At 43.3% G+C, this 66,376-nt stretch overlaps 2 protein-coding genes and 2 pseudogenes across 8 annotated transcripts in view; 1 reads left to right on the top strand and 3 right to left on the bottom strand.

Moving 5' to 3' along the window:
* The window catches only part of ESAM (endothelial cell adhesion molecule), an 8,356-nt gene extending 3,544 nt beyond the window's left edge, over positions 1-4,812 (bottom strand). The window contains exons 1-2 of one of the 2 annotated variants that reach the window (XM_074321616.1): positions 4,570-4,812; positions 919-1,109 (exon numbers count right to left, since the gene is read on the bottom strand). In XM_074321616.1, coding sequence (XP_074177717.1) covers positions 919-1,109; positions 4,570-4,639 — 261 coding nt within the window. In that variant the 5' untranslated portion in view covers positions 4,640-4,812. The remainder of the gene's footprint in view (positions 1-918; positions 1,110-4,569) is intronic. The other variant, XM_074321615.1, reaches the window with a different exon arrangement.
* Positions 4,813-9,043: 4,231 nt separating this feature from the next.
* MSANTD2 (Myb/SANT DNA binding domain containing 2) lies at positions 9,044-38,508 on the bottom strand. 6 transcript variants are annotated; one of them, XM_019710483.2, is made up of 5 exons: positions 37,706-37,724; positions 19,787-19,876; positions 15,689-15,788; positions 14,069-14,129; positions 9,044-10,589 (listed from the first exon to the last, which is right to left on the bottom strand). In XM_019710483.2, the coding sequence occupies exons 3-5, from the start codon at positions 15,762-15,764 to the stop codon at positions 9,737-9,739; spliced, it is 990 nt and encodes a 329-aa protein (XP_019566042.1). In that variant the 5' UTR covers positions 15,765-15,788; positions 19,787-19,876; positions 37,706-37,724; the 3' UTR covers positions 9,044-9,736. The 6 variants fall into 6 exon arrangements, with proteins under 6 accessions (XP_019566042.1, XP_019566040.1, XP_019566041.1 ...); XM_019710481.2 differs by lacking the exon at positions 19,787-19,876 and having other exon boundaries at positions 15,689-15,944; positions 37,706-38,482; XM_019710482.2 differs by lacking the exon at positions 19,787-19,876 and having other exon boundaries at positions 37,706-38,482.
* A 6,316-nt stretch (positions 38,509-44,824) lies between these two features.
* On the top strand, positions 44,825-46,158 carry LOC109433875 (small ribosomal subunit protein uS2; annotated as a pseudogene).
* A 16,461-nt stretch (positions 46,159-62,619) lies between these two features.
* LOC109433876 (adenylate kinase 4, mitochondrial) lies at positions 62,620-63,317 on the bottom strand (annotated as a pseudogene).
* Positions 63,318-66,376: the final 3,059 nt, after the last annotated feature.

Genomic DNA, 66,376 nt, shown 5'->3' with positions numbered 1-66,376 from the left:
GACCCCCTCGCCACCGTCTCACCACCCCCAGGTCTTCTTCACCAGAAGGGTTCTTGATCCCCTGTACTTTGTCTCTTCATCTTCCGCTTGTGGTGTTTAGAAAGGTGGTATAATTGGTGATGGTAATGTAAATAGGGGTGATGCATGAAAGAAACTTAGATTGCAGGGGTAGATCCAAGATTTAAAAAAGATCTTTTATCTTCTTTTTCTTGAAGATGCTCCCTCCCCGCCCCAAATGAGTAAGTCCAGGCCCTGTGAAACCTGGATTTACCCCTGCTGTCTTAAGTCTATTTCATACATACCCGCTAGTGACCAAATGACCTCTTGAACACTTTCTAGGCCTTCGAAGGAGCCATGCAAATGAAGTGTCCTTGACCTCTGGGTGTCTCTGACTTTAAGTGTAATGTCAAGGAGGAGGCTAGGTGGGAGATGTGGGAGGAATCTGCCCCTTGCCTCTCAAGGTGGGTACAAGGGGCAGTGGGACAGATAATCATTTGGGAAGTGGCCTGTGGCAGTGTCCAAAGCAGAGAATGAAAACTTGAAGATGCTCAACTTTTAAAAGTTGTGCGATACTCACACTAATCCTTCTCACCTCAACCTCCAATCATGGATTACCCACCTACCCCCATAGCAAAATAAAATGCCTCTTCACTTTTTAGTGTTTTGTGTGCGGGATTTCTAGGGAAAATAGGAGAATAAAATTCTTTTGGGACGCTTTCAAGATCGGAACAAAATTGAACTGGTGAGGAGGGCTCTGCTTTCCCCTGAAAACTCCTTCCTGCCCCGCATTCCCGAGACTACCCCAACCCCTCCCCCCTCCCTCCCCTCCCCTCCCCACCCCACGTTGCCCGCTGTCAAATGTTCCCTCCGCCCCCACCTGGCGCAGATACTCTGGGCTAAGACGCTTTCCTCCCTCACCTGGTCCAGTTCCTTCCCTTCCTGTTTCAAGAACCACTGCAAGGTGAGCACCTCCCATGGCTGGGTCGAAGACACCTCCCCTCGGAGGGTGTACCACGCTGGGAGGACCACTTCCTCTCCTTCCACCGCCTGCAGCCTGGCGAGGCCCGCGGGCACATGCAGCTCGGGCTCCGCGCGCGCCGCGGTCGTCGCTGGGGACGAGAGCGAAGCGGCGTGAGCGCGGACCTGCCCACCCCGCGGAGAGGGTCGGGAAGTCCCGCCAACGGAAAGAACGACCGCGCGCGTCCGGCCCACGGAGGCTCGAAGACCCACCCGGAACCCTAACTTAAGGGCCCGCTTTCTTGTCACCAGCGCTTATTCTGCGCTTATTCTCCCTTTTACAAACCCTCAGGCCATGGCTTTGTAAAGGGGAGAGGGACACATTTCTGTGTATTTATTTGTATCCAGAGCCGCAGATTTCGGAGCTCCAAGAAGGGGCAGGTTTCCAGCAAGGAGACAACCAAGACCAAGGGCAGGCTTAATACTTTTGATGTACGCTCTGCGTAGTCCACTGTGCTCCCCTAATTTACCCGGGCGGGAGCCAAGGATGCAGGGAGTGGCGACGCTGGTCAAGATTTGTGTTCCTCGCCCCTCTGTTCTCCACCAGAGGGAGGGGCAGGCGGGGTTGGGAGGCGGCCGGTTACCCAGTAACTGGCGCTGCTTCAGAACCGCCCGGAGCCGAGACTAGAGCCGCCCAGCTACCGCTATGCTCTGGACTCCTGCTTACTCCCGACGCGTGTGCTCCCTATCAGAGAGTTGGGACCCAGCAAGCTCCGACGGGCCCTTTTGAGGTGCAGGCGATCTGGGAGGGTCCTCTGAGGTCGCAGGGAATCATGGCAGAGCTGGGATACGAATGAAGGTCCCCAACAATCAAGTACAAAGATGTGTCTGCGCGTGTCCATTGTCGAGGAGGTGGACTGGGTTGTTGGTTTCAAGGAGAGGACTATCCATCACTGTTTGCACCGTGATATGTAGGCACACTCACTTTTAGCCCTTTGGGGAGGCAATGGAGCACCCGAGTCCTAAGCCATATGGGGTAATAACCTCGGGCTTGTATCCGGCTGGGCCTGAGGATGCTGGCCGCCCAAGCCTCGGCCTCGCTCTTGGGCCTTGGCACTCTGCAGCGTCACCTCCGCGTGGTGACCAGGCGGCCAATGCACTGGCAGAGCCGCAGACAGACAAGGCTCTCTGCCCTCCTGGAGCCGGGCTGAAGGCCTCTGAGGCCAGGATCGGACTAGCCTGGATGAGAGCCACCCCCATCCTTTCCCGCTGAGTGACTTTATAGAACCCTTACCCCTATTCCTAGCCTTGGGAGCACCCCCCTTCCTATTTCCTGGCGGATCCCTGAGAGCCAGGCAGGAAACTTGTGCCCGGCGATAAGCTAGAAGACAATGACGGGAGAAGGGGGGCACAGGGCCGGAGGCTCGACGGGCGGAAATAACCTCCGCCTCAAGGAGTCCGACGCCTCCGGGGACCCCACCCCCACCACACTTGGAAAGGCCGAGGCCCCGAGGCTCGCGCGGGCGAACGATTTTCCCGGCCTTTCGGCCGTGCTCTCGGCGGCCAGGCAGTTGATAAACGAAACCCGCAGTAGGTGCCTTCAGCGACCTACTCCAGGTCCCCATGTAGAATTTCACTGTGCAAAAGGTAGGAGGGTGGTTAAGATGGATAGTGATGGACACACTTCAGGGCAAATGCTCCCTGTCCTGCCCCCCAGTCAGAAACCAGGAGCTGAAGTGGCTGGAGGCTTCCGCCCTCGGTCCTGGGTGTCCGCTGGAGCAGAAGCCCCCAACTCTTGGTTTCTTTCGCTCCCAGGGTCCACAGTGGGTGCCATCGGGAAGGAAGGGGTAGTTGGTCTAGGCAAAGGAGACAAGAGCAGTCCAAGAAAGGGACCCTGTGGCCCACTCCCCAGAGTGAGGAAGCAGGCGAGGGCCGAAAGAGAACGAACACCGGCTTGCTCCCCAGGGCTACTATTTTTAGTCTCCCTCTTTCTCTGAGAAACTCCCCCCGCAGGCTTCTCACGCCCCAGGGGCAGCAGCGCTGAGCCACTGAGGATCGCGGAACACAAGGGCCTCTCCGACAGCCCTGGCGGGCAGAGCCCGTGCCTGCCCCAGCGCCGTGGTCCCGAGCGCCATTTAACCCTCGCGTGGCCAGGGGAGCTCGACGTTGAGCCTGGGCGGTCAGTATTAAAACTGAAGCTGAGTTAGGAAAAAGGAGGGGTTACAGGAGAGCTGCAGACGATGCCGAGGAGGCCAACTCGCATTTTTCTCCCTTGCTTGGGAGACCCCCAACAGGAAGGAGGATGGGAGAATCGGGGACAGAATACAGAAGTGAAAGAGGTGCTGAGGTTGACGTTGGAGGGGGCAGGGGTATTGAGAAGTTGAGGGATCCAGGAGCAGGTTCACCAAGCCTACAGGGGCAGGGAACTGTCCAGGCTTTGGTGCAGCTAGTGAGCTGTTCTTGAACCCCACTATGTCGGGGGACCCTAATACTTTATGCCCCAATACCCTTGCAGCACAGACCAGGCCAAAGGGGACACATTGAGAGTAAGGCGCTCCCATCTCAGTCCCCATCATTATGGCTTAATTTCATTCTACATTTTTCCAAACCTTATTTACCCTGGCGACTTCCAATCTAGAGAAATGAGTTCAAGTTGACCTCATCTAACCCACCCTTCACCCCACTTGGGATCCTTGAAGAGGGATGGTAAGAAAGCCTGGGAGGTGGCAGTAGAACAGGCTTAGTTCCTGCTGGGTCCTTTTCTCCCCAGATCTCGCATTGGGCCACCCCCTGGGAGCTCCTGGGTGCACCCAGTTCCTGGGTCCTTCTGGAAGGCTGCAACACTCCTCAAGCACTTGCTCCAAGGAGGTGCCATTCCTGACTTTCTGAGGCCCTCATCTCTATTTCCTTTGTCCCTTTGGCTCTGGGAACCAACGAGGGTGGTGGACCTCTGGGGGGGGTCACAATGTGCTCCTCTAGGCATTCAAACCCCTCCCCCCATTTCCTGTATCCTAAATGACCTCAAGGTCGTGCTTTTGGGGCCCCTCCCTTGATTCCCAGGGCAGGAAGCAGGAGGAGGGGGCAAGAGGGAGGATCCGGGCTGGGGAATTGACGTGAAGTGCTGGTGTTAAGCGCGGGGACCAGGGAATTCCCCTGGGGGCTCTTGTGCATCAGCTCGTGTGGGGTGGGGGCGGGGGAGGAGCAGGAGTTAAGTCCTTAAGCTCTTTAGCCAGCGTCTCATCTAGAAGCTCCGCTCACCCAGCTCTGCAGGGTGGAGGTGGGGAGTGGGGGTGAGCAATGGTTCCAATAACTCACCCCAGAGTTCTACCGGTTGATGCCCTAACCCTCTCCTCCACCACACACACACCACACCCTAAGTGGGAGCTGTCCCCAAACATTGGGGATAGAGTCAACACCAGCAGTCATGCCCTGGGTGGGGAGAGTGTGTGTGTGTGTGTGTGTGTGTGTGTGTGTGTGTGTGTTGGGTGGGTGGGGGCAAGAGTCAGAGGCGGAGTCCCGTACCACCCAGTCCTCATCAGGCCCTAAACCACCAGGGTCGGAGTCACTCCATCTCCCATCTGAAGCTCTCTCCTGGTCCCAGGTTTCACTCACCGAGGGTACTCAGCCCCAGGAACAAAACCCGCAGCAGATTGGTCGCAGAAGATCCGGGAAGGGACATCATGGCTTTCCCTGGCCCGGACGGAGTCAGCGGCGCCGGCTCCGGGACACACCAACCGGCAGGTGCTGAGGCCGCGCGACAGCCAGAGTACACGCAGGAGTTGGGCCACTAATAACGAGGGAGGCTCTAGCCAGAGTCCGTGTGTGTGTGTGTGCGCCGGTGGCAGGGTGGGGACCGAAGGGGACAGGGGGCGGGGCATTCGAGGGGGCGGAGAGGTCGCCGTCTTTCCGGGCGGGGCGCGCGAGTGACCCTCCTCGCTCTGGGACGTCGGGACCTCGCAGCCTCCATGGTCAGCACGCAGGGTGGGGTCGGGTAAGCCCGGCGCGCTCATAACCTTTCCCTGAGGCAGGGAAAGAGAAGGATCCTTATGGTCACAGACAGTGCGGCTGAAACCTCTCCCTCGGCTGGGTGGGTGGGAGGAGGACGCAAGAGAGGGAGGTTTGGGGATTCTCCGATGTCCAGGGGCCAGCCGATCCCCTACACCCCTAAATAGCCGGGCTCTGGCCTGGCTAACGGGCTCCATACCTAACCCGGGAGGCCTTCCTGAAGGAGGAAGAGCGGAATCGTGTTTTCCCGGGGCCACTGGCTCTCCGCAGCGTGAGGGGGCTGGCAGGGAAGGGGCCAGGGGGCCTGGCGAGCGGACCCCGTTTTTCGGCCCGAAACGACCGCTTTCCTAGGGCCGGGTTGAGGGTTGGGCCGCGGGAGCCGCGCGGAGGAGCGGGTAAAGGGGGGGGGGCTGGTTATAGCCATGCCCGGCCCGGCCGCTGTCGCTCCCGAAGCCTAGGGCTGCCCCGGGACGTAAAGGAGGCACCGGCGTGGGGACGAGGGGACCGTGTTCATCTCTGGGCGGCGACGGGAGGGTTCGCAGCAGGTTCTCGGCGACGCCCTAAACCCAGGCTCAAGGGTCACTCGGTCTTAGGCCTCGTCCCCTGAGCTGGGGCAAGACTGGCGTGAAGACTCCTCGGGAGTTGAGCGGGAAACTGAGGAAATGAGAGCCGTGTTCCCAGCTGCTTACCTCTGCAAACAACAGCCCATGGCCTATGCTGCCTGGGGAGGAGGAGGCTGCGGGGAGACTGGACGGAGCCTCTCCGAGGCTTTATTTCCCTGTCTTCACAGTCCCCCACCTCTCCTCAGGCCCTCTCTGATCCTAATTCCCACGACTAGATCTTGTTCGCGCGAAATAATATAACCGCCCCTCTCCCGCCATCTGCGCCCCCTGGCGGCCACGGCCCCTGACGGAAGCACACGCACCTGTTCCTGCTTCTCTGTCCAAAAGCCAAAACAAAGATGCTTCAAACATCCGGGCACAGCTCAACCTCCGCGCAAAGGCCACGGAGGGCAGAAAGCATAACCACGAATTCCTGGCGCTGCCTGTTCTGAGTGGCAGTTGACGGGGAAGAAAAGCAGCCAGGCCTCCTGAATTCGTTTATTCCAAACAGTTCTGTTCTAACATTGAGTGTGTACCTTGCGCTCGTAGGGCACACAGACCCTCCGAGCTGCTTCTTCCTAGTGACTTGCCTGGCTGCTCTTCAAATACCTGCCAGGCAGTGGCTTTGAAAAATGCTTATGCAAACACTATACTACCAGTGCAAATCATGGAGTCTAATACTTGGCAGCTCAGTGGCAGCAAAGCCAACAGAAATAGAAAACTGCCAGTCTCATATCTTTATGCAGCGACCTACAAACTTGGCCTTCTGAAATAGACTGTGTGTGTGCTGATTTTGTTTTTCTGTTCTATCACACTCATATTTTTCTTGACTTTAGCCTACATTGCAAACCACCTCTTGTAAACATCTCTCCTTTGTTTCCAGACGAGGGTTAAGTCACCCCAAATAAGTAATTCCTTCCCAGAAATGCAGTCTCTTGGTTGCGTATCCCAGGAATACCAAAGCACCTACACAGGCTGTGCTCATCCTTATTAAGTGCTACTCATAAGGCAGAGCCTCAACACTCACTCTCTCTAGCTAACTTCTCCTTTAGAATTCGGACCCCAACTAATCTGCAGCATCGAAAGTAAAGCTGCAACCCAAGATCTGTAGGTGGTCAATGTTTCCAGGTGACACAAGGCCAGTCTGTTCAGGACTCTTACTGCCCTCACCCCAAAGAGTTTCCACTGTCTCCTATTCCATCCACTTCTCCTGACCCCAAGGCAGTCAAGTGGTAGAAGTTAGCAAAGCAGCTCCATTACTTCAAGTTTTGCCAAGATGTGTTTTATTCTTGTGTCAAATGAGAACATTGGCACAGATGACCTGTGAGTGACCTGGGAACTGACTGCGTAACCATGTAGTGTGCAAGAGCTAAGTTCATAGTTCCATATTGTAAGAGCCTCGCAGGTCACTAGTGTTTCTTCCAGTCATACCTCATCTTATCTGTCTTAAGTGTTTTCTAATGCTGATTCTTATCTGTGAATGTAGTGTCTCTATCCCCCTTGCATCAGTTATAAAGCTTCATGAAGATCTACATAGTCCACGTTTTGTTTTTAGCAATGCTCATGTAGTTGTCTGATACCCTGCTGTCCTCTTTTCTAGAATGTTCTGACCAAAGAGACTGTATAGTCAGTATCAGCAAGCTACCTTCTTTCCAAGTCTCCATTTCCCAATGCTTAGCTTTGTCCTCTTGCCCCTACCTCTCACCCATCCCAAGCCCAATGTGAAATCAGGGACTAGATCAGTCTTTGACGTCTTCCCCATGCTTTCACAGTGGCCTGGCAGTACCCCATTCTCAGTAATGTGAGGTGGATCTAAAACCTCTCACTCAATATCCACAAAACAGTCTGCCACAGCTAAGTACCCAACAGCAATGGAAAGTGGGATCAAGAAAAAAAAATGCACGAAGCATAATGTTAGTTTTGGGGTTGACCAGTGGCAGAGTTTTAGGGATGCCATGCAGCATTCCTGGTAATAATGCTTTTTCCTGCAGCACTCAGCACTGAATACTGTGAAATTATTGCGACAAGATGGTCAATGGAGCCTCAGCCTGTAGGACTATAATCCTAAATTCCAAAGAAGAGCAAACACATGACAATTTCCTAGGGCCCATAGCTGTAGACTGTGCCCAAGGAGAAGGGGTGCTACACTCAAACATTCCAGAATATTTATACACGTCCTTAAGTAACACGTTTTTAGCAGCTCACTTCAGTAAACAGCCAACTCCAAAAACCTAGACTCAAATGACATTAATAAAAATCATCTCAATGATTATAGGCTCTCTAGCCATTAGATAAATAAGCATCAACCAACCAAGAGGTATCAGAATGACAAAAATCACTGATTTGAGACCATTCAGGTACGGAGGAAAGAATATTTTTTTATTCATACGCAATTTTATCTTCTATAGTATAGAAAAATGGAGAGAATTGTAGCTCGTACCTAGATTTGCAGTCCATTTAAAGTAGAGCACCTGAGAGATGTGAGGGAATCACTGAAGATAAATAACCAATCTAACAAGTCCCCACCATGACACCAAGGTGATCCCTGACTACCCTACTAGTAAGCTGGCTGTTAACCAAGACTACTAACCTCTAAGTGGAGTACTAGATGACCCACAGAAATCTCTGAAAGATCTAAACGTGGTAGGTACCTGCCTAATGAACTGATCGCTCAAAATTTCCTCTCCTATGGATCACTTAAAAACTTCTTTAGATGTTTCTATTGGATCTTCTCTCCTTTTTACATGCAGTATGATGACACTGATTCTCCATTTTACTCCTTGAGAGTTGCCCCTGATTACTTAGTGTGAAAATGAATCTCATACAGGGGTGGACGGGTGGCTCAGTTGGTTAGAACGCCAGCTCTGGGCAACAGGGCTGCCGGTTCAATTCCCACATGGGCCAGCGAGCTGCACCCTCCGCAACTAGAATGAAGTCAGTGAGCGGCTGCTCAGCTCCCAGGTGGCCAGATGGCTCAGTTGGTTGGAGCACAGGCTCTCAACCACAAACTCAACCACAAGGTTGCCGGTGGGACTCCCGCAAGGGAAGGTGGGCGACGCCCCCTGCTACTAACAACAACAACTAGATCTGGAGCTGAGCTGCACCCTCCACAATTAAGATTGAAAGGACAACAACTTGACTTGGGAAAGTCCCGGAAGTACACACTGTTCTCCAAGAAAGTCTTGTTCTCCTTCCCCAATAAAGTCTTTAAAAAAAAAAAAAAAGTATCTTATACATTAATGTACTTAGGGTCAGAAGTAATATCCTAGTCATTTTTAAAAAAAAAAAAACAAAACAAAATGTCCAAAATGTCCAATGACCTTTGGTACATTCTAACAAGAAATAATGACATTGGTCAGTCAGGTGCAGAGAATAGAAGAAAGTGAAGGTATCCTGCTGTGTTTTTTTCTGTTCATTCTTGGCAGTAAGTCAGAGCACAGTCCCCATTGTCAGTGCAGCCATACTCTGTTACAAAAAGCTCAACTAGTATGCCAAGAGGCCAGGAATGACTTTAATTTTTTTTTTTTTTTAAAAAGTTTAAACGTTAACACAAACGTAAGGTTGGTACATCACAGAAACAAAGATCTTTGCAGGCAACACTGATTGGGAATAGCAAAACACTTGGTTGGTGAAAAAAATGAAACTCTAAATTATATACAATAGTAGCTAAAGGTGATATTGAAAAACAGTCTTATTTACTGTGACTCAAGATTTAACTTGCCATTATCTATTGCTTATTTATTTAGGGTTGTAAATAACACTTATATAGAGACATAGAGATGTGTAAAAATGAAACATTGTGAAAAAAATACAATTCTTCAATTTCATATGAAACTCAAAGTATAAGTTTTGTCCAATATGGAATGTACCTACATTTGTTTATATTAGGGCTCTAATATCCATTTAAAAATTATTTTTTGTTTTAAAAAAGAAACAGCTGACCCACTATGCAAGTTCGCTGTATATCTTGCTTGCTCAAAATGAGCATTTTCAGGTGAGGTCTGTTGTGTTTGCTCAAAGTCTACTGTGATTCCTTAGAAGTTGTACTGGCCCAATCGTGGAAAGAGTTTCCATGACGAGTCTGATGGCAGCATCTGGATGAGGGACAGTCTGGGCAATGAGAAGTGAGAGAAGAGGGAGATAAGAGCCCCAATCCTTATGAAGGATGACATTCAGTTGTTAAATTTTAAGGGGTATCCGATGGCTTTTTCCAGGCACTCAACTAAAGAGCCAGCGGAAAGAAAATCTCTCTCTACTTCCACAAACTTGATGTAGATGGATTTGGGGGAGACTCCGGGATCCACAATACAGTTCTGAGACAAAAACCCATTAATACCAACCCAATCTTTGCTGAAGGTTTTGGTGTTTGCTTGGAAATGTAAAAATAAGCATTGCTGCAGAGTCCTGACCTCAGCAATCCCGAGGTAGCAATAGATAATTCGGGTGGGTTCTATTTCCACCTGTAAGGAGGCTTGTGCTGAAAGGGTTTCCAAGTCAACCCGGCCCTCCTTTCCTGGGTCCAGGGAACTTGACTCCATGTGGGGTGAGGAGGGCCTCTCAATACATTCTTCATAGCCAATGGCATAAAGGCCTGGGCTTTTGGGAATGCCTCCTGGCAGCAAATACTGAACAACGTTCCCACCAGTTGGTTTGGAGTGGGCAATGGGTATCCAGTCAATTTCCATGTGCAGCTCCAGGCACCTAGCTTCACTAATAGTGATCTCTAAAAATTTGTAGTAAACATTTTTCCAGTTCATTTTCTGCACACGGGTCATAATGATCCGTCCCTCAGGCTTCTCAGAGTTGAAGTACTCCCGGAGTCGCTTGCCAAGGGGCACCTGGGAGCTGATCTCAGCATAATGGTAGCGGATATCCTCTTTCCAACGGGTGTTATAACCAATTCCAAAAATGGCCAGTTTATTAGAAAGATGAAGCCTTGAAAAGTCTGTCCAGCTCTGAAACAGTTCCCATTTCAACTGTACTGATTCCAAAATCTGAACAATATTCTGCATGATGTCTCTCTTCCTAGAAAGAAAAGTGAAAGTCAAATTCCTCAGGTGTTTTGATCAGCACTGTTCAACAAAATTTTCTGTAATGATGGAAATACTCCATATCTGTGTTGTCCAATATGGTAGCCATTAGCACTTAAAATGAGGCTAGTGTGAGATATTAAATTTTCAATTATAATTTGAAATTATGTTTAAATAAACACATGTGACTCGTGGCTACCATATTGGACAGTACAAGTCTAGATAATCATAGTATTAAATCTGAGAAACACCGTCTCCCCTGCAGGAAGGTTCTAGAAATTGATAAACTGCTTTCCATTATTTATACAGTCTGGCTGTATTAATCTTAGTAACTATTGATACATAAGACCCGAGGACTTCAGAAACCCAAGGATCACAAATTTTTTAAAGTGGCTGTTATAATGTGCATGATGGACTTCAAACCTAAGTACCAAAAGCAGGCGAAGGATGCTATACTCAGAAAGGTATCCAGTCTCACTTAAAATAATGAACAGCTTAATTTCTAACCGGGAAAGTCTGAAAGTTTAATAATTTTGGCCCATACATGCTTGCTGTAGGAAAATAGATGACTGATTATCAGCAATAACCTGATAAAAGACAAAATGACATTTTTTCTATTTGTCTGAAATTCATTACTACTATCAAATTTAAAAGAACTGTTTAACACAGAATTAAGACCCAAGAATTCAGTTAAAAAAGGTCCATATTAGGCTTGGCTTTTAAGAGAAAAATTCAAGATAATGAGATTTTGAGACTATTCTAGAAAATATTTTATAAAGGGAAGTAAAGGTAAAGAAATCTCGATTTTGATTTAGACAGTTAACAGTGTAAGAACAGAAAATGCAGGAAATTCTTGTTACACATGCTGCTTAACTCATATAATTGTAACTGATACCTCACGGTGATAGATAGATAGATAGATAGATAGATAGATAGATAGATAGATAGATAGATAAATTACAAGTTTGCTTTTCAGGTATGCCAAAACTGATACTGGAAGACTGAAGTTTGTTAAATATTAACTTAGCAACAAACTATCACCCTCTACATCAATCACAGACTTAAGCTACAAAAATACTCAACTACCACTCACATACAATCAAATGTATGCAAGGAAGAGGGTAGATGCGCTGGTTACCTAACAGCTTCTTGGAAGGACAGAGAGACCCTGGAAACTTCCTAGTTGATGCTCAAATGTTCCAGGGGGGAAGCTTTTGGGACAAACTGGGGGATCTTCCACACAGTCATTCTCAGTTTGTCCTTTTACTCTCCTTGACTTTCTTTGTCAGATGACAAAGAGCTCACATTTTGTTACCAGCTGCTTCTTGGAGCCAAAAACTGTCCTGGATTTATCCTCTACCCTTTAGTTTGTCTTGAAAGTTTCTCAAATATCAGGATGGCCATCTACATGAAATCACTGCATTCCGGGTGGCTTGTCCCTCTTCGCGAAGGACACAAAGGCACTTGATTGCTCTTCTAATATTTATACTGTGGTGCTTGTGAGGCTAAGGAAGATACAGGACCATGTTTCTGCATGGGTCAGTGCTTTAAAGAGAAATAGCCACCATCCTTCCGTGTCCTCCTTTGAAGCATTTCACTGATCTCAAGGAGGACTAAGCTAAGGAGCTGGGACGGAGCGCAGAGATATTTCTTGTTTTGCTCAATGGTGTATCACAATGCCTGCCACACAGCAGGTACTTCATATGTAAGTGTTGAATAAATGAGTAGAATAGGTGACTCTTCTCTATGGATGAAGGATGGTGTTTTACTATAGGTTATGTCAGCTCGTTCAGGTTGGTCCCCCCTGTAACACACCTACAGAGAAAGAATACCAATGCCCAAATGCATTATTTTACTCAGCACTACCACAGCCCCAAATCATCAGTAAAGAACAGCGCTGAGGAAACTGTTGCACTGCAAAATCAACTGCCTGTTAGGAACTTCTATAACATTTCTCATCTTGCGATCTGAAACCTGGGGAAGGAGCAGCACAGGCTGAATATTTCTGCAGAGCCTGTCAGTTTCCTGCCCTGCTGATCTGACCTCAGCCTGAAGCTCCCTGGGCTTAAGACTCATTGTCAGCTTTTCAAAGCCATGGGGCACAATGAGAACTAGACCCAGTTATTGAAACGGTCCTTGAAAACTGTCATATTTCCTGACGTTCCAACCAGAGGAAAAGTTTGCATAGTTTGAGGTTGGTGACACCAATTCTGTGAAGTTTGAGTTCATCCCCAGTTACATTAACAGGGTCCCGAGTGGTTAAAGGGAGAAATGGGACATTTTAGTGAAAGAGACGATGGCCTCTTTGGAGAATAGGAATCCGAAGGTATAGGCTTGTAATAACTCATTTTTGAAAATACTCATCAAAGTTTCCCTTCCTTTGGGGATATTTTGATGTCACAATTTAAAAAGAGACCTACCTCCCAACAAGAGATGGCCTCAAACTTACTGATCAGAGTCACAAACTTCTTTTTTGAGGAGTAGGAAATGGTTACAATTTGGGGGAACAATTCTTGATCCCTAAACTTTCACCCTCGCCCCAGACATGGAATCAGCTGACATTGGGAATTCTTTGGTTCCAGAGATACTCTGAAAAAGGAACAAGCATTTTAAAGGGGTGTTGGTGGTGGTGGAGGTTTGCTGAATGACAACCACTGACAGTGTTGCTTCATTACGTGGCTTATTATTTATCACAGTCCTCTCCACCTGACTCTGCCTTTTTATTTTTCCTCCACCATCTCTCAAGCATCAGGATTACCTGCGTTGCGTGACGTATACCAGAATAAGTGGGTGCTATTACTGCTCCAAGCTTACCAGGTGAAAAAAATGGTGGTCCTCACATTCCTCCATGTTTATCTTTTAATATATTCTCCTCGATAATTAAATTTAATCAGAGATTTACTTAAAGTTATTTAAAAGAACTGAAAACATAATATATCTGGAAACTCAAAGAGACCTGTGATGTTCTTATAAAAGAGATACTGCTAAACTCTCAGGGAGAAGATAGGTGACACGAGCCCGTGGAAGGATCCTGGTTCTCGACCTTTTCAGTCTTTCCTCCAGTAACTGCTTCCTTTCCCACATGTATAAATAGGTCATCGAAGAGCTTGCTTTTTGATTCCCCAAATGTGATATTATTCTAGAAATTTAAGTATCCCTCTAGCCCTTCTATCATTTCACTTAACCCCAGATAAACTCAGGGACCTGTGACTCGTCTTTCTTATTTAAATATCCACATATCTCTATCCACACACAGTGCACCACAAACACGCTTGTTTTCACATAACGTACATATTTCTTCTTCTTGTATACAAAATTCTCAACGTTTTAGGTTAACCACTGGGAAACTTATGCTAAGAAGATGAGGACAAATGACTAGACATGCTTCCTCAGTGAAATGGTTGAGGAAGCACCTTCCCAACCATCGTTAAACTTAGACAAATACACTTTGTAAAAGGTGAGGCATCTACTTACTGTGCTTCTTCAGAAGATTCTTGTTTTATTTTTAATGTTCTCTTTGTGACAGGTATTTCATCTGAAAAACAGTTTTTGAAACAAATCATATTTTCCTAAGTGGTGGAATACATTTATGTAGATACATAGCTATAAGTTTACTGTTCATTCCATATTTTCCAATTTGAGGACTTAATTCTAGTTTCAATGCCAGATTTATAAATATAACTCTTACATAATGAGATGCATACATTTATATGCAAGATCAGAAACCAGCTCTGTAAGTATAAAATTCTTCAAGGTCACCATTAAATTTCTAGCTAGCAGCTTAAAGCTTAATTTCACTGCAAATGTGATTTTTAAAGAAACAAGAATGAAAATAATTCTGTGCTATTTAGATTTTCTAGGTAGGTTTTTACATAGCAATTATTCCCCCAATATCAGGATCAACAGACTCTGCATGTTATTTTCCCCAAAAGGTTTGGGTGGCTTAACTTTTTACAGCAAAACCAGAGTTATGGGATTCCAAAGTAATGTAGGCCTTATTACTGTTTTGAAATTAAGAGGGAGTGATCACTTAGCATCTGCTTTTTTTCCTTCTAATCTTTAAGTCTCTCTCTTACATCGTGTTAGTCTTAACAGTTTTATAGCCTCTTTCTTCTCTCCCTCTCTTCCAATATTTGAGAGGTTATTTAAAAAAAATAGCATTTATAAGAAGCATTAACATTTAATCTTCATCCTGTTTCTTTTGAATTAGCATTTCTCCGTCAGCAGGAATTCTGTAACACAATGTCCCTGGATGTGTATCTTGAGCTGGGAAGCACAATGACAGTGCCAGTCCTCCTCTACTTCCTTGGGGTGGCCTGAGAACCCCACTGGGGAGTAACAACATTTACTTATAAGTGAATACTCAGCACACAAACTACTATTAATGCACAGTGGCTAGAGCAGAAACTTGATTAGTACTCCTAATTCATGAAAATCAAAATCGGAGCATTTGCTACGAAAAGCAACTACATATACTCTTTTATTAGGCCACACAAGTTGAGATTTGATGGCCGCGAGTTTTATTTTCCATTTTTAAGGTTAAGACTGGATAAATCACTGTAGCTATTGCTGGGATGGGATCCTTTACAAAGTTTGAAGGAGTATGATCATTGATAAAGCTCAACTGTGAGCCCTTTTCAAGATAAACCAAAGCTTCCCTTCATTTTTTTGTTCAGATTGCAGTCTGGGAGAGGACGTTTTCCAAATCACAAACAGAAAAGAAAAAGGATTTGGGATGAAGGAAGAAAAAGATATAGTTACATCTATAGCAGTTGAGCCAAGAGTCAGTGCTCGTGGCAGCATCTTAGAACTAGGAGGTACAGGATATTTGAAATGGCATAGGATTTTGTCACCGAGCTTCCTGTGTAGCTCAGAATGACGAATTCTGTGTCTTTAGGTTTGCTGGTACCCATATCACCAAACGACCAACACTGAGCACTCGTGGGCAGTTGAAGGTAAAACCAAGGATGCCCAGAGTGCCCCCCAGACGGGCTCTGCCTTGTGCGGACCCGGGCATCGGTCCCAGTCCCAGTGCACACAGAAAGGTATATGTACACACACACACGAGTAGCATACACATGTCAGCTTTCTTACCCAATTCCTGATCTGTTGGGTAGCCATGGAGATCCTGACTGTGGTTTCCCCAGTCCTCCTGTGAATACTCCTCCATAGTGCTGCCATCTGACTCCAGCTCCTGGTACAAGCCACTACTGTTAATAAGTACAGGCTGGCAGGGCTGAGCATCCCATCCTCCCTGACCAAACACCTGTTCCAACTGTTCAAATGTGTAACTGCTCTTTCTTTTCCCAACACCATGTTCTTTCACCCGACTGTAACACCTGCGAAGGGTCTAAGACACAAAGTCTTTTGTTATTCCTTTAAAGCTGTACTTCCTCTTCCAGGTACGGACCACAGATATTAATTACTATTAGACAGACATAGACAGACAAACATAGACACATTGTTACAGGAATGCTAGATTTCAAATTCATTATTATATTAGAAAAAATACTAATTTAGCATTTACTCAAACATGTTATAATTCAAACAATTATTTTGCAATTAATTATCCATTAAACAAGAAACATTACAACATTATTGCATATACCCCATACACGTTTATGCCCCCTCCCCCACTTCAAAAGAAAATGGGGGGGAAAAAAACAAAAACAAAAAAATAACAAGAAAACAAGAAATACCAGCCAGCCAATAGGATGCACACCTGCCACAGAAGAGAAAGAGCTGCTGTTGTGCCAGAATTTAGAAAAAGGGAGGAAGGAAGACAGAAAGAAGAATTCCCAAAGCAAAGAATATCACCTTCCTTACTCTCGATTAAGAAGGAATACGGGATAAAATCAATTGCCTAAACGAATCAGCTAGTAAAACATACTACTTACATAGTCCATATTCCTTACTAACTCATTCTGTCTTTGGGAAAGTTGCTAAAAGAGGTCAAATCAATAACGCTACAGATTCCCAGTCTCAAACATCCGTTATCAAGAAACAATACACTCGGGGCAGCCAGTTAGCTCAGTTGGTTAGAGCCCGGTGCTCCTAACAAGGTTGCGGGTTCGATCCCCACATGGGCCACTGTGAGCTGCACCTTCCACAACCAGACTGAAACAACTACTTGACTTGGAGCTGATGGGTCTTGGAAAAACACACTTACAATAAATAAAAGTTAAAAAAAAAAAAAAAGACACAACACACTAATACCTACGTCTAAAAATGAGCCAATAAAACTAGTCTATTTTCCAGCTCAAACTGCCAGCTAAACCAATTTCACCTCTCTTTCTGCCTCATGGCACACAGCAAATAAATATCATTATGCAAGTTCAAAGATAAAACCTGGATAATTTTATTATCTTGCACAACCCTTCAATTTTCTTCATGATCTTCTAAGGCATATTTCTGATTACTAGCCCAGTTTCCTTAGTTTAATGGTACATCTTATTCCATCTTACATGATATTTCAAAAGATAAATGAAGGACTTAGTCCCAGCTTCCAAATTTAGTTTAGTTACACTGAGTCTCTATTCCGTCTCTGCCTTCTGTTGCTCCTTCTACTCTAGTGGGTTCTACTTGGAATTTTCTGGAGACAAGACCCTTTTTCTCACGTAGCTCCCGAATGCTTTCTAATCTAACTGTGCAAAACCAGTTCACCTAAGATGTCATGTGTATGCATTATCCAGATTATGAATTTCTCCTGAGATTATTTTCCGTAAGATATCACTTGTTCTCACCAAATGAAAATAACTCAAAAATCTTTATAGCGCCTCTGTGAAAGCTCAGTATCTTTAAATCACAGTTGACAAACCACAAGAAGACAGTCTCTTAAATACTTTGTGGATCTGTCCCTTGATGCCAGAAATCCAGATGGGCAAAGGAACAATAAATGTATGACACATATGATGATCTTCCTCAGACATAAAGAGAGCAGTGAATAGCATCACCCTGTCCATCCTAAAACCAGCCAGCCTACCCCCTGCATAAGCACCTTCCTCATTTTCCCTCTTGAAATCTCTTCTGGTGCCTTAATTGACGCCTTAAAGAATGAAGGCAGATATTACACTCTTTAAAACACTCTTTAAAAGTACTCCTTCCTTCTCTTTGTAAAGGATAGTCACAAGTACCTAACACTAAACTTTCTAGAACAAATCAGAAATGAATTTGGGATATGTGTTGTCAGCAGCCCTTCCAATGGAAGGAGACAAATGCTGGCAGCAGACCTCATTGGACTTTCTACAAACCCCCCTTTCCCAGTGCCCTCTGCCCTCCTGGCAGGGATTGGAACTGGAATTGCAAACATCTCCTGCCAATTTATTTTTATCTCACAATGTCTAGCTGCTGCCTCCAAGAACACCCCAACCCCTCTTTTCGACTCCTCCAAGGACCGTAAATGGAGAGTCCCAGCCGTGTCCCTTTCACCCCTGCAAGGCCATAAATAGAGCTGGAAAGCATGCCACTGCTCACAGCTGACTGGCTGCCTTAGAGAAGAGCCCTCAGCACACAATGGACCCAGTCAGCTCTGTCACTGAGGGTCTTCTCAGAAGTCAAGGAATACAACTAAATTCCTTTGAAGAAAGGTGCCACACTTCTCAAGATGGAGGCATAAGCAAAGCCACCACACTCTGACAATACACATGGTGGGAAACCACAGAAAAGATTTACTTCCTTTGAAACCACCAAATTGAGCTTATGATTTCACTTGGCTTATGTCACTGTGAATAAGAAAACTAGTAACATCCAATGGTTTTAGATATGGAAGAACAGTCAGATGATATATTTTATATTTCTTTGTAGTGTACATGTGTAATACACTTTAATAGTTAACATGCTGATTATGTAAAATATCTTGGGGGTCTGAAGGAAAAATACATGGTAATCTTATATCCATATGATAAAATCTGATGTAATGAAATAATGTTAAAAAGATTTCCAAATTGATTTTTACTCTCTGAAAACATCAATACACGAGGTACCTTCTGGGTTCAGTAAAGACCACACATTCAAGGAGAGGCTGTTTACATAGGACACATTAATTAACTAAGATAAAAAAAAAAAAGAAAGAACTCAAACATCAGCTTGACTGCTACTGTAAGAAAACACTGGGATTTAAACTAGAGGGACTTTAGAAATAGATAAAAAGGACATACGGACACCTTCCAATTCTCATCACCCATAATAAATCAGACAGGTTACACTTTCCACACTCTGAATGATTCACCAAAGCTTATAATTAAATAATTGTGTGTCCAACAGTCCTAAATAAGCTCATTTTAAATCTGAAATTAAGATAAGGCTCCAGCTTTGAGGAAAAACGAGTCTCACTTCCCACTTTGGAGGCTGCACCAAACCCAACAAGAACCTCAGTTGAGCTTTTCTTGGAGAACCATTTCCTATTTCCTGCTCAGCACAAAAACCTTGCTTCCCTTCCTTCTTCCTTTATCTCACTCATCTTCGAAATTTATAGTAACTTACACTCTAGCATTTTTTAAAACATTAAGATCTCAGGGGGAAAGAATTGGCTTAAAATTATTAAAGACTGTTCATTCACAATTAAGACCACTTTCCTTATTGTGAGAAATTTCCATGGTAAATCGAGGTTACTGTCTCCTCTGTGGGGGAAGAGCTGTGAGATATACTGCACCTTGAATGAGGTCCCAGGGATAGAGATCAGAAGGAGTCCAGAAAATCCGGATAGAAGAACTAAAGTGTAGGTAACAAATTGATTAGGTGATCAAATCAGAGTTCATAGGTATTTGATTTGGAAGAAATGCCAGGTGAATGCTTACTAAAGCCACCGTGCCAAGTGCTTCATGACTACAAAAGAACCAAAGAAAAGACTCGAAAGATGTCCCATTACCAAAGCAGGGAGAAAAATGATGGCTGACTACTGACAATTTATAGACAGAGGGCAAGTTTTGCCCAAGTTTTTAAGATTAGAGTGAAAAGAAATGAGAGAATAAAGATGACATTCATTGTGGATGAATGTAAGGGGAGTCTACGGGGAGGGGGGGGCAGGTAAACAAAGGCAGGAGTTTTAGATGGGCAGGATTGGGGGGTTCAACGGCAGCGATGCAGAGAAAGACCCAGGGTTACAGTACACGTAACATTAAATACAGTGCACAACGCAGCTATCTTGCCAAAGTAAGTAAATCCAGTATTGGGTTGTATAAGCAGAGGAATCACATGTAAGCTATGAAGGTGGCTCTTCCTCTCTATTCAGCACCGGTGAGGCCACAGCTGGAGCACAGCATTCAGTTCTGGGCATCGAACCAGCTACAAGAGAGGGAAATTGTAGAGTTCAGAAAAGGGCAAATAATATAATGAAAGGCTTGGAAAATAAGATCTGTAAGTACGCCAGTGGTTTCATCAAAGCCCTTTCTGACATTATATAAGCTACTTTGGGGATAAAAAAAAAAAAAAAGTTTCTTTTGCGTCCGTGTCCTCCAATCCCTCCTTTGACTGTCAGAAAGTGGGAAGAACTGAATCCTTCCGTGGAATGTACGGCAAGGTAGGAAGCAAACTCAGCAAATCACATGGGCACGTGCCAACCAATTCTGCTACCGGCTCAATCATTTTCTCAAAATTTGCCCCATTTCATAGAATCGTAAAATAAGCACCATGACAAAACCACTGTTCTAACGCGTGGGACAGGGTGGTAACGGGAGGAATAGAAATAAGGCATCATAGCTATATAAACGTGTTGTGTAGAAAACACTGGCATGATCAGTCTAAGATGTCAGATGAAACAATAAAGTCCAACTGCAGGGAGGAGAGTTTGGTTATAACAGCAGGAAACAATGTTATAAGAAAAAACAACCAGTGAAACAGATTTTCAAATGCAGTTGTCAAACTGGCCATACTAGAAATGGATTGCATAGTTTATCTTAACCATCTGCCAACTAAATATGATAAATTTGAGGTTCTTTGAACCCAAACGATTAAATAAAGAATACACTCATTTGCAAACAAAGTCTTCAAAATCACATATTATATTCCATAAGCGAGGGGAGAAATTACATTGGGAGCAAGTCTCCAGGGACTGATGGTTTATAAAAGTGCTGAAAACAATACCTCAGCTTAAGCAGATGTGTATTTTGAAACAAAACAAAACAAAAAAAGTCTTTGTTAAATTAGCTTCTTCCTTTAAACTAAATTACTGCTTTATTTTAACTGTTACAACTCGTTGCTCTTAGTTAATTGAGGCAATAAAACAACACGGAGTTTATTTCAGTATCTTTAAGGAAGACTCAAAATTTCTTTAGTTTTGTTTTCTTACTGTGAGCACAAAGGTAGGAAGAAAAAAACAACACCTGAAATAAACACATTTCTGCAAGCAGTAAGAGGATATTAAGAATATACATAGTATAAATTGCTGGATATATATACACACAGAGAGAGATGTACCTAGTGGTTAGGAAGCCATCTAAGGCAAAAATCCATCTGGGGGCCAACAGAGAACTTTCACTACCTACTTTCTTAGGTTTCCTATAACTAAAATGTGGCAAACTGACTTGCCAATAACCTAAACCCTTTAAAACCAAACAAACAAAACCACAATAAAACAAAAATACAGCATTTGTTTTACACTCCCCCAGTTCTTAAAGCAAATGGAAGATCTATTCTTAAATTTTCCTGTTCTTTTTTCTCTCCAGAGCAGAGGTTCTCAATTTTTTTGGGTCATAGATCCTCTCCGCAGAAAATTGCACATACAAAACTGTTCCCTACAGTTTCAAGGGGAACATGGACTCTCTGAAGAGCCTATATGTTACTAAGAACTTCAGATTTTTAAAAAAAACTGCTCTATACCGTGTGGTTATTTCTTCCATAAAAGAATATAACAAGTATTAGTCAGAAACCCTAAAACAAGGTAGACTTAATGCAAGCCTTAGGTTTTGCAAGAAATTCTAACGATTGGGACACCCAGTTTAAGTACAATTTGTTCAGTTTACTCAGCATTCTGCCCATTTAGATAAAGCAGCATTAAATATTTCCTTTAAGAGGTAAATTAGCCAAGTTCCCGTTTTTTGAAAGACTCATACAAGGATGTCAATTCACTCTTTACAAAAATATAGCATTCTCTATTTCTTGGGGAAGAAACCTTTTTCTGAAGTGCACTTAAGCAATATTAAATGATTCATAAGTTATGCTGATTATGTTTCAATTGTATCACATAGTACTTGATCATTATCTGATTAACTTAGTGATATAGAATCTAGATAAATTTCCTAAGGCAACAACTTGAAAAAGGGAAATTCATACATCTGGAAGCAAGTACGTTAATGTAAGTAAGTCTTGACCACTTTCCTTTGTAGTTGCAATGCCAAATATCTTTCATAAAACTTTCTGTAATATACTGATTGACGGGAGGGGCGGGCGGGGAGCTGCCCAAGGCTCTAATGGCAAACCAGGTTCCAACCTCCAAAACATTATGGAAGTTTTGAGTAGAAAAGAACCTTCAAGACCATCTAGTCCAACTTCCTCCCTTTACAAATGTGGAGTCAAGACCCCAAGACAAGTATGTCTTCAGAAGGGATTTGGCATATAAAAATTACCAAATGCCACCCACAAAACGTTGTTCCCAAAGAGAGCTATTCTGCTAGCCTGTGAGCTCCATGAGTAGGGGTTACATCTGCCTTGTTCACTGCTTCCCTGAGCCCTGCATACTGCCTATCACATAAGTCCTGTTCAACATATTAAGTAAATGAATTAAGGTAATTTAAAAGTAGTAACTCACTAGCAAGAAGATCAAATTTTTCTTAGCAAAGAAAATCAATAATTCCAAGGTGGGAAGGGCTCCTAAAATATTGAATAAAAGCAGGAACAGAAAAGAGCCTACAACGTAATAGATACAGCTATAATTAGCAAAGCAAATTAGTATCTCCGTAACAGAAGAGGGCTAATGGCAGAGGACGAGGCTGTTTTAAAAGTATCTGCCGGTCGGATTGCAGATTGGTGCAGCCACTATGGAAAACAGTATGGAGGTATCTCAAAAATCTGAAAATGGAACTACCTTATGATCCAGCAATTCCACTCCTAGGTATCTATCCGGAGAAATCCAAAACTCTAATTCAAAAATCTTTATGCACTCCTATGTTTATTGCAGCACTATACACAATAGCCAAGACATGGAAACAACCAAAATGCCCATCAGTAGATGACTGGATTAAGAAACTGTGGTACATTTATACAATGGAGTATTACACAGCCATAAAGAAGAAAGAAATCTTACCATTTGCCATGATATGGATGGACCTAGAAAACATTATGCTAAGTGAAATAAGTCAGACAAAGAAAGACAAATACCGTATGATCTCACTTATATGCGAATCTAAAGAAAAGAATAAGTGAATGAACTAATCAGAGACAGTTTGGGAGACATAGAGGAAAAACTGAGGGTTGCTAGATGGGCGGGGGGTGGGGATAAGGGGGAAGGTGAGGGGATTAGAAAACAGTCGGTAACCACAAGATGGCCACGGGGTTTTGAAAATTAATTTGGGGAATGTAATCAATGTTGTAAAGATTTTGTAGGGTATCCGATGGACACGTGTCCCATTTGGGAGACCACCTCAGGGATGATGCAGATGCCTGATCTCTGCACTGTACACCTGACGCTGAACAATAATGAATGCCAACTATAATTTTATATATATATATGTATATATGTATATATATGTATGTATATACTTACAAGAAGCGGAGTACAGCATTAGGAATAGAGACAGTGAAAATGTAATGGCTCTGTGTGATGTCAGAGGGGTAGTGGATGGGGGAGGGGAGTTCACACAGTGTGAGGGATATAAATGATAAACGTCTAAGTATTGCTTTGTCTTGTGTACCTGAAACTGAAAAAAAAAAAAAAAGTATCTGTCATTCTTGTTATATTTTTCTTAGGGGGGAGGTGTCACCTGCCAAAGGGAGCTCTGCAGCTCTGTCCAAACTTTGTTATTTCTTATGCCTTACCACCTAAATAAATATTAAAAATATACAGTAGTTCTGTCAAAGGTGAAAAAGGAAAAAGACGAATTGTTTCCTGGGTTTTTGTAAGGTCCAACGGAAGGACCACCAGGAACCGAGATCTTACCTCTCTGAGCTCCGGGCTCCCTGGGCTGAATTCTACCAGCGTGTACTTCTTCCCAAACTGGCTACCAACGACTCACTTTTGTGTCTATAACTGGCCAGTACTGTCTTCATGAAGGAGAGATTTCTGCATAGAACTTATAAATAATGCAGCACATTTTGCTGCTCAATGCGTATCAAGTCCTCCCTTTTCTGGGACCCTCCATGCTAGCAGCTGAGGGTCTTGCCTCAAGGTGGACAATACTAATTGTGAAAAACAAACATCTTCCATGGCTCAAGGAACTATATTCACGTGGCGATAACGTTGTTACCACTACACCGGTGGGTAAATCACAGGTACTCATACAATAGCTCCTATTGGCGGCAGCACAGTGAAAGCCACGCCCAGCATGCGTGGTCCCGTTTCAGGGCTTCTCAGGGATACCAGAATCCTTCTACACATGGAATCCCCAAGTGCTTTTCTATTTAAAAGAAGACAGGTCAAAAAATTGGGCATCCTGAACTACTTAACTTCAGACATAAGCAGCAACAGGTGGTTAGTCATCAGACTGTCAGATAACAACACTGTTTGTCTCAAACTTCCTCCCCATAAAAGGGGGGAAAATCAGTTGTTTGGGGAAGAACTGCCTTGGGTTGAAGGTGATTTTTTCGGACCTCCTCCATCACCTCTTTTTCTCAGTACCTCATACCCTGGAGCACCACCTCAACCTGGTATTCGGATGATGTTAAAAATGTTAACTTTTATTAGTATGTGATAACTGAAAAAACGCATTCAAGAGAATTATCTAAAATGTCTAGGATAGCAGGGAAGAATCACTCATCTTTTAAGTCCTCCCATACAAACACCCTGCCTTACGTACTAACTGTTCCACAATCAACCATGTGTAAAAATGAAGAATTACACATGCACATGTGTACACACACACACAATTACAGAAAAAGTCACACAGTTTTATCGTTACAATTCTCTATTGCTTCCCAAACACAGAGGTACTTTCTTCTATTCATGATACTAATGTTTAAAAAGGAAATTGTGCAGAGAAGTTCCTGCCCCCACCCCAAACAGTAGGCTACTTTATTCCCTTCATATGATGACCATGTGATTCTCTCAGTTTTGTAGTTATTTTCTTACTAAAAACTACCATCTATAATGCAAAGATAACCTATAATAACAGATTTCTCCATTAAGTAAATTTTGTGTATTTGGTTGTGGGTAAAAAAAGAAATAATCTTGACACGGATAAAATCATCTAAAAAGTAAGGTTATTAGAAATCCTCCACCAAGATATCTGGATATAAGCATTAAGTGAAGATTCAGCCAACTGTTTTTTAAAAAGGGTAAATATTGAATTACTTCAAAAACTTTTTTTTTGCATGTACATGGTGTAAACTACAAATCATAAGTGCATGAAAGAATACATCTTCATATTCTGTCACATACCCTTCCTATGAAAAACCTGCAAATAATCATGTCTTAAGTTTATGCATCTATTCTTGGGCAACCTGAACTTTAGAAAGCTGTTAGAAAATAATTCAGGCAATCATAACACTTTTTGTAGCTCATTTGGTAGTATTTTTATATTTTATTCTCACCTTTATAAAGATTGCTAAAAGCAATGGTTGTATGAAAAAATGTCTGTATCTTCTACAGAAATCAAACATTTTCCCTATGTGGCTCAATGTCCCGTGTAATGAAGGTAAACTATAACTACCATTTTCTCAGTGCCTACTGCGTGCTGAGATTTGGTCTAAGCAGTCTACAATTATTATTCCTAATGTTTACAATAATGCTAAGAGAGGGTCCCAGAAAACAGCCTGAGGAGACGGCGTGCACTTTTACTAGTGAGACTGAGAGGGACAGGTGGGCAGAGGCGTCAGCCTATCCCAGAGCGAGGGACGGAACTTGGATGACCCTTCAGAGTTGTCCTGAATTGAAGCAAGGAGGCTGTACCTTTGCATTTCAGCACTGACCACTCAGTGGATTCAGGCTGCCACCTGAGAGGGAGCCTAACTTTGGGGGAGACAGCTTCCTTGGGCACAGAGAAGTGCCTGGGAAGAATCCAACTGGAAGCCATCACCAACCAGCGCTCCAGGCAGCTGGAGGGACGGGACTGACCCGTGTCTCATTCCTGGAGGTGGGGTCTAGGCAGTGTATCACACATGTGATGCATCCTTAATTTAACAGAAGAGATCTACGAGAAAGGTAACAACTTGTCCAAGGTCAGTATCAGAGTGTGTCTAATGTGAGTTAAGTCTTAGGTTTCAAAACTAGGACCAAAACTAGGACTTCTCTTTAGCAGCTGACATTGAAAAGTACGGAAAAATCACTGGATTTACCTTTTGCCAGTTGCTGGGAGTCATTTTTAATATACAGCTGAAGTAACAATATTTTCCAGGATTACTCCTATTCTCCCTGCATTGATTTCTTATTTTCTGATTCTAGTTTCAGCTTTCTTCACAGGCTATTTTTAGCTTTCCTTTTGGGTATATTTCATATTTTACCAAAAAAAATTTCACATTTTAGGTATATTTATTTCATCTCATCCCCATCATCTCTCAGGAGAAGAGTACCCAAACCATTTACACTAGGTTACAATGGCAGGCCTAGGGTAAGGGACATTCCCTGGCATCCTTTGTCAGCCACACCTTTACCTGCTTTTACTGTCAAAAAGTAACGCTATCCCTTTTATAATTCAAACTTACTTCCTTTAAGAGGAGTTGGTAGTCCAATAAATACCATCATTTATAAAAGACTTGAATGAATGACTGAATAAGTCTTCTATAATAAAAGTTTTATGTTTTAAATTCTTCCATGGGACTTCCAAATCAATGTTTCTCATTGCGTTTATAATCTTAGGACACCATGAATTAATCTGCAAGAATTTTTTAAAATTGTTTTCATTTCTATAAAAACCATGCATAAGCATAACGATGTCCCTCTGGGTGGGTGTTGCGATGTGATTTTGGTATTGCATTTATGACTGTTTATGATCACACTGTTGCCAAAATACTATTTCAGTTGTCAAAATTTAATCAAGGTAGGCCGATGATTCATAAGGGAGCATTATAACCAAGTGGTTAGGAACAGCGAGTCAGACTGCTTAGTCTAGCTTCCCCACTTGCTAGCTTTGTGACATTAGACAAATTAATCTCTTTGTGCTTCAACTTCTCCATCTGTAAGGCAGGGCTAATAATAGTACCTCATTCATGGATTTGTGTTAAATGAAAAATATAAGTAGTGCATTTAAAACAGTGTCGGCCTAATAACTTGCTCTCAGTAAATGTTAGCCATTATTATTACAAAATGACAGTCACACTATATGGAGATCAAGGTGCCTTATAAACAAAGGTTAGTTCAAGTAGAGAAAAATAGCAGCAAAGTTTTATTACAAAGTACATGGCAAAGAATCTTACTGTAGCAGTCAGTATCAGAATCTTGTTTTAAAAAGCAAATAAGTTTCAGCTAAGCTGTCCTCCAATATTAAAGGAATACTAGCTTGATTTTCTTTTATTAGGACTTAATGTGTTTTATAAAGCTGTTTTTGTATGCTAACATGTGAGATCTATAAAAGGCTTCTATATGTAGATTTAGGTTTGTTACATAATAAGTAACATTGTTATATACACATTTTTGCCCACACATTACTCAAGTTTCAGAAACACCTGGCTGTATCATCACAGCTTCTTCAACTTTTTGATCATACTTCTTTTACAGAAAAAAAGCCAAAACCATTTAATAATTTTCAATGGTTTATATGGCAGGAATAAGGTGCCTAAAATACTGACATATAAACGAAGGGAGAAAAACAGGAACCCAGAGTGAGGGTTCAGCCTTGTTCACTGGGCAACCTGTTCACAAGAAGCAGGAGACAGGCAAAACTCAGCATCAATCAAGCAAGAAGTCCCAGTGACCCATATATTTTCTTAGAGTTCGATATTACAAAAAGCATGCAGACTTCTCATCCAGTTTTTGGTATATGGAAATTTGGTGCATGGAGTTAAAACAGATTCACCATCACTTTTAAAAAAAATGTTTCATAGATATGTGGTTATGCTAAAGTTAAAATTTTTCTCTTTATTTTTCCTCTTAATTTTGTAATGTGGTTTATAATACTTAAGAAAAATAATTTACACTGCTCTAAAATTAGCACAACTCTGATCTCTCAAAGTCCACCTATGAACCTACAAGACAAGGAACATTACCTGCTTTTGCTGAATCTTTGGGACCCGGCACAGGCTGCTCATTATCTAATGAGTGAATGAATACTAATGTGGAATTTTGCTGCGTAGCGGGCCAACTGGACACATCATAATACAAAGGCATAATATGAAATGTAAATCATTCTTAATAAAGCAAAGGCAAATGAATTTCTATTTCTTGTGCATAATGAAAAGTAGAGAGCTCAAACTTTCTAAGGTCAATAAGGCTGATATCAAGGAATAACATATCCGAGAGGTTTTCTAATTGTGTTTATTGTTTTAAATTAATACATTTTAAATCCCATATTGTTTTCTACCAGAATGTAAGCTCTTTGAAGGCAGGGTTGTTTTGTTTGTTTTTACCCAGTTTTGTTCACTGATGTATTCCCAGCACCTAAATCAATGCTTGGCATGCAGAAGTGGCTTAATAAATTTTTGCTAAATGAATGAATGAATGAATGAATGAATGAATGAATGAATGAATGAAATGAACAAAAATTCCTTAAGATTTCATATGGTAGTTGAGAGATCAAATATAAGGTTGAGGTACTTTTTGACCAATTACACCCTTCTTTCTAAATCATAAACCAGCTCTTTCCACTTAGAGAAAAGTATTTACAAACTTAAAATAATAATAATAAAAGCAGTTTTTGGTAGATATAAACTTTATTCTGGTTTTATTAATATCAATTACAAACATAATCGAGTTATTCGGATAAATGAAGTAATATGAATGTAGATAGTAGAGAAACAATATTGTGAGTTTAAAAAATTCAGGCTATTACAACAAAGTAGTCTTACATAGGCTGATAAAATGCAACTAGAAAACATATCTAAATAAATAACTTCCATTCTACTGTATCAATTTATATTGAATGAAGTATTATTTGGTAGCTCAAAATATGTAATTTATGAATACAGCCAAGAACACATATGTAAAAATAAAATGATGGCTGTTATTCCTAAAATGTCTGAGAATAAACACAGGTTTGTATTTTCCTAAGGAATAACAACACATCCCACTAAGTGACAAGATAACACTCACTTGATTAGTGCCAAGAAAAAAATTTTTTTCCCATTGGCTCTCAAGGACTCGCTCAACTAAAAATAGGTAAGAATTATTATACAGATTTAAATACATGCCTGATTCCAATATGTAGACATTTTTCAATTATTCAGAACAATGCAGGGGGAGGAATACTCGGCATAGATTACAAACTCCAGGTAATTTGTAACATATGCATACGAGGCACAGATTCATTAAGCCTTCATTTTGAACACTGAATGAAGTTTTTGCAATGGCAAGTAGCAGGCAGAAGACATTGCATGAACCCCACAACAGAAATGAAATTAAAGAGTACCTAATAATCACGGCAATTCTAACAGCTGTTTAAAATCTAAAGCTCTTTATGATACTGGTCTTTGCATTTGAAACTTGAGAAGTTTTTTCTCCCATTTTTCAAAAACATTACACAGATATAACTTTCCAAAGGGGGGAAACCCTCAACCTGGCGATATGACCATATACTTCTGAGTGCCCTGTGACAATTAACATTTTAAATTTTAGATCTGAACGTTAGTTCTTACCCTATGGTAATGTTACAAAAGAGGAAAAACAGAAGGCAGGATAACCCCTTCTGAAGACTGGGGAGCAAATCAGAATGCAAAAGTCTGTCTGTATAGAGCAGGGGTGTCCAAACTGCGGCCCGCGGGGCAACTGCGGCCCGCAATCCATTTTTTATTGGCCCACAGCAAATTCCAAAAACATATTTCGTTTTCTTAAATAAACCAGGTGAGGCAATATGTACTTCACCTCGAGTGAGTGGCCCGGCTGTTTGTGTATTTTACCGCATATGGCCCTTGGTGAAAAACGTTGAAAAAAGTTTGGACACCCCTGGTATAGAGTATACATAAGAGGTAACAGAGGCAGGACTGTCCTAAAGTGGTGTTTTATTGGCTCTCACTGGGTCCTAGAACCAGCTCTAAAAACTTCAGCTATGAAGTAGTTTGATGATCCTTGAGGATACAACCAAGAATCCTCTGTAAGTTGGAAGAGCACTAACCAGTTGAGTTGTGTGACAGGTTAAGATCTAACATATCCTATAAATTAGAATTTTCAGACTCTCCAATCAGCTCCACTGATATTGATGTATCTGAAATCGATCCTCTTCTATTCATTTTCATTGCCACTGTTTTATCTCACCGTTTGTCTAGCTTACTGCAAGAAGCCTCTAAATGATCTCTGTGCTTCCTGTCTCACCCTTTCCAATTCATTTTCCACATTACAGCCAGTTTTAGAACCTCTTTAAGATTAACCCTGTCACTCCCCAGCTTACAATTCTTTGAAGATTAAGTGCAAACCCCTTAGCACACCATCTGACCTCCAGTTTATGTCTCCAGTCTCACTTCTCCCCACTTCCCATGTCCTTTCACCCTCTTCCTTCAAACCCTAGGCTCCAGCTACCCAGAACCACATAATATATAAGACATTTCACCAGAATAATACGGGACATGACTGGTTCCAAATTAATGGTATTTCTGGAGTTTTGATACCTTAAGTCTAAAAGAGCACAATGACAGAAGAAACTTGTTCTCACCTCATTATCTTCTAATTCTCTTTTATCCAACTGCAGGTTATGACCCATTAGTGGGTTGGGAAACCAATTTCAGTGGGCTGTGACCCTTGCTAAACACGGCAAGGGGGAGATGAAGAGACAATGTACAGGGGATCAAGAACCGTTCTGGTGAAGAAGACCCGGGGGGTGGTGAGAGGGTGGCGAGGGGGTCGGAGTTGAAAGGCGAGTACAGGTTAGAGGGGTTGGGTGCAGATAAGGGGTATCTGAGGATTGCGTTTGGGGGAGGGGGACTGGCTGAGCCTGCGGGCACAGTGCCCGCATGTAACAATGGGGAGGCGTTATGCCCACACCAGGTGTTGTCGTACATCGGTGGAACCGTGTCAAGCCAACCCAGAGTCTCCCTGATCTACCCCATGCCCTCCCGGAATGTGTCCCTGCGGCTGCAGGGCCTCCAGGAGAAAGACTCCGGGTCCTACAGCTGTACTGTGAATGTGCAAGACAGTCAAGGCGTGAGCAGGGGCCACAGCAGCAAAACTTTAGAACTCAATGTGCTGGGTAAGTGAGAAGCACACACTTTCCAACACCTCCCCACCCCCAGGGGAGGTCAGGCAGGTCTCTCCCCCAAATGGCTGAGTGTGAAGGTTGGAGGAGGGGCAAATGGAGTGACAGAGGGTATATGTGTGGGAGTTGGGGGGGTGTGTGTCTGTTGGTCTCTTGGGTGTGAGTTTTTAACCAGTGTCCCCTCCCCCAGTGCCACCAGCTCCTCCATCCTGCCACCTACTGGGAGCGCCCCATGTGGGGACCAACGTGACCCTGAGCTGCGAAGAGTAAGCCAGCTGCTCAATACCAGTGGGAGCGGCCACCCCCATCTGCCCAGGTTTTCTTTGCACCAGTTTTAGGTGCAGGACTTCCGGAGACAGCTGAGACTGTAGCTGGGGTCTGGGACGGTGAGAGGTACCAGAGGGACTGGGGTGAAAAGGGAAGACAATGCTGAAAGGTACCAGGGAGGAAGAGGAGGGGGTCGGGGAGGGCGTGGAGAAAGCCTGCCAGCTGCACCCACATGTTGGGTGCTTTCACTTGCTGTGTAACTATATTGCTAAAGAGGACATACGGCCTAGTGGTTCAGGAGCTAGATTACCTGTGTTCAAATAGAATAGAACATACCAGAGTGTACTGCATATAATTAAGTACAGTGTCATTATGTTGATTAAATAAGTTAATATTTGTAAAATATTTAGAACAGTGCACAGCACACAGTAAACGCTACTTAAGTGTGAGCTATAATCATTATTATTTTGTGATATTTGTTTCAGTTGTACATATACACTATGTGAGTACTAGGCCACAGAGTAAAATACATTTCTTCTTGCATGTTCAAAAAGATGCATTGCTTTGGTTTTTCCTTCTAGCATATAAATTTAAGAGGAAGATATATAATGGGTATTTGCACAATTGCAATTCAACACTATAAAAGTTACTTATCAAAACATGTAAATTACCTAGAATTGGTATGTCCACTACACTGTTAGCCCCAAATTGTCTGCTCTACCCTTTTGGATGCTTCTTTACGACACCACCACCCATTCATTTGTAGCTTCTAAATCAGACCTTCACCATGGTACTTTTTCTTTGATTGAAAGGCATGACTTTTTAAACAGCTGATCACTTACAAATTTTCTAGAACAACTTCATTATTTGGATATTTCCAGCTTTGGATTCTTGGACAAAATATATTTTACTGTCTTTACAGTTTGCATCATTTTAAGTTATGCTGCCCACCCCTGGGCTTTTTACCCCAAATGCCCATCTGTCTCTACTCCTTCCTGCCTAACTCAGCCCCATTTCACCTTCAGGACCCACCTCCTAACAACCTATTGCACACCCTGGCCGTGGGCGACTATAACACCGTGAGCTTAATGGCAACACAACACATAGGCCTTGCTCTCAATACTGTAACTGGTGCTTTAGTAGCCTGATTCCTCCACTGGAAGGTGGACGCCTTGATGGGAAGCGGTACACAGCTGTATATGTAGGGCCTACTGCAGGAGGCACTCAAACTATTTGTTGGTGAATGATAAAAAAGTATAGTTGTTATTTCAGACCTTAGTATTTATAGAAACCCTGAGACGAATCTGTCAATTGAGTGTGATTAAAGGGAATGGGAAGGATCTCCAAACCCTCTCCCAGCCACTTGGACTGTAGTCAAGAGTTAAGCTCCACACCTTTCCTGTTTCCTAAGGGCCGTGGAATTCAAGGGCTGCTCTAATCCAGTCAAGAAAATATTGAAAAGATGCTCAGAGGTCTAAAACAGTGGTCTTCAAATGGGGTGCCCATGTGCCTCCTTTAATAACTGATCAAGGAACCTTCAAACATAGGGATTCCTGTCACTCCCAGTCTTCTATGCATTTTTTAAGTGTGAAGCTTGGCCCCTCAATTTAGAATAACCAAAGCAATATAGGTTACAAATATTGTTTCTTTAAAACGTAAGTGGAATATTGTCTGATCATCAACATCTTCAAGATATATTTGATAAAACCTACAGATAAGACCATTGGGTGGATTTTTCAGATTCACAGTACGTTGTTCAGTAAATTTTACAGGCAAGCTTCATCTCGTTCACCTCACACTAGATTTAATATTTCCTTCATCCTGTTAACGTCCTGTAAACTTTCAAACATACGATGAAACCATTTTAATGTCAGATTAAGAATGTTCTAGAGAGTACATGGATTTCAAAACTCTTTTGGGAGTACATAAGCAAAAAAGTTTGAAGGCCATTATTCCCAAGCTGTTCTGGCCAATACAGTAGCCACTAGCCACATACGGCTACTTAAATTTAATTAAAATTACATAAAATTTTAAAAATCACTGTCACGGTCACACTAGCCACATTTCAAGTGCTCAACAGCCAGCCGTGGCTAGTGGTTACTGCACAGTGCCTGTTGGACAGGGCAGATACAGAAAACTCATATCATCACAGAAAGTTCCATTGGACGGCACTGTCCAGAGAACCAAGAATATGGGTTTGCCCCAGCCAGCTGAGGTGATAATACTTGATTCCTTGCAGCAAAAGTGCTTCCTCCCACAACAGTGGACCATTTTTCTTGACTTCTGTCAAGGTTCCTCCTATTCAGGAGTAAAGTGACAGGGATGGCAAGACAAAGGAACCTTGAGCTCCCCACAGAGGTTGAGTGGGTAGCCAAGGGAATCCTTTCATAATAGACAGAGTTCAACACTCTGACTGACAACTTGTCACCTACACTGCTCAATGCAGTAGCCACTAACAACACGTGGCTATTTAAACTAAATTAATTACAATGAAACTCAGAAGACTATTCAGTCACCATTTCAACAAGTGCTTGTTAAACCCCAAACCTCCCAAACTGAAAGCCTAAATACAGTGCTACCTCAGTTTTCGAACGTAATCCGTTCCAGAAGTCCGGTCAAGTTCTGAAATGTTCGAAAACAGCCGACAGCTGGGCCTCAGGATCTTGCGCTCAGCGGAAGCCGCGTGACATGTTCGACTTCCGAGGCGTGTTCGAAAACCGAAGCATTTACTTCGGGGTTTATGGCATTTGTAAACCGAAATGTTCGTCAATGGAGATGTTCAAAAACTGAGGTACCACTGTATAAGGGCATGGTTGGTAGCCTAAGTCTACAGTCATGCACAGCTCAGTGCTGGGGGTACAGTCTGCGAAAGGCGTTGCTAGGCAACCTCCTCAATGTGCAAACATCGGAGTGAGTGCACTTCCGCAAGCCTGGTACAGCCTACTACACACTGCAGCCTACGACAGCCTACTACTGCTAATCATATACATAGGCCATACAGTGTCGTATGTGGTCCACTGTGGACCAAAACATTGTCATGTGGTACATGACTGTATACTTTCAGGATACACAGCAAGCCCGTCAGATTCACAAGCAGACAAGCAAGCTGGAACACACAATCTTTCGGGACACAGTGGCATGGGAACAACAGAAACTGACTATGTAAAAACCGGAAGAAGGGGTGGCAGGTTAGCTCAGTTGGTTAGAGTGCGGTGCTCTTGACAACTATGTTGCTGGTTCGATCCCCACATGTGCCTCTGTGAGCTGCACCCTCCACAACTAGATTGAAACAACTACTTGGCTTGGAGCTGATGGGTCCTGGAAAAACACACTTAAATAAACAAGCGTTTTTGTTTTTGTTTTAAATACTAAACTCTATAAATATTTAAAAAACAATGGAAGGAACCAAATCTGAATCTTTCTTACGAACTATCTGAGTAGTATCCCATATTTCTTCGCAATCTTTCAACGATAACGCAAAAGGAAAGTCTTGTCTACAAACACCAGAGAAAAGTCTTCAGAGATGGGCAGAGTCCATTGCGATGATTACACAGGGACAAGGGGATCTTTTGGCTCCAAGTTATCTTTGCCCTATTGTTTCTCACAAATAATGACAAGGCTTAACAGCAAAAATAAAAGACCAAATATACTATACTGTGATTTGTCTGTTAAAGTACGAAATTTGCTTCAAGGATTATGACAATTACTGGTGAATAAATCTAAGCAATGTCCCTAAAAAATGAATCATTATGTTTGCTGGGCAGAAAACTCCCTACTACGTTTGAGTCCATTTGATGAGCACCAGCATTGAGCCAGCAAAGACAAGTGTTTTGGGTCATGCAATCACCTTGCATTTCACCTTCAGGCAGAACCAGGACACATCTGTTTCAAAGACATAAAACCCACACTCAAGAGGCAAATTTATGGAGAAAACCCAAAAATATGGGACTTGAGAATGAATTTTGCAGTGTATCAGATTAACTGACGGAAATGTGAATATATATAGCATGTGAATGCTTTCAGAAGTTAATGCTTTCATGAATTCTAAGTCTAGAGAGATCTTTCAACTACTACAGTGTGGACTGTAATGAGATCTCTCCCTCTTTTGAAGTCATCACACTTATTGTCTGCTTTGGTATGACAGTAAGTCATTTTAGTATATGACACTTAATCAAGTATACCATCCCACGGGTTGTCTTGTACAGCTTTTTAACTCTGATGTGTGTATATAGACTTTGACTGCCCTGAAGCTCTCAGATGGTATATTACAATTTCTATTCATCCTAACATCTAGCAGACAGCCTTGTACACAGTAAGTGCTCAAGTATTTGGTGAATGGCAATATAAAGAAAAGGCTTATACAAAAGGAGCAAAATCATGTAATGACTAGACAGAAAACCACCTATTTGTTTACCTGGCTCCAAAATTAGGTTGGAATTGTTAGCAGACAAATTTTCTTCTGGCAAACAAACAAAAAGCAACAAAGCATCAGAACCAAACAATAATCTGTGCAGAACAGTCTCAAACACATCCATTTTATCCAAATGACTGAACAAATATCAATAACAGGACATGTCAGACTTCAAAATGAAACTCTTTGCAGCAATAAACAAATGTTTATATCTGATTTTAAGTTAAAATCCTGTGCACTTAGAAAGATACATGTTCACTGGATAGTAAAAATTGTTACTTTGGTAGCAAACCCAAGAGCTATTAATTTCAATATTTAAAATGTTAATACTTCCATTGTACCGATAAGAGCAATGAGGCACAGTCCAGACAATGGAAGTGATGTGCTTTGAGGTTATTCAGGAAGGTGGTCAGGGTCTTAAGAGGCTGGAATAAGACTCAAGCTTTCTGACGCCTTCAGATGATGAGATGAAAGTTGTTACATCAACATATTGAAACTGTAACTAACAGAAAGTTTCATGAATAAAACTGAAGTTACTATATATCTCTTCCCTCCTTTTAAACTTAGAAGAAATTATTTACTGAGTTTTCATAATTTAATTTTGGTAGGTATTTCATGTACACTAGACCACAAATGGTGTTTCTTCCCTGTGAACCTCTGTTTCTATTTTGAAAAATCTAAAGCAAAAAGGATTACTGAATTTCTTTTTGCAAGTCTCATCAACACAAAAAAGTGAAAGAAATTTCTGAGTTATTTGTTCTAAATCGGCATCTTTGAAACTGGAACCTAAAGATTTGTTTTCAGGGGTGTGGGATTCTCAGAATTTTTTAAGGTTGTGCTTGTCTCTTCATTAATATAATCTGGATTTCCTGGATATCCATCTCATAATTGTGTAAGGCTATGATTTCAGTGATCACATTTGCTTCTATGCTTACGATTCCCAAGGAGTTTGGACAAAAAATGCCATCCTACCAGTAAAGAAGTACACAGATATTATGACTATGAACAACAAGTAGTTCAGGGAAAATGGCAGAAAGAATACTACCAGGATCTTTTAGCAGACACTACGGTAAAGGAACTCTCTTACTTAAAAAACACTTCCACATCATCTTACAATACAAATCTGAACGCCTAGATTAAAAATCAGTAGAAACAGCAAAACAATAATCTGGCTGGTGGTAAAATTTCTAACCCAAATTAAGCCTCTGTATTTAAACATTCAGGTACACAGGCTAGCCAGATGCACCCTGAAAGCTTTACTTGTCACCACATCCGGCACAATAACTAAAGCAGGGAAAAGCTGGCTTTCATGAAGGAGCTTAGTCAGAAACATACTTCAAGCCAATCAAACTCTGGAGGCATCGACACTCCAAATTCCAAACCAACTCTCAGCCAAGCTAACTCCATGATAACAATGCACTATCTGGCTGCAATCAAGCCTTTCCAATTCTCCAAAGCATCTCCAGTCTTACTTGTCCTTCACAGCTCAAGTTAGAAGCAAGACGACTGACACAAAAGCCAGTCGTCCGAAGGCGCTTTTTGCATGGCTCAGCCACTGCACTCGTTTGAAAATTCCTAAACTGGGGGCCCACTGCCCCCCCTCTGCTACCCTTCCTCAACCCCGCCCCGGGCCGTAAGCCTCTGCCTGGGCGCCCCTCTGCCTGGAACAAAGCGAGGCCGCGGCGGTGGGGCGAGAGGCGCCCGGGCTCGGGGACGCCCACGGCGCACACAAGGAGAAACCACCAACTTCAGAGCGCAGGAACGTCTTCCATTGGCAAGAAAGAGGGGCGGCGGCAGGCACGCCCAACTTCAAACTCAGGAAACCTACGGGCTGGCGGCCATCTGGAAAAAAACCTCCTTCCCAGGGAAAGAAGAAAAAAAGCGGAGAGATGCGAGTCGCCCTCCGGGCCCGGGAGGGAGCCCCGAGCTCGGACCGGCCCCGCCCCCGAGGCCCGCTCCCCGCCTCCTCTCTGCCTCGGGTTCGCAGCCCCGGGCCGGGCGGCCGGTTACCTTGATGCGTTCCCGGCACTGGGACGGGGTCCGCTCGTAGCCCAGCTCGGCCAGGGCCCGGGACACGCGCTCGTACATGGCCGGCCCGGGGGCCTTGCTGCCAAACACCGTGCCAGCTCCCTCCAGCTGCTGGTACCGCGCCTCCACCAGCCGCTCGTTGCCCCACACTGCGATGAGCGCGTTGGTCTCGGCCGGCGTCCACGACATGCCGCGGCAGGCGGCGGCGGGGGCCCCCCAGGACGAGGCGGCGCTGCGGCCCCCCAGCCCCAGCCCGAGACCCCCGGACGCCGCTGCCCCCGAGCCCGCCGCACTGCCTGGCCCGAGCGGGGAGGCGCCCCGAGGCGTGGAAGGATCGGACAGCGAAGGGTTCCCGTCGCTCAGGCCACCAGGAGAGGCCGGGGAGAGCACCTCCATCTTCGGGATTTTGAGCGGCGAGTTGGCGGGCCGCTCCGAGCCACAGGGCGCAGCCATCTTCCTAGCGGCGGCCACTGCACCGCCCGGAAGTGACGCGTCTGCGCTTCCGGCCGCCGCGGTCTCCGGGGTCGCCCTGGGGCCCGGCTGGCCGGTGGGCACGCGTCTCGGGGTACCTGCTGCGGGGCGCAAGCCAACCGCTCCCGGCGGCTTCTCTCCGCGCGCCCGCCCGCGCCGCCCGCTCCTCTCCCGGGGTGAGGGCCGCGGAGGGGGCGCGCCGGAGCCCGGTGCCGAGGAGAAGGGCGGGGGCATGAGGGTGCTGCTGCGCGGACGGAGCGGAGCCTCCCCACTTCCTCTTCAGTCTCAGCCCCCGCGAGGGAGGGCGCCGCGTGGGGCCGCGGTTAAGGGGGACTGGACCATTGCGCTCCTCTCCGCTTCGGCTCCACCGCCCCTTCCTCCAACCCGGCGCCGGGCGCAGGGCCGCGGTCCAGGTGGAGGCCGGGGAGCCTCGGAAGGTGTATCCTGGGAGATGCTCAGGCTGGAGGGCGAGCATCTCGAGGGGAGGTTTTAAAAAGCAGGTGACCTGTAGGTTTTCAAGAAACCCAAACGCATTAAATAACAGCAACTCTGCTTCCAATTATGATAGACTTTGCAGTCAGTCTGAGTGGGTGTGACCGTTTGTGAAAGAATTAGATGTCTTACTGCGTTTGTGCAGTTCGTTTATAGCTTTCGTATGTTCGAACTCCGGAGCCCAGCAGAAAAGTTAACTTTCCAATACCATTCTCCATTCTCCTTGATTTGGAAGTTGAATTGTTTGCCCACTGTTTTTCCTACTATTCAGTGTAAAGAGAGTAAAAAGATTTCGATTATGACAGCTCTTGTGACCAATGATAATTAGTGTATTAGTCAGTGTAGAACACGCCTTACCTCTTTCCTTAAAGTGCTGCAATTTAATGAACCAAATCCATTACGTAGCTGTAAGGTATTTCAATATTCTTGAAAGCCAAAAATCTAATTGTTTATCTTGGACCTTTAACTTAAAAACCTCAGCGGATTTTTTTTTTCAAATTTGCATAAGCTATGCAACACTTTTTAAAATAGCAAACATAGGTTAAAAAAAAATAGAACTGAAGTCAGCTACATTTTTAACTTAAGAGGGACCGAGAATGTCGTTGGAAAGCTAAAGGAATATGCAATAAGGATGAAGTAGAGATAATTATCTTCATATGTCATATTAAAATGCCTCCATAGTTTCCAAGCTACCAGTAAAAGAAACATAAAAAGAAGTTCCAGAATTTATACTATCTCTTCCTCTTTTTCTAAGAAAAAGATACAGTCTAGCACCTTGGTTAAGAATATGGGATTCTAGAGTCCGAATGCTGGGCTTCAAATTCCAGTTCTGCGATCTCAGCCAACTTAACCAAACTCTCAGTGCCTTCTTCTATAAGATGAGGATGACCTCACAGTGTTCTTGTGAGAATTGAGTTAATACAGGGAACTCCTTAGAATGGTGCCTAGTTGACAGTTAATGTTGTGTGAGCACTAGCTGTTATCTCACTTTGCCTGTACTCAAGTTCATAGAATCTTCCCTTTGTCACTTTCTCTCCACCACTGGTGTTCAATGTTCTAGTTTTCAGTTGACTTAAGAGCTGTAGTGGAATCTCAGATATCTATCAAAGTAAATTCACTCTTGTTCAGGCCAACAGTAAGTTTTTTAATGTCATGTTGTGTGCGTATGAAAGGGAGAATCATGCCAAAATCACATACTAAATCAGACTCCAAAGAGTTTTCTTTTTTAATTTATTTTCAATTACAGTTGACATTCAATATTATATAAGTTTCAGGTGTACAGCATAGTGGTTATACATTTAATTCACGAAGTGGTCCAAAGAGTTTTAAAATCACTGCTTATCCCACTCTCCTTTTCTCACAAGCCTAAAAAATTCCTCCTTTTATTGTTAATTCTGATGATTCTCAAATTAACCCTGACTGATCAGGAAGCCTTCCTAGATATATAAGTGGGTTGACAGAGAAGTCCCCCCACAAACTTCTGTTTCTAGATGTTATTACCTGTATACACCCCCTTCAGTCCCACACTCATCATCTTACCTAATGAGAAAAAGTTGTTTCAAAAACAAAATTTCCAGTAACACCCTCAAGTTAAAAGGAAGCCAATGATGCAGAAGTTACTGTTGTGTAGTACGTACATAGTATAGAAGCATCGTGATGCAGGCAGCCAGGATCGTGTGTATGTGTCACGTCAGCTTACGGCTGATCCTGGGTGCCAGGCTTGTGTGATGCGCTTGTTCAAAACTTCATAGTTCAATCAGAATTTATGGACTGGCTACTGTGTTTGAAATGATGTGCTACACCTTCTATTGGGATCTGAGTGATAGTTGTAAGTTGATAAAAATCTATTCGAGAGATAACATGAAATATCTCAAAAAGAAAATAATGTGCAATAGGGTACAGAACCATCCACACTAATCTACCTATAAACTGTCAGCTACTCCCCTTAATTGTATCATCCCCTCATCCTTTTCCTCCACAGTCTGTATCAAGTCTTTGTTTTCCCAGCTTTTTTATGAAGCCTCCCCTAACCAGTTGGACAGAAGTCTTCAATCGAACACCCATTCACACAACCTAGTACTTCATATTAATGTTTTCTGTTTTAAAAGCTTAGCTAACTCTCTTGCATTTTTTCTGTGTTTTAGGATGATCAGCATGTTTGTTGCTTCATCTTTTTATTCCTTTATGTTTCCACGTCAAGTCCTATTCTAAAATAGTTCCCAAATCTCACCACTTCTCAGCCGTAGTAGTCCAAACCTCCATCATGTCTTTACTGGACAAGTGGACTTTGTGCTTGCGCACTTGCCTGCCTTCACAGTAGCCAAAGTGAACTTAGTTTTTAAAAAACATTTCCTTGTGAAATATGCATATAGAGGAATACATAAAACATACATGTACAGCTACTACATGAATTATTATGAAGCAAATATTACATAATTACCATCCAGGTCAAGAAATACCGTTGGTGCCAAAAAAAAGAAATGTATACACATTTTAAGAAAGGAAAAAACTATTAAAATTGTAATAATATATATCAACAACAAAAGATGAATACAAGTAATGTTTGACATCTGCAATTACAAGAGGTGCTCAAAGTGGTTACCATCAGCATCCAGACACTTTTGATTACAGCGAACTACTGCTTGAGCTAAGTTGACCAAAGTTGCCACTTGTATACATTTTTTTGGCACCCCTGGTAAGGTATAGCCAGCACTCTAGAAGCCCCACTTCACAACCCCTTCCCATTGTTAACCCATATCTCCTTTATACAGATAACCACTATCCTAACTTACCTCTCTTTATAGTTCATCACTTTTTTCAAAGTTTTCTCTGGTTTTGAATGTTAATGTAAATGAAATCATGTACTCTGTGTCTGGCTTATTTCATTCAATATTATGTTTTTAATTGATTCATCTATATGAGGCTTTAGCTTATTCATTTTGTTGCTGTAAAATTCTCTGTTTTATGAATATGTCACATTTATCCACCCTAGTGTTGAATTTTTGGATTGTCTCTAATTTAAGATATTATGAGGAATGCCACTACAAACATTCTTGTACATGTCTCCCAGTGCATATGTACAAGTATTTCTGCAGAGTGTATACCTTCCTCCCTCCCTCCATCCTTCCCTTTTCTTCTTCCTTATTTCCATGTGGGTAATTATTCCAACTCCATTTACTGAAGAGACCGTTTTCCTTCTCTCTTTGGCAATGCCATTTTTGACATAAATCAATATCCATATGTGTATGGGTCTGTTTCCGGGCTCTTTTATTAAATTGGTCTATTTGTCTATCTGTTTTTCTATTTGTGTTCCTTATGGCAATATCATATTGCCCTAATGATGTATCACACTGGCTTTATGACAAGTCTCATGTCAAGGGCAGAAAGCCCCTCCTCTTCCTCTTCTTCCTCTTCAAGAGTGGCTTGGTATTCTTAATCCTTCACATTTCCATATAAACATTTTAGAATTAACTTTTCAAGGTCTACAGAAAAAGCTGTGGATATTTTGACTGGTATTATATTGAATCTATGGGCCAATTTGAGAAAACCTGACATCTTTATAATTATAGGTTTTCTGATCCTTGAAAATAATATATCCATTCATTTACTTTTTTGTTTCCCTCAATAAAGTTTTATCATTTTCTGCATAAAGTTCTTGTACATTTTTTGTTGGATTTTTTCCTAGGTAGTTGGTATTTTTTTTAACACTCTTGTAAGTGGTATCATTTTCACAGTTTTATTTTCTAATTGTTTTTACTGGTATAGCCATCAGTGTTTTCATTTTCTGTGGTTTCAGTTACCTGTGGTCAACTGCAGTCTGAAAATATAAAATGGAAAATTCCAGAGATAAACAATTCATAAGTTTTAAATTGTGTGACGTTCTGAGTAGCATGATGAAATCTCATGGCATCCCATTGTGTCCTGCCCAGGACGTGACTCATCCCTTTGTCCAGTGTCTCCACACTGTAGACACTCCCCAACAGTCATATTGGAGCCCTCTGGGTTATCAGATCAACCGTAGTGTTCAGGTCACCCCTATTTTACTTAGTTATGGTCCCAAACCTCAAGAGTAGTGATGCTGACAATTCGAATACGCCAAAGAGAGGCTGTAAAGTGCTTCCTTTAAGTTAAAAAGTGAAAGTTCTTGACTTAATAAGGAAAGAAAAAAAATGTATGCTTAGGTTGCTAAGATTTACAGTAAGAACGAACCTATATCCATGAGATTGTTAAGAAGCAAAAAAGAAATTCATGCTACTTTGGCTGTAGCACCTCAAACTGCAAACACTATGACCATAGTGCATGATACATACTTAGTTAGATGGAAAAGCCATTAAATTTGTGGGTAGAAGACAGGAACGGAAAACGTGTTCTGATTGATGGAAATGTATTGCCCCAGCAAGCATTGAGCCTATACGAAGACTTCAGCAAGGGATCCCCTAGAAAGACACCAAGCCATTACTGCAAGTAAAGGATAAAGGTTACAATAAGACATTTTGAGAGACAGAGACAGACCCCCACATTCACTAACTTTTATTACACTTTATTGTTATAATTGTTCTATTTTTATTTTATTACTTATTGTTGTTAATCTCTTAACTGTGCCTAATTAATAAACATTATGTAGGTAGGTATGTATAGAAAAAAACAGCATATACAGGGTTAGGTACCATGCATGGTTTCAGGAGTGTCCTAGCAGTCTTGGCATGTATGGAACATATTGGCATGGTCACACATTATTTGACATTCTTCCAACAAGAAATCGAGTCTGTGTTCCCTCCTCCTTGCACCTGGGTGAATCTTTGTGACTACCTTAATGAACCAAATGTGGAGAAAGTGACACTGACTTTTAAGGCTAGGTTTGGAAATACCCTGAAGCTTCTGTCAGTTTCTGTTGAGGAACTTTGAAAATCTCCAAATTTCATGTAAGAAGTTGGGCTACCTTAAGTCTCCGTGGAGAGCCCAAGAGAGAGAAAGATAGCCAAGTAGTCAGGTATGTTCCCGCCTCCAGTGGTTTGTCTCCCTAGCCCAGATTCTAGACATGTGATTGAAGATGCTTTGAGATGACCCCGGCTCCAGCCACCACCTGTCTATAACAACCTGAGAGACATAACGAGAGCTCCTAGCTAACTCCAGGCACCTGTGGATTCATAAGCAAAATGAATGATTGTTGTTCTGTGCCACTTTTAGGGTGTTTTGTTATGCAGTGAGGGTAACTGGAACAATGACCTACATACAATCCTTTTCCACCCACCACACCTCGACTCCCACCTTAAATACCCTCCAGCCACACTGGCTCTGTCTGTGTCCTATCAAACAAGCCAAACTTATTTCTGTTTTGGGGTCTTTGGACTTGTGTATCCTTACCTGAAAACACTCTTACCTTAGCTCCTCAAAGCGATAGCCTCCTCCTCATAATTCATCTCCTCAAATGTCACCTCCCTTTGGACAAGCCTTTACTGCCGATTACATTGCCATTTTATTTGGTCGACACACATTTTCTGAAATAATTCCTGCATATTACTTTTTCTTTCCTGTGTTTATTCTATTCCATCCCCCTCCAGAATGTAAGCTGTTTGAAGCCAGGGATTTTCTCCATTTTGTTCACTTCTAATAGGTCCAGCACTTAAAATAGTGCCAAGCAGCCTTTCCTCATTGATCAAGATGGAATAACGGGGACTGAATATACCCACCCATTGTAAATAACTAGAAAACCAGACAAAATATATGGAACAGTGGTTTTCAACACATAGGCCATCAGACAATGAAGGACAGTGAACTCTGAGAGATGAAACATGAAGTGATTGTGATAATGGTTTCACAGGTTTGGGCATATGTTACAGATTATTAAGTTGTGCACTTTAAATATGTACAGTTCATTGCATGTTAATTATACCTCAATAAAGCTGTTATAACAAAATAATGAGCATCCAGGCAAATAGTAAGCATTCAATAAACATTTGTAGACTGGCCATTGACTTTCTTGGACTGTGATTTCTTAGTGGTCAGTGATTGATTTTTCTATACATGTTTATGTAATACCCAGCAAAGTACCATGTTGGGCTTTTTCCACGCTACCCAGAGAGGGACCCATACCGCGCTGTTCTCGGTTCCCACGTAACTTAAAGGGAATCTTTCACAATGTCCAGAGCCCTTGATGTCCTATAAATGAAGAAAGAGGATGTCCTCAAATTCCTTGCAGCGGGAACCCTCTTAGGTGGCACCAACCTTGACTTCCAAATGGAACAGTAGTACATCTACAAACGGAAAAGTGATGGCGTCTACATCATTTGCTGTGGGGACAGAGTCCCAGAGAGCAGTTTCCAGGCTCTTGGCCTCATGTGGAAAGGTGCTGGCTCAGGTAATAGATGGCCATCAGCTGTGACTAGTAGGCCATAAGCTATAACAGGTTAGCCCTTAGCCACTAATATAACTGCCGTGGCTATGCTAGGGGGTTGGTTGTTGGTTGGTTGGCAGAGAAGCGGACGGCAGATTGCGGGTCGTGTGGCTCCTGCTTCCTGTGTCTCCAACCCAGCCGCTAGCGAGAATATAGTGGTATGACTCCCCTATCTATGGCTCCGCTGGTGTTCCTTTTTGGCCTCACCATATCCTGCATTTTTATGCAGGGAGTGGGAGCTGAGACCCTGCATGACACCCTGTATGACATATGCATAAATCTGAAGAGAACCTGGGAGAAGCTTCTGCTGGCAGCTCCTGCCATTGCTGACACTGAAAATCCGGCTGATGTCAGTGTCATATCGTCCAAGAATACTGGTCAGCGAGCTGTGCTGAAGTTTGCTGCTGCCACCGGAGCCACTCCTATTGCTGGCCGCCTCACTCCTGGGATTTTCACTAACCAGATCCTGGCAGCCTCCTGGGAGCCGAGACTCCCAGTGGTTACCCATCCCCGGGCTGACCACCAGCCTCTCACAGAGGCCTTATGTCAACCTGTCGACCACTGCTCTGTGTAACACTCTCCTCTGCGCTATGTGGACATGGCCATCCCTCGCAGCAACAAGGGCGCTCACTCCGTGGGTCTGATGTGGTTGACGCTGGCCCGGGACGTTCTGCGCATGCGTGGCACCATCTCCTGCGAGCACTGATGGGAGGTCAAGCCTGATTTCTACTTCTCCAGAGACACTTTGGAGACTGAAAAGGAAGAGCAGGCTGCTGCTGAAGAGGCTGTGACCAAGGAGGAATTTCAGGGTGAATGGACTGCTCCAGCTCCCAAGTTCACTGCTGCTCAACCTGAGGACGCAGACTGGTCTGAAGGCCAGCAGTGCTCTCTGTGTCTACTCAGCAGTTTCCTACCAAAGACTGGAGTGTCACCTGCCACTGAGGACTGGTCTGCAGCCCCTACCGCTCAGGCCGCTGAACGGGGAGGAACAACCACTGAGCGTCCTAAACTGTTCTTCCACAAACTTAAGCAAAATAGAAATGAGGCTGACAGAAAACAAACAGTTTCTAAAAGTTAAAACAAAAGTATCATGTCAGGGCCTGCCCGGTGGCTCAGGCGGTTAGAGCTCCATGCTCCTAACTCTGAAGGCTGCCGGTTCGATTCCCACATGGGCCAGTGGGCTCTCAACCACAAGGTTGCCAGTTCAATTCCTTGAGTCCCGCAAGGGATGGTGGGCTGTGCCCCCTGCAACTAGCAACGGCAACTGGACCTGGAGCTGAGCTGCACCCGCTACAACTAAGACTGAAAAGACAACAACTTGAAGCTGAACAGCACACTCCACAACTAAGATTGAAAGGACAACAATTTGACTTGGAAAAAAGGCCTGGAAGTACACACTGTTCCCCAATAAAGTCCTGGTCCCCTTTCCCAATAAAATCTTTAAAAAATAATAGTAATAATAATAATAATATCCTTTTAAAAAAAGTATCATGTCAGAACAAGTATTCAAAAGCTATTTTATAAATATTATAACAAAACATTATTACATATCAATTTGATTAGTCATTTAAGTGGGACTAAAGATAATCTATTTTTCCTGACAAAATGTTTAACTTCATTAACAACTGAAAAAATACAAATTAAAATAATGAAAATCTATTTTTAAACCTTCAATTTGCAAGTAGTTTTAAATGACAGCATAAGCCTGAGTATTTTTATATTCAGAATGAAGAAGAAATGGTGGTGAGGATGTGGAGCAATAGGAACTCTCATTCATTGCTGGTGGAAATGCAAAATGATACAGCCACTTACGAACCTAAACAAAGTCTTACCATACTATCCAGCAATCGTGCTTATGTCCACACAAAACCTGCACATGAAGGCTTATAACAGCTTTATTCATAATTGCCCCAAACAGGAAGTAACCAAGAAGTCCTTCAACAGGTAAATGGAAAATCATTTACACCATGGAATGTTACTCAATAAATAAAGGAAATCAGCTATCAAGCCATGAAAAGACACAGGGGAATGCATATTGCTAAAGTGGGAGAAGCCAGTCAGGAAAGGCTACATACTGTATGATTCCAACTGTAAAATGTTTTGGAAAAGGCAAAACTATGGAGACCAAAAAGATTAGTGGCTGCCAGAGTTTCCTCAGGAAGGGAGGAAAGGATAAATAGGTGGAGCACGGGGTTTTTTAGGTCAGTGAAACTATTCTGTATGACACTGACACTCACATGGATACATGACATTATGTATTTGTCAAAACCCATACAACTCTACAACACTAAGAGATAGCACAAATGCAAACTATGGGCTTTAGTTAATAACAATGTATCCGTATTACTTCACCAACTGCAATAAAGATACCACAGGAAAGCAAAATGTTAAGGGGAAACTGTGGGGGGGCGGGGGGCATGGAACCTCTGTACTTTCTGCTCAGTTTTTTTGTAAACCTAAAACTGCTCTGCGAAACACAGTTTAATAACAATTTGTTTACAAATAGGCTTACATACATTTATTAATTTTTAAAAGGGTTGAAATATATGCAACAGGTTTTAATACTGGTTACATGTGATGCTGGTTTTAATTTTTGTTGTTTATCTTAGTTTTCTTACAAAGAAAGAAATGATGGTGGTGTGATATTTAAGATAAAGAACAGTTATTTTAAAAAGAAGAGTGGGAAGAGATGATGCAATAATCTTTCCTCTCTCCCACTGCTGTAGCACCTGTGGGACACTGTAACCCTAAAGGTAGACTGTGTCAATTTGTTTCCAAATTGGGACATAAATCATGCCTCAGAGGAAAGTATGAAGCATAAATAAGACAATGAGGAAGTGCATTTTGCATGGAGCCTGGGATATTCCAAACACTTAATAAAAGGAGAGCTGTTGCTATTTCCTCTCATCTGCATGCTGCTAAGAAAGGCCTCCCACTCCCAAACCCCAACCCAAAACAATGTTGACAGCCTTGCCACTGCTATCTGACTTGGGACCATCAGGACTAATCTCATCATGACCTTTACCTATTTAAGTCACTCACTGCAAGAAGCCCAGGAATCCCAGGACATTCTAAATGCCTTGGGATTTAATGCCCGTGGGCCTCTGTAAATTCTCTTCTCTGATTCTATTACTTAGCCCTCCAGACTCTTGTGTCCTCTGGTGTTTGTGATCGATGATCAGAAAATCTCCCTATGGCCTCAATCTCTTCTCTGACCATTCTTTATACTTTCTCGCTCTTACTCAGCCTTGACTGTCCCCAGGTCCCCCTTCAGTCCTTGTAAATGAGGGCTATTTTCTCTAGACTCACTTCTTCCTTTCTCTGTAGGACTCCTTGGCAGAATCACAATCCTGTTTAAATCCAACTGTATGCCTCCTGCACACCCGCCCCATACAGTTGCTAGTGGTTGGAGAAAAACACAAAACCGGGCTGACTGGTCTGCCTTGCAATGAAATTGTGATCGCTGACCTCAAGTGGGCCCTTGGTGTAGTTCAGCAATCATTTCATTTCTCTCATTCATTCTCTCACTCTCCTGTATGACTGACTGTCTTATGCCTTTGTTGGTCTCGTATTAAATTGTGACGAAGGGGTCCAACTTTTATTTTTTTAATTTTGCATCTGGATATCCAATTGTCCCCACACTGTTTGTAGGAAAGTCTATTCTTTGCCAATTGAATTGTCGTGGCCTCCTTGTTAAATACCAATGAACTACGTATTAGGTTGGTGCAAAAGTAATTGCGTTTTTTGCAATTGTTTTTAACCTTTTAAACCACAATTACTTTTGCACCAACCTAATATAAATGTCAGGGCTTATTTCTCGATTCTCAGCTCTAGTCCATTGATCTCCGTGTCTCTCACTATGCCATTAGCACACTGTAACGGTAGCGTTAGAGTAAGCTTTGAAATTGCGAAGAGCAAGTTTTCCAACTTTATTCTTATTCAAGATTGTTTTGGCTATGCTGGGTCCCTTGTATTTCCAAATGAATGTATTAAATCTTCCAAACAATGAACATACAATATCTTTCCATTTATTGAGGTCTTTTTAAATTTCTTTCAACAATTTTTGTGGTTTTCAGAATATAGGTTTTACCCTTCGTTTGTTAAATATATTCCTAGGTATTTTATTCTTTTTGATGTTGTTCTGAATGGAATTGTGTGTGTTTTTTCCTTGGCTTAATGCAGTTTAAATCTTTTTTTAAATTAAATTTATTGAGGTGAACATTGGTTAGTAAAATTATGTGGGTTTCACGTGTACATTTCTATAATCCATCATATATACGTTGCATTGTGTATTCACCATCCAGAGTCAGTTCTCCGGAATTGTTTTCTTAATTTCATTTTCAGATTGTTCATTGCTAGTATCTAGAAATACTACGGATATATATAACTGATCTTATAGCACGCAACCTTGTTGAACTTGTTTATTAGTCCTGATAATTTTTTAGGGAATTCCTTATGATTTTTGGTATACGAGAGCAGGTCATTTAAAATAGAGACATTTTTACTTCTTCCTTTCCAGTCTGGATGACTTTCACTTCACTTTCTTCCCTAAGGACCCTGGCTAGAGCCTCCAGTACAATGTGGAATAGAAGTGGCAAGAAAGTATATCCTTGTCTTATTTCGGATCTTAGGGGCAAAGCATTCAGTCTTTCACCATGAAGGATGATGCTAGCTGTGAGTGTTTTGTAGATGTCCTTTATCAGGTTGAGGAAATCCTCTACAATTCCTAGTTTGTTGAGTATTTTTATTGTGAAGGGATATTGGAGTGCTGGATTTTGTCAAATGCTTTTTCAGCGTCTATTGATATGATCATGTGATTGTTGTCCTTTTATTGATACAGAGTTAGACTAATTGACTTTCAGATTTATTTAAACAACTTTGCATATTTGGGATAAATTCCACATTGTTATGATGTATAATCCCTTCTAACTGTTGCTGAATTCAGTTTGTTAGTTTTTTGGGGTTTTTTTATTTTTTATTTTTACATCTATATTCATACTCAACTTAGTCTCCACTAATTGCTAGCTGATTGCTCTATTGTTTTCTACAATGACATGGGGCACAAATTATTCCACAGTCTGAACCAGTTAAATCCGGTCCTCTGTGTAGGGTAATTTTTGAGGTCAATCTATGAGGATGGTCCTGCCCCTAGTAGGGCTGTTCCTAGCTGTCTCTTTCCCTGGTTCTCTCTGGTAAACGTGGTGGCCTTATAGTTCAGCTTACTATCCTCATGGAGCCACCAGCCTCCTTTTCATTGCTCACCACAAAAATCTCCAGTGTTTTCAAGAGTGCCTTTAGGCTCAAACTTCCCCACATTCTGTTTCAAATAAAGTCAGTTACCTTGGGGAAAGCCTTGACATTCTCTGTTCTTCTGGCCTACCTCTCCCCCTGGATAAAATCTCTGCACTATTGCTTCAGAGCTGGTGACAGGGACAGTAGTTCCTGTGTCTCAGACTGACCTGCCTCTGCAGGACCCTGCGTGGGGGTGGCAAGTCTCTGGTCTTTGAGGCTTGCCTCTTGCCATGTGGAACCTCTGCCCTATGAGTGAACTGGGCTGAGGGTGATTGGGCCCCATTAGTCTAGACGGTCCTGCCTGGATAGAGCCTCTGACCTATGAACGGGGACTTGATGAAGAAAAGAGAGCTCCCTACCCCTGGGCAGCACTTCTCTGGAATTTGGCCTTTGCCGCAGAGTTTGGACGCATGAGAAATGCTGGTGGCCTGCCCTACACAGGGAGATAACATAGGCCTTGACTGGGCACTGGGGAAGGAAGTGCTGGTTTCGTGACCAGTGCTGCCCAGTGCAGAGTGTCTGTCATGTCTGTCATGCTGAGTTAGGGGAATGGGCCGGAGATTTGGTAGATTCCTGAATAAATATTTCTTCATTTGCTGTGTGCCCTTAGGACAATTTACAGGGACTTAAAAGTTGTCTTTTTTAAAAAAATAATTTTCGCCAGTAAGGCTTGTTACACTGGAGAGAGTCTGCAGAGTTCCTCACACTGCCATCCCAGAAGCAACCCTCTTTCCCTTCCCTCTTGAGCAAAACTTCTCAAAAGTGTTGTCAGCACTTCATGTTGCAGTCCTGTCTTCTTCCTCCTACTCCCTGCTGAAATCTTTCTTGAGCCACCTCCAGTCAGGCTGTGATCCCACAAACCCACTGAAACTGCTCTTGTCTAAGTCACCAGTGCCTTCCATGTCGCCACATTCGAGAGTCAACGTCTCATTTTCCTCTTACCTGCCCTGGCAGCTGTATTTCACACAACTGAGCTCACTTTCCTCCTTCAAATGCTTTCAACGCTTAGATTCCAGGACCCTACACTCTCTTGGTCCCTAATTTTCTTCTGACCACATTTATTTCTCCTTCTCAGTCTCCCTTGCTGGTGCCTCAGAACCAGTCCTTAGAGCTCATATCCGTTTTATCTACACTTACGTCCTTGGTGATCTCATCCAGTCTCATCAGTAATCATCCACATGCTGATGGCTTTCAGATTTGTACCTCCAGGTGAGGCCTCTCTTCCAAACTGCTCACTCATTCAATACACCGCCTATGTGACCTCTGCACACTGTTTCCTAACAGGCTTCTCAAACTGTACGTACAAAGCAGCTCTTGATCCTCCCGTCCAAGCTTATTTCTTCGTCTTCTGCATCATTCCAGTTGCTTGGCCCAAAAGCCACTGTATTTCCGCATTCTATGTCCAAGCTGTCAGCCACTCCTGTTGGGTCTACCTTCAAAATGTATTCAAAGTCTGACTTCTTACAGCGTCCACTGCTGTAAGAAGCCACCAAGATCTCTTGCCTAGATTATTCCAAGAACTGCTTCTTCAGAGGTCTTCCTGCTTCCATCCAGCTACCTCTCTGACCTCGTCTCCTGTTGCTGCCCCCCAGCTCTTGTCACACTGACCTTCTTGCTCTTTCTTGAATATACACGGTTCATGGATGAGCTTCTTAGGTTGGCAATACCCTGCATATTACCATACAGCGATGCCAGGACGGAACTACATTCTTGAGGACACAAAAGTTTGCATTTGGTACCCTCTCAGTTCTAGATTCTGCCATAGATGTCTCTTCCTTTAGCTGCTTCCAATTTGTATCCTTTCATGATAGTAAAACTATAATCAGAAGTTCCGAGTCCTGTGAGTCATTTTAGCAAATTGTTGAACCTGAAGGTGGTCATGGGAGCCCCCTAATTTGTAGCCAGCTGGTCTGAAGTGAGGGTGGCCTGAGGGATCCCTGACTTGCAGCCGGTGCCTGAAGTCTTGGGCACACATGGCAGGCTGTGCCCTTGACCTCATGTTTGAGTACTCATGGTAGCATTACAAGGGGTTAGGTGGGAACACCTAGTATCTCAGGTTGAGAGACATAGTGGTATCCTGCGGGCAATGATGTTTTAGAACCACTGAGTTTGCACAACCTGCATTAGATCCTGGATGGTATCCAGTGCCTTTACGTGAACATCAGAGCACCAAATATTCGTACAATATAGCTTTGCAAATTGCTTTCACATTTGAGCTTCACAACAGGTGCTATCACCCTCCTTTTACAGACGAATAAACTGAAGTGAAGAGGAGGACACTTGTCCAAGGTCACCAGACTTCAACGCAGAGCTCTTTACACTAGGGCCCACAAACGGCAGATACCAATGACAACACATATGCAGGGGCTTCTTCATGGTCAGCTCTCTCTTAGCCTGTTTTAGGAAACTGAAGCAACTCCAGACTTGGGACTCGGGATTCTCCACTCCCCTGTGTGATTTTTCTCCTTTTGGAGCAGTGAGATGTACAGGGAAACCTGTAGAAACACAGGTCTTCTCAAAATGTAGAACCACATATTCCCTTGGAGCTCATCATAGGCTCCTCATACCAATGGCCCTTCCCAAGGGAGAAGAGAACGTGTTACCTGCAGCAAAACCAAAACTGGGTAAGCAAGGAAACTTTTAATTCAAAGACTCAAGAGAACCTACCCCAAAATTGGTAACCAAGTCTCCCTTTACTTATACCTATAAGTTCTGGACTGCACTGAAAGATGGTGAGCCAAGCCTACAAACCAAATGGAAAAATAGCAAACATACAAATAGCCAGTTTCAAGAAAAGAAAATACAATTGGCTCTTAAGTAAATAAAATATGCCCCATTCCACTTATAATATGCACAATACAAATTAAAACTATGAAAAGATGTCATTTTTACCTATCAGATTAGCAGAGAAAGAAATCGGATAACACATTGTGTTGTGAGATCTGGGGAAAGCTCATCTGGCACCCTCATATGTTGCTGGTGAGATTCAAAATTGCTGTAACCTCTCTTAAGGTGACTTGGCAACATTTCACAAGCACACGTTTGCATTTGACTCAGCAAATTCACTTTTAGGAATTTATTGTAAAGATGGATCCACATGTTAGTGTAAAGATATCTGCTGTAGATTGAAAAACATTGTCACCATCTTTTACAACTCTTTCCATTAAGAGGTAAGTCTGTTTCCCCACTCGGTGAGTCTGGACTGACCCTGTGGCTTTGCTCTGACTGATAAAATGTAGCAGAAGTGATGCTATTCCATAGCCTAACCTCAAGAGTCTTGTAGCTTCCACTCTCATGCACTTGGAATCTGCCCCCGGACCAGCTGGTGGTTAGAAGCTGAAAAAAAAAACAAAAAACCTATGAGACTGTTAGCAAAGATTGGAGGGATGGTGAACAAACAGTTGTCGGAGGCTGGGAATGCAGAGAGAGAACGGTTATTAGAAGCTGGAGAAAGGACGCCTGGTGTTAGATAGTGATGGGCTAATCAGCAAATGTTGCCTGTGGAAACTTGAAAGATAGAAAATGTACTTAATAAACCTTTTAAAAATATGATAAGAAGGTCTTCAGACAGGATGTTGAGTATGGTTGGGCTTCTTCTAACTGAATGTCCAGGAAGAGAGAGATGAGCAGAAGGAACTGTTCAATTTACAGGCAGAATCTAGAGGAGATATGGAAGCCCAAGGATTTTCCGTTTTGGCGACTATAACTATCTCTTATCCTCAGATTTTCCAGCTGGTAAAAATTTCTCAAAGTTAAAAGAGTCGGAGGCCAAAGTCAAATCAAGAGAACCCTTGTTAAGACCCCTGAATGACTTAAGGTAATGCCCAGAGGACTTTCTCTAGGGCTTCTGGGAATCTTGAGGATGTTTTCCCACAGCAGCCTCAAAGTATCACCCAAAAGATATTGATTATCTTGGTACATATAACACGGAACACCACAAGATTCCCCTGTTTTGATGGCATTATGTTAATTGGCTCACTTGAATACAGAGGGGAGGAAATAAACCCTAAAATGATTCAAGGGCCCGCCATATCAGTGATGTATTTAGGGGCCAGTTGTCTGGGGCAGGCCAAGACATCCACTCTGGGTTTGAGGACAATTGTTGTGCTTTGCTCCTCCTACCACTCAGAGGCATCATGCATATTAGTAGGCCCCTTCAGAAGTTGGAGACAGCATATCTGACCTTTGGGAATATTGCTCTAATTGATATATTGGATGACTTTGAAGGCTACAGGTTTTTTTCTGGGGGGGGGGGGGGGCGGCAGAGCAAGAACAGACTGCCGCAGGTTCTGGATGCAGTTTCCGTAGCCATATGACCAGTAGATTCCATGGTGCTAGTGATTGATGTTTGTTGTAGATGTGTACACCGCATAGAGTCTCTGCTGTGTGGCCGTGCCTACAGTTAATGTTCCCAGAAGCAGAGCTTAACCAATGATGGAGGGAGAGTTGGTAGATAAATATCCTAACTTCCTTGCTCTTCACATGGGATAACTCTGAGGTATGTCCTACACCAGCTCCCAGGATTCCCGGATGAGATTAAATCCCAGTTAGTCACAATTCACCCTTTATTGGCTTTCTTCCTTTTTCTCCCACGCTTCTATTTTCCGAGTGGTGATACTTTTCCCCAAATAAACTCCTTGCACTCTAATCCTTGTCTCAGTGTCTATATCTGGAAGGACCCAAACTAACCAACCGATGTTTAGAAGGGAAAGAGTGTTCTACGCAAAACCGAGCTTTTCCCCAGAATGGAAAGTTCCTATGGTGTAGTGCCCTGGTTTACTGACAGCTCAATGAGCTTTCTGCAGTATCGCAAGTGCATGAAACTCTGTCGATCACAGTAAAGGTCTGCCAGAAGCTGCCCAAAGCATTAGAGGTGAAGTAGGCTTCTAGTCTCACAGGACTTTGGGTCTGGTGGTTACCAAGCACTTCCACTCACTGATGCTTTCTAGTAGTCGCCATACTGAGCATTTTACATGCATTATCTTATTTAAGCATCACTTCACAAGTGGTTAGCCTTAGCTCAGAGAAGTTGTTAAGTTCTCCAAATCACATCACTGGTAAATGATAGATCTGAACTTTGTTTCTGGGACTGTCTGACCCCAGCTTACGCTCTAAATCTAGTACCACTTTCCTATGTCAGTCACCACAGTTCTACCATTTAATAGAAAGTATATCCTTTTAAGAGTAAGACCTGCTCAACTCTACTCTTTCTCTCTCATCCTGCCCTAAGAAGGTAGGAAATACAGCAAAGAATTTTGAATTGGACAGTGATTGCAGAGAAGATTCCGGACTAGAAGCATGAAACAGGGATATATAACAGATATAGTAGTGGAGATCCTACTATAACTGGGAACCATTAACAAGACTCAACAACTCCCTCAAACTGCACCTCTCTGCTAGATAACTTGGGCTTTTCAACATGTGGGGGGAAAGTTCTATTTCATGCCTTATTAGGTAATAAAAATTCCTTGTTAAACAAATAATTGAAAGAAAACAGAACCAACTGTGTATATATACACATACTAATAAAGGTTGTTAAAGTTAGCAGTGGAAAAAAACAATAAACAAACATGAAATCTCCTCATGTTTGTAAGTGAATTTCAAAGACCAATTGTTGGTTTGAATGATTCTGGCTATTTGCCTTGATCAAAAGTATCTCAATAAAACATGGTGGGTTTTGTTTTTTTCAGTTTTTTTTTGTTTGTTTGTGTTTTTTTTTTTTTTTGCTAGTTGCTTGGTATGAGAGTCAGGAGGATAAACCTTACAGGTGTGAACACAATTTTATTTATTGATGGTCATTAATGGCCTATAACCAGGGCACAACCTTCTAGGTAAACATTTAACTTTGGAGCATTAGTAAAAGATGACTCACAAAATGATTTTTTTCTTCCCTTATGTGAACACTATCCCATTAGGTTTGTAGCTTTTAAGTTCATATACTCAGACACAGGTACAAATAAATTCACATACGTGTATTATTTGCAGTGTGTGATGGTTTACATAAGGGCTTCCTAGTACAAATGGTGCTGTTAGTTTTGCATCTCAAATTAGTTCCTGCTAACCCAGCAATTAAAGCAAATTCCTTTGTGAAAAAAGTTTCCAAGCATGACCTGGTAATTGCTTTAATGGATTTTCAATGAAGGGTGAAGTACCATACTATGTGCCCTGCAGGCATGACATAAATACATTTTGACTGACTCTGTTAACAGCTCACATAGAAAAAAAACAAATATGTACTATTTCAATTGTCTTATTTTTTTTCTCATAGTCTCTGTCTTTAGTGCAAATATCTGTAAACACTTAGTGAACAAGGGGTATGCTGCAGTACAAGAGAATGACCCAATGAAGCAGTTTGGGCTGAGAAGTTTTCCCTAGTCTAAACTGATCAGCGTGTACCTGGGATCTGCCCACCACCAAATGAGGGAGGAGGCCTCATGCTGATCGACTGAGAGAAGTAACAACCCAGCAGGCTAAAAGGGTAATGTCCCACCTATGTTAGAGAACCTGGTATTGGTACAGACAATCTGCTCTGACCTTGGCATTGCAGTGGATAGTTATATTGACAGTATCTGTTGTATACGCACCTAAGAAAGGTGTGTAAAACACACATCTTCACCTGTTCTTTTCCCAAAACAGTCATTGAGTCTTCTTATAAGAAATATACACATATAGATATAGATATACTACTGTACCTGTGTAACTCTTGCAACAGGTAGTGTATGTATGATTTAGGTTTTGTTGTACGTTGAATATCATCTGAGGGTCGCAGTCATTTGGGGCATAAGAAAGACCATCCAGTGCCATTAGATCACAAACTGGTATTTAGGAAGATGGCCCCTGAGTGGATTCTAGAGCTAGAATAAAGCTTTTGTTTCTTACTTTGAGGAAACTTCCATATGGGCAACAGAACAAAGAACTCTTGGGTAGTTGGAAACAAGAGGGTGCCTGCAGACACGTCCTGAAGAAACAAGCCAGGTGACGTGTGCATACAATGGCTCAGGGCTGCTACGTGTTCACATGGAACCAGACACCTCCGTTTCGAAGTTAACATTCTTTGCATTTTTCTAGGTAAGTAACCCATTTTCTTAAGCAGAAAACCCACATTGTGTCTATCAAATTAAAAAGCATGAATAATCATCAAGCCAGATAATCAAAATAATCATTAACAGAAGAGCATTTGCAGATTAGGTTTAGATATTTTGAATTAAGCGCACATACACCCAAATCAAGAAGGCTGACAACTCTCGCACTGAGGAAAAACACTGACGCACTGTAAACACACGACTTCTGGGAAAGTGGAGCTGACATTTCACAGGACAGTAAACCAAACAGACAAGTTGTCATTAGGTTAGAAAACAAATTTGCGCTTTGAGAGGGGTCACAGGGAAATGCCATTATAACTCAACAATTTCTCCAGAGATCTGTTCATCCTAAAAACCAAGAATATATAAAAATCAGTAGTACAAATTCTCATAAAACTAGCAAAGCCTTCTCAGCTCTGACACCGTGAATAAAAGTTTCATGAAATGGAGTTAAACACACACTAACCCCGGGGAGAATCTTCTAGGTGCATTGCTCCTTTGAAAGTTTTAAACAGGAAATCTTCTGTTTCAAGAATGACACTATGGGCAGCCAGATGGCTCAGTGGGTTAGAGCACGGGCTCCAACAACAAGGTTGCCAGTTCAATTCCCACATGGGATGGTGGGCTGCGCCCCCTGCAACTAAAGATTGAAAACAGCAACTGGACTTGGAGCTGAGCTGCTCCCTCCACAACTAGACTGAAGGACAATGACTTGGAGCTGATGGGCCCTGGAGAAACACACTCTTCCCCAATGTTCCCCAATAAAATAAAATAAAAAAGAATGACACTATGCTTCCTGGAATAGCTTGCTTATCGCCAAGGAAATAAGGACTATCCATGACATAAAAGAACTTTCTCCCTTTTGGAAATGTTTCACTAATCAAATTAGGGATTCCCTGAAGCATACAGATAATGACATTCATTTTGGCAAGAATTGTGCAATTTGTTAAAAGAAAGACATGCTTTGGCATTTATAAACAATTGTAATTATAATATGTCTCAACAGATACAGGAAGCAGATTTTTCTTCATAGCTGAAATATGGCTTCATGGTTTCCCGACATCTGGGTCTTGCAAACTTCACATCGGCAAATGAGACTGGGTCAGTTATATATGGAAAGGGATGATAACTTATGACCAGACCACATTCCCATGTTAAAAGAAGTCTCCATTACTGGGTTCTCCTTTTGAGACACCAAATGGACAAGGGAGTTACTAAAAATGGAGGGGAATAGAGAGAAGGCAATTCATACCTCTGCCTTGTGAATTGTGTTTCTGGCAAAATTAATTGCAGCAAGAAAACATTCTGTCTGTTAAATGAAAAATAATAAATGAAATCCATCAGGTAGATACAGCTGCCTCCCAAGATCCTGTAACTCAGCATAGTACAAATGAGACATATGCCCTCTGTCTATACAGTGTGCAACTACCACCAGGACCCAATGAGTGCCCATTTCCTGTTTCAGCATCAGAGCACCAAAAGCAAAGATTCCAGGTGGGAGCAAACAAAAGCAAAGATTCCAGGTGGGAGCAAACACATTGTTTTATCTATTTACGAGAATGGAGAGCTCAAACAAAAGAAAGGTACCAAAAATGCCCTTTTGAATTTCTTGATCAATCCCTACGGGTACATGAAAACACAAGTTCGCATGAACAGGATTATTTCAGTTTTTAAATACAAGGAGGCAAGATAATTGAAGTAATATTTACCTAAAATAACTGTTGAGGATTGAATTAGACAATGCATATAATGCCCCTAGCACGAAGGACCAATAAACAGTAACTACTAAGAATGCCTTTACTGTAACACACTTGGAAATTGGTGGTCTATGATTTGAGCAAAGACACCCCCCACCCCTGCCAGCAGGCTGGTAAATTGTTTAAACAAACAGCTAAAGTCAAATATTGAACTCAGTTTCCAGTGAACTACATGTTATAAAAGCTCTATTTACAGGTTTGTACAGGCATCTTTCTATCTGACATTATCAAGTCTCAACAACATTTTAAGTGGCAGGTAAAGCCATGGAATCACCTCTCTCACCCATGGCTATTCTTATCTTTTCCCTTCCCTACCGAAGAGGAGGGCGTACTCTGGGTGAAGCTGGAGCTCATCTGAGCTTCGCTGCTGGAGGGTGATGGGGAGTGACCCTGGGGAAGAGGGATAACACAGAAAACCAATCTCCCCCGGTTCTGCCAGAATTGGGCATGACAAGCAGAGCCACCACATCAGACGGCAGGCAACGCTGTGAATTTGGCATTCAGAGTCATAATAATGTGTAATGTAACACAGGGAGATCGTATAAAGTCAAGAGTTACCCTGTGTTAGGTGCTCAATTCATGTGCTAGAACCTTAGGAAGAATCAGTTTATTATCAGGGTCTTGTGTGGGGGTGGGAGCAAGGGAGTGATTTGTTCTGATCACAGGAAAGAAAAGTGAGTAGTTATCTGGCTAGCTCCCAGGAGCCCAGACCTATGTGTGAGCACCACGGATGAGGGTAGTTCAAGGGTAAAGGTCCCTCTGAGGGCACAAAAACATGGACCCCAAAGGGTAGGTGAGGAACATGAGGAACAAAGGGTAGGTGAGGAACATAACCTCCACAGATTAGCCCAGACCCAAGGCAACCTACTTTGACAGCCTTTCATTTTATTTATAAGCAAGTAGTTACAGCGGAGGAGCAAGGGCTCAGACTTTCCTTTAGCAGCTTCCTTTGCTTAAGCAAAGGGGAAAAAAAGAACAGTCTCATACAAAGCTGAATGTCACCATAAGGAAGGAACTCTGCTGTTTTTTAACGTGAGGCCATTCATAAATACAAGCCACACCAAGCAGGCTCGCGCCCTGGTTTGCCTGGGACAGGACACCAATGGTTAACCTCCAGGAGCGAACTCAGGCTGCAGAGCCGGGAAAGGCTGCATGTGAGTCTTGGTTACACTGTTCATTGACAGCAGGAGCCTGAGCACGATGCTTCACATCTCTGATCTTGTCTTCTCTCTTTATACATGTGGGATCATGCCTGTCTCATGGGATGCTTGAAAGATGCAATGAGATGTTTGTGAAGGTCCTAAACTGCACACATCACTCAGTAGGCCTTCGATAAATGGTACCTATTTTATGTTTGCCTTAGTGTTAAAAGGTATTAAACACAGCAACGTTTTCAAGTCCTAAGTTAAGTGGGAAGCCTGTCAGGAGAATGGAAAGCAAAATGAATTCAGAGCCGGTTAGATCACAGATTGTGAGGACAGGTAGGGGTCTTAGAGACCATCCAAACTACTCTTTCTGTGTAAGAGGGAAGGAACCGCACGTGTGTGGCAGTAAAAGGAAAACCAAGTAAAAGCTGTCCGTTGAATTTTACTTATGTCAAAATATTTCCAAGAAAACTTTATTTTGCTTTTTACAAAATCATAGAAGGAAATATTAGAGTTTGTTAAAGAAAATCAAATCGATTTTTTTTTTTTTTAGGCCACTGGACATGAAACAATCATCGTCTCTCAAAGACCACAGTAAAGATCCTTATTGGTGTCACCTAAGAAAGGCCCCTTAGTTGCTGGGCAATCTCAGAAACAGCAAACATGGTTGAGACATACTGAGTGACCCCGACGCTGGCTGTAACTGTCTATTTTGCTGGAAGAGAGAACGGAGGGAAGAATGGAGGAGGAGAGTACGGAATCAGGCATCAGACCGTTTCCCACTTCCTATACCTCTCCCCAAAACTCCAAAAGGTGGTGATGACACTGCAGTCACACACAGGAATAGTAAAGGACCCTCTCTGGGGAACATGCATGAAGAGGGATATTTATTTTTAAGGCAACAGGAATAAATTTCATTGTCCTTCCCACTGGAGATCAAGAATTAAACAAGGTGGCTACCAAGTCTGGAAACTAAGCAAGTCCTTAATCAATGGTTCATTGATATTACATTACAATGAATGACAGAATAGTATAATCCATATTTCTAGACTTAATGGCCACCCTATAGAAAGACTGTTTGGAATAGAAAAAAAATTAGATTTTATTTTCTCATAATTGTAAAGCTGTTGTTCTTAGTCCAGGCACAGCTAGTGCAACATGTTCCCTCAACCTCCCAGGATCCATTGCCTTCACCAACCATTTATAATATGCTTGGGTCACTCACAGGAGAAAAACACTGTCAGCTTTAACATTTAGCAGCATTCTCAAAATACAATTTTTTTGTCTTGAATAAAAAGCTAAACTATTCTTTTAGTCCAGTAATTCCATCTGGTCTTATTAGAGCTATACATAAGATATTATCTTTTAACATTTATGTAGGTGAATATTTCTTATTTTTTAAAGGATTTCTGAAAGACTCTGAGAATTTTATTTGTCCACAATAAAAGAAAGGAGTGGTGTCCACTCATGGGAATCTGACTAGCAGCTTACGTAGACCCTCCACATAGCTCGGTTCCTGGTGTGTGAAGTGATCCAACATCGTCCCCTAGCTCTCAGCTCTTAGAAAGGCATTTCAGAGGGATAAAAGCAATAACTATCTGTATTCCTTAATAGCAGGAAGGGAGAAGACAGATGGAAAAAATAGTCTAATAAAAATAGCAGATGCCGAGTTCGTTCATTCCAGGATGTCTGAAAAGGAGAGATTGTATAGAGCATGGATGCAGAAAAGGTGTCAACTCCTAACAGAAAAGATGAATTGTGAACACAGTCACTCAACATCAGAAAGTGACCAGTGAGAGCAATTGGCTTCAATCCCATTGTCACCAAGGGGACACATCCCAGAGAACCTGGGACCAAGCCTGGGCTACAGCCCTTGGCATTCTCAAGCCTATTGGTGCTGTGGTTCAATAGCCTTTAGGGGATGGAGAGAACCAGAGACCACCCCCATCACGTGTAAGAAGGCTACTATGGCAGCATCACGACTGCCAAAAATCAGCTAGAGCTGGGGTTATGCACTGTTTGAAATCCAGCCTGTGCTTGCTTTCTTTTGAAGGGCTTGAGACAGGTGCAGAGACATCTTAAACATGTAAGTCACCCTTCTTTTGAAAGGCAGACAAGAGTCTCTTCATGAACTCTTTCTACTCATCAGTTTTCATAGTGCTTCACCATTTAAACGAGCAAAGATGCTGCAAGCTATCTCAGCTCACTTCTAATTGGGATACGGCACCAACACTAGATATACAATTCAAAGAATGAGCACATCTTACCGGTTCTTCCACTGAATAGGTGTGATCTTGTTCAAGAAAAGCGTGTAAACATAGGGCCAGATTTTGTTAGTCTCTGTCCCAGAAAGGGGGTGGAGCCGCCTCAGCTCCTGTGCAGTTCAATGACTAACTTTGCCACATGCATGTGCTGTATCAGCCTGGCAGCAACTGCTTCAGGAGTATCATCCTCCTGCTGGACTGACGGTTCACCAGTGATGTCATCAATCTCATATGTATGTCAGGTACTTACATGAGGTGGATTGGAGTCCAGGTTATACACCCTCCGGTTATACACCCAACGTCAGCAGAGACGATCTTTGGGTATTTCAAATGAAATGTTCAAAGTGATCAGGAGATGCAGGGCACAGATTCTGTCCAGAGCTTCAGCCTGAACTAATGTCCTAAGAAAACTGTCTTGTACCCAGTGCGGATCGCACCTATTCTCCAGCTCCGACATCATTCATCGTGTGATGATCACACCATCTGGAACAAAAGACCTTTCTCTATGTTCTGCTTTGCCCCATCACCAACTTCCGCGTTGGCCTTGATGTTCCCCTGCAAGAAGTGGATGCTGCAGGCCAAAGTTCTAGGCAATCCTCTGCCACAGGCTGCCCGCGCCGGAGCTGGGCAGCCCGAGAAAGATCGCACGCAGGAGTCTGGAAGCCATTGCCTTCGCAAGGAGTGGGGGGGCCAAATGGGCAACTGGGACAAATGGGCAAGCAGCCTCAGAGAAGCCCCAGGAACTTTGTTTCTTCTGCCCTTGCCTCTGACACCCTCTGCTTGCGCGGGGACTGCCCAAGTAACCCATTTTACATCTGCAAGAGGGTGTATCTCTTTTTCATAATGACAAACTAGAATGTTTCAGTGAGCTCTTTGTCACTAAGGAGGAAGGTCAAGGGAAGTCGCATAAGTACATCAAAGGATGCTGCAAAGGTATTTTCAAGCAGCTGTTCTCCTGCCTCCACTTCCGAGTCACCTAAACAGAGAATCAGCCCTATTGGTCATGGCTCAGATTTGAAAAGAGCAGAGTTTAGGCCATGCTTCAAGTGCAGGGTTAATTCTCATTAACGAGGCAAGGTCTGCCACCTAGTGGTAAGAAATAAAATGCCACTTGCTTTTCTCATCTAAACTGGCCCCTCCGCCTCCACCCCCCCTGATTTTTTGCAAACCCGTCCTCAGACTCTGATTTGGGGCTTGCTTGCTTGCCGCCAGCCAAAGGCTCCTACCTGATGGTAATGGAACTGACACCTTGAAGAGCATTTTCCAGCAAATATCTGGAACTCAAGCATCTCAAATCACCTTTGAAATATTTTAGAACAACTGGGAGAAGGAAAGATGAGGAGGAGGGACTGCTAGGTAAGGGTTCTCCTAAAGAAGAAATAAAGCATTCATTCATTCATACACAGTCATTCACTGAGTCACTACTGAGTACCAGAATCTGTGCTAATCAAGTTGCAAACAGAAATGTGTAAGACAACCCCCCTTCTCCTTCAGTGAAGAGCTGAGTAGATGACCAAATTAGGTTGGGAAGATAAATCAGGTACTTGTTTCCATTTGAAAGGCCTAGCAGAGCGCAGAATCTTTAGAGTCCATTAGGGGGAGTGCTCGTCTCCAGAAAGAAAACACACACTGGGCTAATTCCGGAATACGCCCACAATTCTTTAGGGATTTAGCCTATTATCCCTCACAGAGGGTGAAGATACCCCAGTACCTTGGACTTCCAATAACCTCCTCCAGTACTGCACGAACTTCTGTTCCTTTTCTTTCACCAACCCTTACTTTTCCTTTCCATCTAGACTCTTAAGCGTGGTCCCAGCATCAGTGCTATCATCACCTGGGAAACTTTTAGAAATGCAAATTCTCAGGCCCTGCCCCAGACCCAAGGAATCAGAAACTCTGGGAATGTTTTAACAAGCCCTCCAGGTGATTTTGATACATGCTAAAGTTTGAGAACCACTAGTCTACAAACCATGTGGGTATAAATGAGGGAGACTGGTGGGCGTGGCAGGTAAGGAAAGGAGCAATGGAACCTACGAGCCAATCTCGTTAACCTCATAGAGTGTGAGAGGAAGCAAAGGAACAGCTACAAAAAGAGACCACAGTCATTGCAGAGGCTTTTGCCAACTCAGAGTCGCACTGGTGTCTGGACAGTAACCCCAAATTCACCCTCACTCAGATTGGTTATGGAATCAAGATCTTCAGATTGGAGACATGGACTCCGCCTTCAATTCAAACTACTCTAAAGAGGGAGCCCTACAGCCTCCAGGGCTGTGATCACCCCTCTCATGCTCAGCTCCAATGCTCTCCACTTTCTTCCAGATCCGTGGCAGTCCCATCTCACCTCCCTGGCAGTGTGGGTAGCCCCGCCCAGCTGTGGAGATACCTGGAATGAACACTAACTCCATCAACCCTCTGCTGATGGAGCGACTACTACTTACTAAAGGGAAATGCTATTTAAAAGCACAGTGGTGCAGCACACATACTACCACAAAGCAGACATTATTCCTTAATATTTTTCTGCCACCCTTTCTTACCCTCCCTGCATCCTGTCTGTCTGTGCCTCCCTCCCTGGCATTTCTAGCACAAAATGGGTGCTTAACAAACAATATGGAATGAATGACGGAAGCATGTTTCTGCTATCTTCCATATTTTTATCTAACTGCTACCAAAAAAGGCCAGTTCAGAGCCAGGGGCGCAGACTTGTCAGTCTGTTCTGAAGAAACCCCTCTTTTTAAGGGGAACGTACTAAGCTAACTCAGGCAGCAGCCTGCCCTCCATTCCCCCTCCCCACATGTGGTCACACAAAGAGCGGAAGCGGGGGTGGGGACCCAGGCTTTGTATTTCCAAAGTCCGAGTCACCTCGGGCCTGCAGTCCATCTAACTCAGCAGCAGACTAGAGGATGGGCCTGGGCGGGAGCAGAGCCCTCCCCCCACCTCCCCCGGCCGGGTGACTGTCAGGCCGCATCTGCTCCAAATTTATAGCTCCTCCTCCGGCCGCCGCCGGCCTCTCCACGGCCTCTTTACCAAGTGCAGCCCCAGCTGAGACCCCTCCCGCGGGGAGGGAGAGGATACACCGTGCGGGCCCCGGGCTGGGGGCGGGAGCAGGTGTGAAGCGGGGGTCGCAGCCGCGCGCGCGGTCACCCTCCAGAGCACCGCGGAGACCCGGCTTCACCCCCGCGTGCAGACAATGGCGCGGGGGCCAGGCCGGGGCGGCTCATTACCCCGACCTGCCGGGAGCGGATGATGGAGGAGGCGGGAGCGGGGAGGGCCGGCCGCCCGAGCGCCGAGCGCAGACTCCAGGGCTGAGCGCACGAGGGTGAGGGGGCGCGACCGGACCCAGGACACTGGCCCCGTCTGCGGCCAAGAACCCACCCCCGCCGATCCCCTAAGGCCGGCGCGGACCTGGGCTCCCACGGCCGGGGGTGGGGGGGGAGGAGCAGGAAACAAAGAGAGGCCCGCGGGGCTGCGGAGGGACGAGTGGCGCCCGGGAGCGCGCTCCCTGCTGCTCCACTGATGGCCTATTGTCCGACTGCGCCCCGCGCCCCGGCAGACAAGTGGAAGGGTCGCTCACTGCGGAGGGAGACCCGGGTGGGGTGGGCTGAAAGGGCGCGGGTGCACTAAAAAGAGACTGCACAGAAACTGCACTACGTACGCCTGCCTTCACCACTCCATCCGCTTGCCTGTGGATGAGGCGACTTCCACTCGCTCTCCTCCCCCGCCCCAAATGCTCTGTCTCCCCAGATTGACGATCCTCTT

This window comes from Rhinolophus sinicus, linkage group LG16 (assembly GCF_036562045.2).
Source record: "Rhinolophus sinicus isolate RSC01 linkage group LG16, ASM3656204v1, whole genome shotgun sequence".
Lineage (NCBI taxonomy): Eukaryota > Metazoa > Chordata > Mammalia > Chiroptera > Rhinolophidae > Rhinolophus > Rhinolophus sinicus.
The sequence above is the reverse complement of the archived record's forward strand: the minus strand, read 5'-3'. Positions and strand labels throughout refer to the sequence as shown.

Coding starts and splice junctions, on each gene's coding strand:
- MSANTD2 (XM_019710481.2), bottom strand. CDS start 38,428: ATGCCCCCGCCCTTCTCCTCGGCACCGGGCTCCGGCGCGCCCCCTCCG. Junction 15,945..37,705: donor AGTGCCGGGAACGCATCAAG/GTAACCGGCCGC, acceptor TTTGTGTCTTAG/ACCCTTCGCAGGTGTTACAG. Junction 14,130..15,688: donor CCCAACAGATCAGGAATTGG/GTAAGAAAGCTG, acceptor ACTGTTTTTCAG/ATGAAATACCTGTCACAAAG.